The sequence below is a fragment of the Silene latifolia genome, chromosome 10, assembly GCF_048544455.1.
Source record: "Silene latifolia isolate original U9 population chromosome 10, ASM4854445v1, whole genome shotgun sequence".
In the NCBI taxonomy this organism is placed as follows: Eukaryota; Viridiplantae; Streptophyta; class Magnoliopsida; order Caryophyllales; family Caryophyllaceae; genus Silene; species Silene latifolia.
Genome location: NC_133535.1, coordinates 18,148,631 through 18,220,719, shown reverse-complemented (window position 1 = coordinate 18,220,719; position 72,089 = coordinate 18,148,631). Strand labels below are relative to the sequence as shown.

Genomic DNA, 72,089 nt, shown 5'->3' with positions numbered 1-72,089 from the left:
CAATTTTATATTGAATTGCATCCACAATCACAAGAAGGATTACGATCATATACTTGTCTAATTCATTAATTCCGATGACACTTCAAACAACCAAAATAGTCGGTAATGGATTCATTATACGCATGTTTGCACGCAGCAATGGCGCCTTTTACTCGATGTAATTTAGGACCATTACCTCGTTCCCAAAGAGTCTTTGCTTCATCGAATTTGAGCTAATTTAGAAGTTTTAACCCAACTAAGCTAGAATTGGAATTTTCATTTAAAAAAAATTCAATTATTACTAAATTAGCGGTTTGATATAATTTCCCCAATAAAATAAAATATCAAATTGGCTATTTTAATAACCAATTAAGATAAAATCGCTAGTCTTGAAATTACCCTACCTTTAAAAGCCTTGAAACTTCAAAGTACAAAACAAAAGCATAAATATTGTTTTTTTTTTTTTAATTTTTTTTTGGGAGAGATATTTATTAACACAAAAACTCCAAAGAGACGGTCTCTCAATAGCGTTATTGAAAAACCTCTCACATAATAGGGTGAGGGACCCACGAAATTTCTTTTTTCCCTATTATGTCTCCCAGTAAATTAGTGAGAGACGGTCTCTCATGAGACTTCATCAATGGAATGAAAGAGCTCCCCGTTCCAGTCAAGTACACTACTAATCAAAGACAAAAGCTCGCCAAAACCAAAAATCAGGCATTAATAAGCGTATAGCATGCTATTGGATGTCTCCAACAACAAACTCTAGCATCAAACCAACGTCAAAATCAAAAGAAAAAAAAAAAAAAGCTCATTTTCAAACTCTTGGAAAAGTTAAATTTATAAACTCCACACCAAAACTTAAAATTTATAAAGCATAAATTCGAAATAGTTAGAAGTTTCACAAAAATGATGAGCAATCGAGTGATCTAACCAAAAAGCCGAAGTAATCAGGATTAGTGCCCAATAAGAGAAGATGAACTATAATGTACTCCTAACGGTAGGGAGTCAAGTTAGAGTCAATGGAGAGGTTAGCAAGAATGTAATTTTAACGATAGCTTGACTAATTTCCAATAGAAAAGCATAACGTAAAGAGTAGGAACGGAAAGAACATTAGGGTTCGAAATTTTAAGTCAAATAGAATATTTGAAAAACATTTTCAGCAAAAATAACATTTTTGGAAGAAAACAAAAAGTTAGTCAAATACAAAATCGAGTTTGAAAAAGGTAAAGAAAATTATGAATTCGATTAGAAAAACGTTAACAATTCGAAAAAGAAGTGTTATTACTAAGCTTGTAAACTAAACGATAATAAAATGTAGTTAAAAGTAAGGGACAATTCACGTGGTGTCCTTGAGGTTTGGCTTAATTCACGTGGTATCCCTAGGTTTAGGAATGTGCACATGGTACCCCTGAACTTTCGTTTTAGTGTACTATCTGCCCTTAATTATTATTCCGTTATAACGGTGTTAACTCTGCTCAACCTAACACCTTTTACCCCCCTCAACCTAACATCTTTTCCCCCCAATTTCACTCATAAACAAATAAAAAAAAAATTTACACCTCCATGACTTCCTCATAACTATAAACGATTATCCTCCACACCTCAACAATCAATCACACCAACACGAGAAAACCCAAAATCAGCTTCTTGTTTTTCATGAAAACTTGTTCATTTTGATCAAATCTCCATCATCGTCATCTTTGGTGTTGTATTCCAGGGTAATCAAAATGAAGATGATGATGAAGATTTGATATATATACTAGAATACAAGATTGTTAGTCAAGCTATAATCCTAAATTGTAGGAGTAAAAGAAGTAACAAATTAACAAATTATAATAAGAGTAAATTAACAATTACTCCCTTTTATATATCATTTTTCTAAAATAACTCCCTTATGAAAACTTTTTAATAATTTACTCTCATAAAATGTTTTTAGGTAAAAAAATTGCACCCATTTGGACAATCCGATGACATATTCCGTCAATATTTGAATTTTCTGATTAGAAGCCTAATTTTATGACGAAAATGCCCTTCTCTATGTTCATCTTCTTCATTTATCATTCTCATTATTGATGATCTTCATCTCCTTCCTCTTCATTATACTAAACTACCCAGAAAAATCCACATCAAATTACCAAAAATCAATCAAAAACACAAAATATTAATTAACCTAATTGAATCTGACAATACAAACCCATAACCAAATCGTAACAACTAATCGCTTCTAAGAAAACTTCTCTAAAACCACACTTGTCTTCTTCAAGTTTACCCTCTTTAGTTTCGGAAATTGCAGGCCCATCTTCACAAATGTTTCAAAGAATCAACATTGAAACAAGTTTTGATTCAGAAATTGCAGGCCCATCTTCACAAATGTTTCAAAGAATCAACATTGAAACAAGTTTTGATTTAGAAATTGCAGGCCCATCTTCACAAATGTTTCAAAGAATCAACAATGAAACAAGTTTTGTTTCAATTGATGAGTTCTTATCATTTCATATGTTATGAAAGTTTCTGCAAATTAAAAAAAAGTGTGCCTATTGTGATTTACTTGCAAAAAATCAAATCATGCACATTCCAGTTATTGACAAGAAAGGAATGATGGGAATGGTGTCGATTGGAGATGTGGTTCGTGCCGTGGTCACTACCCAGATGACAAGAACACATCAATTCGACTCCGAAGTCGAATCCGAGTTCGGGTTAATAACTTATATTTCTGGTATTTAGTGGTGGTTATGGGGGTAGTGTCGGGATTTTGAAGTGTGGGTTAGGAGGAAGAAGCAACGTAGAGTGGTGGTCTGGGAGAATCGCCGGCGTTGGGCGACCAAACTAGTGGTGGTATTGAAATTTTGACAGGTATTGAAATTTATGTGAAAACACAGTGTTTCAAACCCAGAAAATTTGACAAATGGGGGAATGGGGAAGAAGATATGTATTTACACAGGGGCAAAACGGTCATAAAATAACATTTTTCACCTGAAAGTGTAAATGGGTGCAATTTTTGACCTGAGAACATTTTATGGAAGTAAATTATTAAAAAGTTTTTATAAGGAAGTTATTTTAGAAAAGTGAAATATAAAAAAGAGTAATTGTTAATTACTCTTATAATAACAAATAATTGGGATTTTTCTTTAAAAATAATATTTGTGTAAAATTCTACAAAAAAGGGCGATTTTTCTCTCAACTTTGCGTGATTTCTGATCCGCCATTATTGCGCTATGGCTCGAGGAAGAGGAAGACCAAGGAAAGAAACGCAATCGCTTGATTGCTCGGGAGATGATCAAGCAGCAGATACCGAAATCTTGGATAATCATGGAGAAATCGTAGAGAATTCTGAAACCCAAGTGAAATATGTTCCTCAAAGTTCACCAACTGTTAATGCTCTTATTGCCCAAGCTTTACATAATTTCGCCATTAAATCTTCTTTGCGTCCTACACCTATTCAGAATGCTTCGGCAGTATGTCAATTAGGGGAGAATTTGTTTGATCCTGTTTTCCATGTATCTTCATCTACTGTTATTCCTCATGTTAATGTGATCGATTGTTGAGGTGTGGAGGATAATCGTTTATGGTTATGAGGAAGTAAGAGAGGTGTACTTTTTTTTATTTGTTTATGAGTGAAATTGGGAAAAGATGTTAGGTTGAGGGGGAAAAGGTGTTAGGTTGAGGAGAGTTAACGCCGTTATAACGGAATAAAAATTAAGGGCAGATGGTGCACTAAAACGAAAGTTCAGGGGTACCATGTGCATATTCCTAAATCCAGGGGTACCACGTGAATTAAGCCAAATCTCAGGGGCACCACGTGAATTATCCCTAAAAGTAAAGTAATTGGGAGTTAGATTCGATTCTTTCCTGTGTCATAGTGCACCCGGAACCCAAAAAAAATGATTGTGTCTTTTTGGATCATGTAAGCAAATCTCGAGTTAAGTTTGGGTCAAGTCGGGTCAATTCAAATTTGGGGCTCTATAATTCGGATCAATTGAGATGGGCTGATTACTTAACTGATTCTTTAGGTTTTTTTGAGAAACAAGCGCTCTCAATTTCGCACCACAATTCTTTGTTAAATGAGAGGTATAATTTGTTTGTAACCTCCAGTGTTACACCGCTTCGCTTTGACCAAAGGATTACAATTAATCTCCATCGGACTTCTATATCATATCATATCATATATCATCATATATCATATATTATATTAAAACAGAAACCATCTGCCACGTGTCGTAAGCAGATGACCTCTGCCACATGTCAAAGCCGTGAGATTTTAACATATTCAATCAAATCAAAGTTCCCGATTAAGTCAACTTTTAAATTTGAATCAAAAAATTCTGCATTCTTAATACATGATCAGTGATTGGTTAATTGTCCATTTTACAAAGTTCTCAATAAAGTCAATTATTTAAATTTGCTCCAAGTTAATCACATATTTTGGACTCAAAACGAAATCTTAGACCACTCCTTGAAATCCGAGTTCTATTGACTACAATGTATAAATTTTCATAAGAATCTTAATTAATATTCCAATATTTTAAGTAACATAGCCATTTCATTTAACTAAAATATTTTATTCAAAATCTAAATGAGAATAATAATCACAAATCTCGCCCATGTCAGTTTTTCTAATATGTGCAAAACCAAAATGGAAACAATTAAATGACATTTTTATAGAAATTTAGAAATATGCAATTACTTTTCCTATTTTTTAAAAGAAAAACATTTAATTCTTTCCTTTTTGGTTTTGCACATTTTAGAAAAATGGAAAGCTTTTGACAATTGCGCTAACTCATATAAAGTTAAGAGTAAATACCACTCCATTTACATATAATTAAGTATATTTCAATACTATGAGCTTATTATTTTTAATACATTAATTAATTCTCTATTTTGTGTAGCAAAATTACACCATCATGCTCTGTATGGGGGCCACTATACAGATGAATTTGGTTTCATCAAAAATTGGAATCATCCTTTGAGCCAATAATAGTTTCATGCAAAATGTTCAACGTAACACTTGAAATGGTAACAGACATAAAACTTAAATTGTTCAATATATTCAAATGACATAAAACTCCATCTTTTTTTGTAATTTAACAATACACCCTTAGTTGATTGATCTCTACATCAATTGATTTGTGATAATGTGAATACAGTGAAATGGATACATTTTTTTTTCCATAATAAGGTGAATGTAATATATAGATAAGATAGATGATGGCAGATGTAATCGTGTTTTTGTTAATGAAGATGGCAAAAATTGTCCAATTGGGGATATAATTGGGAACATAATTCTTATTGTATATCGCTATTAATCTTTTCAACAGTAAGTCTCCGTTAAGATGATACTATCCGTCTTGAGCTTAAGACGAGTTAAGTACATAACACTTTAGTATATAAAAAGGAAAAGTAATACATTTGTCTTATACACACAGGTCGTATGATGTCTTAAACTTAACGTTAAATGTCGTCCTAAATGAGAATTGTGATCTTTCAATTGATACATACATTTTTTTTTATTAACAATAGCATGTATTTTATATTAGAAAGACATAATGTCACATCGAAATTACTAATGTCATTCATGTTTATGAGGACAGTTAAATGCAAATTAGGTTAGATTTGCAAGGATAATCAATAAAATGTAATTATCATTTGAATTATTGGAAAACTATTTGACCTAAACAATGTTGTACTGAGCACTTAACGTCACTCTTTAACAACAAAGTTGAAAACAAAGAAATAGATGATATAGAATTATCAAAAAATTAATTTAGATACTTGGTATTATTTTCAATTTGTATAAGTTGGAGTGACTTTAAAAATTTATCTAACAACTAATTCATAATATTATGACATTGAAAGGTAATGAGTAAATAAGGTGTTAGCAAAAAATGTTTTATCTATTTTACTTTTATTGTTCAATCTCCCATTCTAAATTAGCAGGACAAAATTATTTTACAATGTCGAGAGACAAGTGTTAACATGGCCCAATAAACAAAAAAAAAAGTATTTGACGTCTTAAAAGACGAAATGAATGAGCGGTGTTGATGGTGGAGGTTGTGATAGGGGAGGGGTCACACTACTACAAATACAGGCAACTACAACGGCCCTTTAACAACGCTTATTCACGAAAATCATCAAAAAACGTTGTAGAATGGATGGCGCGAATTTTACCAAACTTAATTACAACGGTTTTGTGTTGTTAACCGTTGTTATTGGTTTTAACAACGGGTCATACTTTCAAAACCGTTGTTAATATAAAAACTAATTGTAATACTCCGTATTTATAGTCTTAGGGGTACTCTATAGAGTAGCTCTTACTCTGTCGAGTAAGGGTAAGTGTCGCAGCAAAATAGTTTCTGACCTGTTGGGCACTCGATCGAGTAGCTCGGGCACTCGATCGAGTAGGGGGGGTACTCGATCGAGTACCTTGGGTACTCGATCGAGCGCCCGGTTTTACGGGGGAGTTTTCGCGGGTTTTGTTAATTATGCGATTAGGGTATTTAAACCAATTCGTCTTTGTTTTAAAACACTTTTACCAAAACCTAAAACCTGTTTAAGAGAGAAAGCAGCAGTTCTTCTTCCTAATCGCATCCTTAACGATTCCCAGAGTTCAGACGGTCGATTCTCGTTGTTTTTCGTGTTGTTGGATTCCTTGCGTCGAGGGTAAGCTTCTAGCATAATTTTTATAATGTTTTGCTAGTTTTGGTCAAACCCTAATTTAGGGTTTGGGGGTTTTATGAGTAAGTAAGTAATTGGTAGCCTTTATGTGTTATGTGTGATAGGAGGAGAATTCGTAGAGGAGCCGTTTTGAGACAAATTGTTTAGATCGTCTGCGTGTTTGCTTTCCGGGTAGGATTTCCTACTCGTATTAGTCCCATAATGGGATATTGGTGATGTCTTTGTAGTTAGTTTTGTTTGATTGTGATTGTGATTGTGATTGTGATTGTGATTGTGATTGGTTGTGATGGTTCTCGAGATGCGTTCTCGGCTGAGTGGGGTCACTTGCGGGAGTGATCTCACGCCCTAGTTTCGCCCTTCGTGGAACCCGCCACGAAAGGGGATGTGCACATTAATGATACTGGGGTTATCGCTCGTACGATGAGCGGGGCTTAGGTGGGAACGGCTGCGGTCCCCCCCATCGCTGGCGGGCGGGTCCGGTGGACGGTCGGTGTTGAGATGATGATGGGAGTTGGTGTGGTGTGTATGTGTGTGATTCAAATTTGTCTGTTTGCCTTATTGTTATTATCTATTTTGATTGTGTGATTAGTCGACCCGGTGTTGTTTTGTAAAACTGCGGTGATCCATTCGGGGATGGTGAGCAGATATTGAGCGGTATAGAGATGGTACTTGGATAGCCGGGGATGGCCACGACATGACGATAGAGTCTTCATTTGTAGTTTAGTCTTTATTTACATTTCATTTGAGAACGATTAGTTGGAATAATGTATTGTACTTTCGTTGGTTTGAGGATTGTAACTTTTCATTAAAGCACTTATAATAAATGTTGTTTCTATTTTGTCTATTTGATTATCATACCTCGGGCAACCGAGATGGTGATGTCTCCATACCTGAGTGGTCCTGGTAAGGCACTTGGAGTATGGGGGTGTTACAAATGGTATCAGAGCGACGATCCTGAAACCTGTAACCAATGAACTTAATGAACATAGGGAGTCAATTAAAATGAACCCGGGGTAAAAGTTGTAGGAGCTAGTGCAAAGGCTTGGGAGACGTCCTAAAGTCGCGAGGGGTCGCCCTACAGCTTTGAACCGGTCACGTGGGGTAAATATGTGTTGAGTCATGTGTGTGCTTAGTAACTTGTGTAACAATGTGATGGAATGTGATGATGGATGGATGTTTAAATTGAAAGTTGATGAGATGAAAGGAAGGTGATGATATATATATAAACATTGTTGATAGCATGATGGAATGTTTTATAACGTGGCAATTAATAGCATGAATGTTATGATGTAATGTGATTTTATAAAGTTATCATGTTAGTATATGACGTAATATGCGGGTAGCTTTTACGTATTAGTGATACTTGATCGAGTGAGGCTGACTCGATCGGGTAGGTTTTTGGCAATTTCGAGGCCAGAATCGAGTTTTGGGGCACTCGATCGAGTAATCGGGGGTACTCGATCGAGTAGAAGCCACTCGATCGAGTAGCCAAGATACTCGATCGAGTGGGTTAGAGATCAGAAGGTCTGTTTGGTTCGGGAGTTTGGGTACTCGATCGAGTACATAGGGGCACTCGATCGAGTAGCCCGTCACTCGATCGAGTGGGTTTGGGTACTCGATCGAGTGGGTTCTGGGCATCGTGTTTTCGTGTTTTGAAGTTTAGTACGTATGTTCATATCTACCCTTTCTTATATATGTATAGTTTCAAGATGCCGCCCAAGAGAAATGCCTTGTATGCACGAGCTGAGGTTATGACCCCAGATGATATCGTTAAGATGCTAGAGCACCAGGATGCTCTTACTGAGACCTTGAAGAGAGTGAATGAGGAAAAAGATAAGAGTAAGGAGAGGGAGGTTGATCCTTCTAAGATCAGTCTCTACATTGCGAGGTTTAACCCGAAAGAATACAAGGGGATTGAGGAACCTAACTTTCTTGATAGTTGGTTGAGGGAGATGGAGAACATCTTTGGATTTGGTGCGTTGTCCGATGAGATGAGAGTGGAGCAGCTGCATTTTATATCCGAGAGAGGCAGCAGGCAAGTGGTGGGATTCAGTGAAGGTGAGCGCTAAGGATATATACATCAACCAAGGCTTACCTGCAATACCTTGGGGAGAGTTTCGTAGAGCTGTGAGGAAGGAGTTCGTACCGGAGCATGTGAGGAGTAAGTTGAGGGAAGAGTTTGATAAGTTTAAGATGTCAGCTGAGATGTCTGTGGCCGAGTACTACAGGCAGTTCAATGAGAAATCTAGATATCTTTGAGGATATGGGTTTGAGTGAAGAGAATCGGCTTTGAGGTTTGAGCGAGGGCTAAGCTGCGAAAATTATGGATAAGTTACCCGTGGGAGTCCTTGCGACGTAAAGGAAGCATATGAGAGGGCCGGGAGAGGCGAGAGGCTAGTGGAGATGGCTCGGGAGAGGTCGGGAGGAGAGAAGAGGAAGTCGAGAGTGAGGGTGGTGGCCAATCTAATTTCAAGAAAGGCAACCACAATCAATCTAAGGGATTTTCTTACGGATCCGGATTTAGTCTTTGGAACTTCCTTTGGGCGTGGCCGAGGGAGTGTGAGTAATAGTTGGGGAGTGACCTGCTTTGGATGTGGTGGCGTAGGCCACAAGAGGCATGAGTGCACGAGTACACCGGATCTTTTCGAGACTCGCACGAGCTTCGCGAGCAATGCGACCGGCCTGGATCATGGCCAAACCGAGGAGGCCGAGCTACAGAGTGGAGGCAACCGCAACGGCGGTAATTCTTATCAGAAGACACCGACGAACAACAACAACAATCAAGGGTCGGGTGCTAAGCCGACCGCATCGGCTAATCTTGTCCGGGAGGTGGGCGGAAGACCGATGGCAAGTTGTTCATGATGGACAAGACGGCGGTGAGGAGGATGTGCATGTTATCACCGGTACATTCCTTGTTAATGGTATTCCTACGTTTGTTTTATTTGATTCGGGGGCTTCTCAGTCGTTTGTGTCTTAGAGTCATGTAAAACAGTTGGGTTTGAGAGTATATGAGTCGTTAGTGAGCGAGTTTTCATACCTTCGGGTGAGTCGTACCATGTGGGAAGTTATTTAGAGATGTGTCTTTGATAGTTGGGCAAGTCGATTTCCCTGTAGACTTGTTAGAGTTTCCTTTTAATGGCTTTGAAATGATAGTTGGGATGGATTGGTTAGGAAAGTATAAGGCTAAGATAGACTGTCATCAAAAGAAAGTGTCCCTAAGAGGTCCTAAGGGTGTTAGTGTGTCTTACCGTGGGTTTTTAGTCAAACCCAAGGTTAAGTTGATTCATTTGTTACCTTGAAGTCTTATCGAGGAAGGGATGTCCTTTGATCCTGTGCCATGTGAGAGATGATCGGATAGTGAGTCCAACAGTTGATGAGATACCTGTGGTGGGAGAGTTTGCGGATGTTTTTCCGTAGGAGATTCCGGGGTTGCCACCGAAGAGGGAGATAGATTTCACCGTAGAGTTGAAGCCAGGGACGGGGCCAATCTCTAAGGCACCGTACCGTATGGGTCCTAAGGAGATGGAGGAACTTAGGAAGCAGTTGGATGATTTGATAGAAAAGGGATACATTAGACCAAGTGTATCGCCTTGGGGAGCACCAGTTCTTTTCGTGAAGAAGAAAGATGGGAGCTTGAGGCTGTGCATAGATTACAGGGAGCTGAACCGTGTGACGATAAAGAACAAGTATCCTTTGCCAAGGATAGATGACCTGTTTGATCGGTTGAGTGGTGTGTGAGTCTTTTCTAAGATTGATTTGAGGTCGGGGTACCATCAGGTGAAGATTAGAGATGTGGATATACCGAAGACGGCTTTCACGTCGAGGTATGGCCACTATGAGTATGTGGTGATGCCGTTTGGGTTATCTAATGCACCGGCAGTATTTATGGATTTGATGAACCGAATCTTCAGACAGTTCTTGGACCAGTTCGTAGTGGTGTTTATCGATGATATCTTAGTCTATTCTAAGACTAAGGAGGAGCATGAGGAGCATCTGAGGATCGTGTTGCGAGACCTTGAGAGATCATGAGTTGTATGCTAAGCTGTCCAAGTGTGAGTTCTGGTTAGAGGAAGTTGCTTTTTTGGGGCATGTAATCTCTAAAGATGGAGTAGCTGTGGATCCGGCAAAGATTGAAGTTGTGACAAAGTGGGAAGCACCGAAGAATGTCGGCCGAGGTGAGGAGTTTCTTGGGTTTAGCTGGATATTACAGACGGTTCGTGAAAGATTTCTCCAAGATAGCTAGACCGATGACGGCGTTGATGAGGAAAGAGAACAGGTTTCGTTGGGATGAGAGTTGTGAAAAGGCGTTCCAAACCTTAAAGGAGCGTTTGACCACAGCTCCTGTCCTAGCATTACCTGAAGGGAGCGAGAATTTCGAGGTTTATACAGACGCTTCGAAGAATGGGTTGGGATGTGTGTTGATGCAGAATGGTAAAGTGATTGCCTATGCTTCTAGGCGATTGAAGCCTTATGAGGAGAATTACCCTACTCATGACCTGGAGTTGGGTCTTTGTGGTGTTTGCTCTCAAGATTTGGAGGCATTACCTTTATGGAGCAATCTTTAAGGTATTTTCGGATCACAAGAGTCTCAAGTACATCTTCACGCAGAAGGAGTTGAACATGAGACAGAGGAGGTGGATGGAGTTGATTGGAGATTATGACATGGAAATCATCTACCATGAAGGGAAGGCCAATGTTGTTGCTGATGCTTTGAGTAGAAAGAGTGTGCATTCCTTATGTACAGCTCTATCTTTGATGAGGCTGAGGGAGGAGGTAGCGAGTTTTGGAATTCATATGATGCAGAAAGGAGATGCCGTGGGTGATATGACGGTACATATGGAGTTTTATGATGACATTCGGGATAAGCAGGCTTTGGATCCTAAGATAGTTGAGTGGAGAGCTGGAGTAGAGAAAGGGACAGTGTCCCGGTTTTCCATTCATACAGATGGTAGTTTGAGGTTTGATGGTAGGTGGTGTGTGCCTAATGATGAGGAGTTGAAAAAGACAATCATGACAGAGGCTCATTGCACACCATATTCAGTTCATCCAGGTGGAGACAAGCTATATAAGGACTTGAAGAACACGTTTTGGTGGCCTGGGATGAAGAAAGAGACAGCTGAGTTTGTGTCCCGTTGTTTGACATGCCAGAGAGTTAAAGGGGAACAGAGAAGACCACAAGGTAAGATTCAGTCTTTGGAGGTGCCTGAGTGGAAGTGGGAATCCATTTCCATGGATTTCATTGTGGGTTTGCCGAGGAGTCAACAAGGTAACAATATGATTTGGGTGATAGTGGATCGTTTGACCAAGTCAGCTCACTTTGTTCCAATGAAAGATACATGGACTAAGGCACAATTGGCCATGGCCTATCGAAAGAACGTGCTTAAGTTACATGGGGTCCCTAAGGACATAGTGTCCGACGAGAGATGCGAGGTTTATATCGAAGTTTTGGAAAGAGTTGCAGGAATCGTTGGGAACAACTTTGAAGATGAGTACAAAGCATTTCATCCCGCGACAGATGGGCGAGACAGAGAGAACAATCAAGACCCTTGAGGATATGTTGCGAGCTTGTGTGATGGATTTTGGTGGTAGCTGGGAGCAGAGGTTGGATTTGATAGAGTTTTTTCTTACAACAATGCTATCACACCAAAGATTGGTATGGCGCCGTTTGAGGCTTTGTATGGGAGGAGATGTAGGAGTCCAATCTGTTGGGACGATAGCGCCGAGGCGAGTGGTCTTAGGACCAGAGATGGTACATGAGATGGTGGAACAGATTAAGATGATCAGGGAACGGATGAGAGCCCGGGATCGACGAGAAGAGTTATGCAGATCTACATCGTCGGGACATAGAGTTTCGGGTTGGGGACAAGGTTCTTCTGAAAGTGTCTCCGATGCGTGGAGTTATGAGATTTGGGAAGAAAGGCAAGTTAAGTCAGAAGTTTATAGGGCCTTATGAGATCTTAGAGCGAGTCGGGGAAGTTGCTTATCGTTTGGCGTTACATTTTGCATTGGAGAGAGTGCACAATGTGTTTCATGTATCGCAGCTGCGGAAGTATGTGAGCGACCCGTCACATGTGTTAGAGGCAGAGAGCTTAGAGTTGGATGAGTCCCTATCATACCTTGAGGTGCCTAAGAAGATCCTAGACCGGAAGGTTAGGAAGACCAGGAGTGGTGAGACAGTGTTGCTTAAGATCCTTTGGTCTAACCACGAGACTGAGGAAGCTACATGGGAGGCAGAAGATATCATGAAAGAGCGTTACCCTTTTCTCTTTGATCAGGTATGTATGGTTATGAGGACGTAACCTTGTTTCTTTTAGGGGGGGTAGGAGAGGATCGCGAGAGTTTTTAAGAGCTTTTACACCCTTCTTTTTCATGTTGTGTCGGTATGTTGTCGGGATAAGTTGGGTTAGTGTCATGCTTTACGTTGTGTTTTGTTTGACCTTCGAGTCGGGAGGCTTATGGGAGTACCTTTGTTTGGTAGTGGTTTGAACTTCGGGGACGAAGTTCCTTTTAAGGAGGGAAGACTGTAATACTCCGTATTTATAGTCTTAGGGTACTCTATAGAGTAGCTCTTACTCTGTCGAGTAAGGGTAAGTGTCGCTGACAAAATAGTTTCGACTGTTGGGCACTCGATCGAGTAGCTCGGGCACTCGATCGAGTAGGGGGTACTCGATCGAGTACCTTGGGTACTCGATCGAGCGCCGGTTTTACGGGGAGTTTTCGCGGGTTTTGTTAATTATGCGATTAGGGTATTTAAACCAATTCGTCTTTGTTTTAAAACACTTTTACCAAAACCTAAAACCTGTTTAAGAGAGAAAGCAGCAGTTCTTCTTCCTAATCGCATCCTTAACGATTCCCGAGTTCGGACGGTCGATTCTCGTTGTTTTTCGTGTTGTTGGATTCCTTGCGTCGAGGGTAAGCTTCTAGCATAATTTTTATAATGTTTTGCTAGTTTTGGTCAAACCCTAATTTAGGGTTTGGGGGTTTTATGAGTAAGTAAGTAATTGGTAGCCTTTATGTGTTATGTGTGATAGGAGGAGAATTCGTAGAGGAGCCGTTTTGAGACAATTTGTTTAGATCGTCTGCGTGTTTGCTTTCCGGGTAGGATTTCCTACTCGGTATTAGTCCCATAATGGGATATTGGTGATGTCTTTGTAGTTATTTGTTTGATTGTGATTGTGAGTGTGATTGTGATTGTGATTGTGATTGGTTGTGATGGTTCTCGAGATGCGTTCTCGGCTGAGTGGGGTCACTTGCGGGAGTGATCTCACGCCCTAGTTTCGCCCTTCGTGGAACCCGCCACGAAAGGGGATGTGCACATTAATGATACAGGGTTATCGCTCGTACGATGAGCGGGGCTTAGGGAACGGCAGCTGCGGTCCCCCCGGCTGGCGGTGGTCCAAAGTGGACGATCGGTGTTGAGATGATGATGGGAGTTGGTGTGGTGTGTATGTGTGATGGTTCATTTGTCTGTTTGCCTTATTGTTATTATCTATTTTGATTGTGTGATTAGTACTGACCCCGGTGTTGTTTTGTAAAACTGCGGTGATCCATTCGGGGATGGTGAGCGAGATATTGAGCGAGGTATAGAGATGGTCTTGGATAGTGGGGATGGCCACGACATGACGATAGAGTCTTCATTTGTAGTTTAGTCTTTATTTACATTTCATTTGAGAACGATTAGTTGGAATAATGTATTGTACTTTCAGTTGGTTTGAGGATTGTAACTTTTCATTAAAGCACTTATAATAAATGTTGTTTCTATTTTGTCTATTTGATTATCATACCTCGGGCAACCGAGATGGTGATGTCTCCATACCTGAGTGGTCCTGGTAAGGCACTTGGAGTATGGGGGTGTTACACTAATAACAACGGTTACATTTTAACCGTTGTTAATAATTGGGCGCAAAATTAGTGAAAAGTAATTACAACGGTTTGTTTAGAACCCGTTGTTATTAGGTTGTAACAACGGTTGTATACTGAGTAACCGTTGTTATTAATGTAATGCAAATCTTAAGAACAACAGATTGCTTTATTCTGCTATACGCTACAAAACACAAACACAAGCTAATACTGCTACTATATCATCTTCCATTCCTCCCTGATCGTCTCTCTGTCTTCATCTCCGTCACTGTTGTCACCGTCTTCTCTTCCTCATCGTGTTTATCAATCAGGTATATATGTTTCTTAGCAACGCTTATAGATATAGGATTTTTTGGGTTATTATCTAATTTGTTGATAATTTAGTTCAATTGCTTTCCTAAATTTCGTTTATTTGTGCCTATTATTACGAATGTAGAATAATGACTCGAACTTGGATGATTGATGCAAATATGAGTGACCGCAACTATAAGGATGGTTTAGCTGAATTTTATGAAGTCGTTTCGAACAGTTTGAAAGGTTCTTCTAGTATTGCATGTCCTTGTGAAAGATGTGGTAATATTAGCTATATGGCTTTTCCGGGCGTTAAAATACACCTAGAAAAGTGGAGATTTAGTCGATCCTATACACGTTGGATTTTTCATGGGGAACCATTAGAGGAAGAGAATAGCTCTGAAGAAGATGATGTTGAGGTACACGAAAGGCTAACTGATGATCCTGAGTTTGCCGAGTTTTTTGAGTTGGAAGAGTTGGAAGTAGAGAAGTTGAATGTTGGGTCTATAGATAATGAAGAGAATGATGATGAGTCGAATGCTTTTGAAGATGTAGGTGATGACACTAGTAATTGGGATGACCTTAACAACATGTATGAGAAGTTGTGTGAGTCTGAAGCACCTCTATATCCTGGTTGTAAGTTCACAAAAATGTCGGCTGTGGTGAAGTTGTATAATATCAAGGGGGTAAATGGGGTGAGTGACACGTGTTTCACTAGTTTTTTAGCCTTGATAAAGGAGTTGCTTCCTGATGGTAATGTTCTACCTGTTAAGACATATGAGGCGAAAAAACTAATAAGAGGAGTGGGTATGAAATATGAGAAAATACATGCATGTCCAAATGATTGCATATTGTATCGGAAATTATATCAAAACTTAACCAATTGCCCTAAATGTTTGGAGTGGCGTTATAAGGATAGGGAAGGGATCCCGGCTAAGGTGTTGTGGTATTTTCCATTGATACCAAGAGTCATAAAGATTTATGCGAACCCCGATGATTCAAAAATGTTAACTTGGCATGAAACAGGAAGAATAAATGATGGAAAGCTAAGACACCCGGCAGATGGTATGCAATGGAAATCGTTCGACGCTAAGTATACCGAGTTCGTCAATGAACCAAGAAACTTACGTCTAGCGTTGTCCACTGATGGAATGAACTCACACGGAAACATGAGTAGCCAACATAGTACTTGGCCAGTAGTGTTGGCTATTTATAACTTACCTCCATATGTGTGTATGAAAAGAAAGTATTTGATATTGTCGTTGTTAATTTCCGGCCCTAAACAGCCTGGAAATGATATAGATGTCTATTTGGAACCTCTTCTAGATGATTTGCGAATGTTGTGGGATAGTGGGATAGAAGTATTTGATGCATATAAGAACGAAACTTTCAATTTGAGAGCGATGTTATTGTGTACAATATCTGACTATCCGGCTTATGGCGACCTTTCTGGGCACACAGTTCATGGAAAAGAGGCTTGTCCATTGTGTGGGGAGGATATCGAGTCTGAATACTTGAAGTCTTCTCGTAAGTATGTGTATATGGGAAATAGGAGGTTCTTGTATCATGACCATTGTTATCGCAAGATGCAGAAAGCATTCAATGGAAGACAAGAACTTCGTCAACCTCCTAGAATTTTGAGTGGGCATGAAGTTTATAAGAAAGTAAAGCATATTGAGATAGATTATGGGAAGAAGAGCGGTTCTAAATTGTCTACTCGTGGGTATAAGAAAAGATCCATATTTTTTGATAAACTTTCATATTGGCCTGACCTGGAGGTCAGGCATTGCCTCGATTTCATGCACATTGAGAAAAATGTTTGTGACAATATTATCAATACCCTTCTGAATGTTCCTGGTAAAACAAAGGATAACGCCGCAGCTAGGGAAGATATGAAAATGATGGGTATTAGGCTAGAGTTGGCACCACAGAAGAGAGGTAATCGTACATTTTTACCGCCAGCAGCTTATACCCTTTCACGGAATGAGAAAAAAGAGTTTTGTGCATGCTTGAATGGAATTAAAGTTCCACATGGTTATTCGTCGAACATCAAAAGCCTAATGTCGATGCAAGACCTAAAACTCACCGGGTTAAAGTCACATGATTGTCACACTTTGATGCAACAATTACTACATGTGGCTATTCGTTCTATTTTGCCTGAAAAGGTAAGATATGCTATAACTAGATTATGTCTCTTCTTCCAGTCCATATGCGAGAAAGTCATCGATCCCGATGACGCGGATTCATTGCAGGACCTCGTTGTAACCTATCTTTGTCAGTTGGAAATGTATTTTCCACCCTCTTTCTTCACTATCATGATTCATCTGACCATTCACTTGGTTAGGGAGATTTTGTACCTTGGGCCCGTGTACTTGAGATACCAGTATCCTTTCGAAAGATTGATGAAAGTTTACAAGGACTATACATCTAATCGGTATCGTCCGGAAGGTTGTATTGCTGAACGCGCTATTTTAGACGAAACTCTTTCATATTGTTACGCTCATCTCTCACCTGAGGAGTTGATTGGCGTTCCTAAGAATCCTCATAGTGACTGGATGACCGGAAAAGGTATTAGGGGCCGGGTTGAAAAAATTGTGACACGTGAAATGTTGCATTTAGCACATACGTACACTACAAGAAATCCTATTTCGGGCGACTTAAAATGGCGACTGACAAAAATAGTCGCCAAATTGACGACTGAAAAAAAATTCGGGCGACTGAAATCAGTCGCTTATTTGGTGACTACCAAAATCCTTCAAATTATTGGATCTGGCGACTGATTTTCAGAACGGGCGACTGAAATCAGTCGCCAAATTGACGACTACTCCTATTCAGTCGCCCTTTTGTGTGGACACAAATCAAATATTAGATACCGCCTACCCTAGTGACTCACTTTTTCCTTTATACACAGTCAAATACGCCTCCCTTTCCTCATTCTTTCTTTAACTTTTTTTTCCTCATTTTTTCTTTAGTTTGGTTTTCTCATTATGCTAAAAATTTCATCTCAAAAAAATTCTAACTTCTCTTTTATACAATCTCAAGTTTAATTACACTTCTCGTCCAATATTCATCATAATTTCACCATTCCTTCATCTAATTAAAGGTATTGTTCTATTTATCTTATAAATTAAAATTTTCAGATTTATTAATTTCAAATAATTTTTGTTTTAAATTAACATTCATATCAATTTTTATTAAAATCTTGAATTGAAATTGATTTTACTTCAAAAATTATTGTGTTAGTTGGTGCAAAATGAGGAAGACGAAAAGGGAAGCAAAGAAGAAACTAGAGGAAAAGGGAGCGCGGTGTTGGACGAGGAAAGGGAAGCTCGAGATTTTTTTTTTCCGTAAATGTAAAGTTATTAGTGCCATATTTTTTTGTTTCCCTTAATTGTTTCAGATCTGCAATTTTTTTGTTTGTTTTTTTAATAGAAAACTGTTGTATAACCTTGGTTTGTTTTCGACTTTTTGAGTGTAATGTATGGTTTATTTTCGAGTTTTAAGTGTAATGTAATGAAAGTTTAGTATAGAAAATTTTCCAGATTTGAGACTTTTTTATTTTCTTATTTGCAGTATAATTGATTGTGTTATTATTTTGTATAGAACAGTGACGAAACAGAGGATAATTTAGGTAGATTCCAGATTTGTCGCCTTTTATTTTTATTTTTTTTTTAATGCAAAACTGGCGACTGAATGTCAACACTTGGCTACTGATTTCAGTCGCCAAAATGACGACTACACTGATTTTCGGTCGCCAAATTGGAGACTACTCTCAGTCGCCCATTTGCTTATTTGGCGACTATTTTGTCGGTCGCCAATTTTGGCGACTGAAATCAGTCGCCCGAATTCCATTTGGCGACTAAGTCCTGCGACTGAGTTTGGGCGACCATTTTCCGTCGCCAATTTTGTTTTGGCGACTGTTTTCAGTCGCCCATTTTGGTTGCCCGAATCTTATTTTCTTGTAGTGGTATGTGCTAAACAACGAAGATGAGGTGCAACCTTATATTCAACAACACAAAGATGAGCTCAAATACGATCACCCAAACAAGACCGAGAAGTGGATTGCAAACGAGCATACGAAAACGTTTGCAGAGTGGTTTAGGAATATTGTCTTAGAGTGTACGAATCAAACTGGTGATGACATCTGTCATAGGTTACTATGTCTTGGTTTAGGTCCAAATGCCAGGGTCACCTTTTACAGCAGTTTTGCCATTAATGGATATACTTTTTACACCCGCGAGCAAGATGAGTTGAGCACAATGCAAAATAGTGGTGTGAGTTCTGAATTTGAGGCAATGCACTTTGCTACTTCAAAAGATAAAAAGCCTATTTGGGAAAAATGCCTTTATTATGGTGTTATTCAAGAAATATTGGTATTAGATTACATTGATTTCACAATGCCTTTGTTTCGATGTAACTGAGTTGATAACAACCTCCATTGTGTCCGAAAGGATAAGATGGGATTTACGTTGGTCAATCTGGGTAAGGTTGGCAATAATAAGGATGATCCTTTCATAATGACATCCCAAGCTAAATAAGTGTTCTATGTCACCGATCCTATGGATAAGAAATGGTCTGTTGTACTGTCTATAAGGAGTAGAAGGAGTAGTCCATCCGATAATGGTGATAATGATCAGGATGTCGTTTTTTAGGGAATGGATCACTCTACCGTTGTATCTTATTTCGACGATGTTGACACTGATCATGAGGACACTGAAAGCATCTATATGCGTGATGACCATGGTGAAGGTATTTGGGTTAACGAAGAAACTATGACATCCAAAAAATGTCCCCGATCCTGAGATGGTTCATCAGGACACAATGATTGGACGACCAACATTTTGAGTCATTTTCAGACCAGTAATTTGATGGTTTAATTTATTTGTGAGTTGTGGGGAACTAATGGGATGCCTGCATTTATAGCAAGTTTGAGATGTGTTGTATGTCTTTAGATTTTGGTAACTTTAAAAAGCCAATAGAACCAATAATGGTCATTGTTAAATAAAGATTCCCAAATTTGCATGACATGGTAAATCCTGTAGCTTAGATATGCAGTATGCATGCATGCTGGTGTTGTCTTATTTTCTTGATCTTATTATTAGATGTGGATGTTGGTGTTGAAATTGCTGAATAATGTTGCAGTATATGGTGCTTCTGCTGTTACAGTATGTATTGTTACAGGTTTGGACTGTAATAGAATTACAGTAATTTTTTTTAAAAAAAAGGTTCAACAATAACAACGGTTATATTTAAATTACCCGTTGTTATTACTTTCAACAACGGTTATATTTACATCACCCGTTGTTATTACTATCAACAACGGTTATATTTATATCACCCGTTGGTATTACATTCAACAACGGGTGTAGTACTCCTACCCGTTGTCATTGATTTTTTAGACATATTTCATTTTGGCGCAAATTTGGTGAAAATATATTACAACGGGTATATTTTAACCGTTGTAATAAAGTTTTGACAACGGTTGACTATTATTGACCCGTTATTATTAACATATAACAACGGTTTTGTTTTGAGGACCCATTGTCAATAGTTTGTCTTAATAAAAAACTAATTTACAAACACATACAACATACCACACAAACACACACAACACCAGTTCAACCGTTGGTATCCTGAGTTTATTATTCTCTCTTTCTCGCTTTCTAAATTCTCGTTGTCGGCCGTCGCCCAGTTTCCGACGCCCAGATTCCGTTGCCTTCCCTTATCATCCTGCTCGTTCTCTTTATCATCATCATCAGGTATGTTCACTTTAATTTTGTGTTTTGTCATTAGGGTTTTAAGATGATCATCTTTTTTCTTTTTCATGCATCTGTTTGTTTTTCGTCTTCTTTGTTATCTTTATCATCCCGCATCATCTACTTCACTCCTCTTATTAGGGTTTAGGATTTTAGAAGCTCAATCTGTTGTTGTAAATTTTCATTCCTATTAGGGTTTAGGGTTTTAGATAATACTCTGCATGACGTTGTTAAGTTGTTCATTTCCTATTTCATTCATATTTGGGTTTTAGGATTAACATGGGTGAAAAACGGAAAAAAAAAGCCAAAAGAATAATAAGCGTGAGGATGATAATAAGCCTGGTGAGAGGAGTGCTACGAAGTGCCCGCAAGCCCTTGCAGCTATAGCCGCTAAAGATCCGCTTAAAATAACATGGAGCTCGAAGGGTTTACCTACTGGTCCAAATGCGGGTTTTTTATCCAGTTGGATTGGATGTTGCACAAGACAGTTTGTGCCTATCCATTTAGATGACATTAGAAATTTGAATCCAAAATTGAGGATGTTATACTTGGCTCGTATAAAGGAAGGCTTTGATATTCCGAGCTTGTGTTTATTCCGTATCTCGAAAACATCTAGGCTTTTCAGGGTTTACACCACAATTCTTTGTTAAATGAGTGGAATAGAGGTGATTTGTGTTGTAACCTCCAGCGTTGCTCCATTTCAATCTAATCTTCAATTATATCTTTCCCATTTTCCTTCACGTCGACTATCTCTGTCTCTTCGATCCAAAATTTGTCTTGACTTACCACCTCTTGATCCCTGTCTCTGAGAAGAGCCAGACGCAGTTGGGAGGAGGCCATCAAAACCAGACGCTAACTCGGGGTCACCTGTACTGCTGTACTGCTTGTTTCCTAAATAAACCCAATTTCCTAAACAAAGTCGGAATCCTAGGCAGTAGCAAATTAGGCAACTTTCCTAAACAAACCCAATCTACATCGCTATATAAACCCAATTTCTCCGCCTTAAAGAGTATAGTTTCTACTTGCTCGAAAACAACACAAGATGATGCAGATATTCGTGAAAACCTTAACCGGCAAGACAATAACCATGGAGGTTGAACCATCTGACTCGATCAACAACATTAAGTCCAAAATCCAGGACAAAGAGGGCATCCCACCCGACCAGCAACGTCTTATATTTGCAGGCAAGCAACTTTAAGATGACCGGACCGTAGCAGACTACAATATCCAGAAGGAGTCCACTCTCCACCTCGTCCTACGTCTTCGTGGTGGTACCAGCATTAAGGTTAGGACTCTTACTGGCAAGGAGATCACAATAGACATCGAACCCAGTGATACTATTGACCGAGTCAAGGAGCGTGTTGAGGAGAAGGAAGGTATTCCTCCAATTCAACAACGGTTGATTTATGCAGGGAAACAGCTTGCTGATGATAAGACTGCTAGCGAGTATAATATTGAGGGTGGCTCTGTTCTTCATCTTGTTCTTGCTCTTCGTGGTGGCCGTATCGTTTAGTGACATTCATGAATTTATGCTATTTATTATTCGAGATTTGTACGAAATTTATTGTGGAATTGAGCTTCGTTTATGGCGTCAATAAAACTTTTTTCTGTCTGAAATTGTTGTATTCGTCTGTTAGAGTACGAGTAATTAACTTGATAGTTAAGAAAATCAGAGATTAACTTTCGTCTCGCTTTTTATCAAGTTATCAATTTATATTGCACTTGCATCCTCCGCCATCACAAGAAGGATTACGATCATACTTGTCTAATTCATTATACGCATGTTTGCATGCAGCAATGGCGCCTTTTACTCTATGTAATTTGGGACCATTACCGATACCGAATCGTTGTTCTATGTCGTCCCCAAAAAGTCTTTGTTTCATCAACATATGAAACAGACAAACCTAACGTCAGTTCAAAAAAGCATAGATCTGAAATAGTTAGAAGTTTCACAAAAATGACGAGCAATCAAGTGATCTGACCACAAAGCCTTAGTGATCGGGATTAGTACCCAATAAGAGAAGAGGAACTATGGTGAACTCCTACCGGTAGGAAGTCAAGTTAGAGTCAATGGGGAGGTTAGCAAGAATGTAATTTTGGCAAATTACTTATTAATTCTTAGGTTTTTCTCAGAAAAAAGCCCCCAGTTTGTTTGTAACCTCCACTGCCAGTGTTACACCGTTCCAATCTAATACAACAACATCATCAGAAACTTAAATCCCAAAATAATTTGGATTCGGCTGACATAAATCATCCAGTGTTACACCGTTTCAATCTAATCTTCAATTATATCTTTAGCTTTGACCAAAGGACTACAATTAATCTCCACTGGACTTTTATAATAATACAAAATGATAACAAATCATTTCAGTTATAATCACTACAAATATCCGATCAAACCGCTAAAAATTGAATTACCACATGCAGATTCATAACGAGTTACCGCAACTGCCTTCTCTTGTAGCCTTGTATACACGAAAGGCTTTACAATGGTGTTACACTAAATGACAGCCAATCATGCCCCTTTTATCAGATGCTTATCATCCGAGATCATCAACACCATCTACAAATGTTACATACAACAATGACTCGTACAACTACGAACAAAAACTACATGATCATACATCTGCGGTACTGGAACATATGAACAAAATGGTTGTCAGTTGTCTTCATAATTGAGAAAACGGCTATCAATGTTTTCTTTCCCATTTTCCTTCACGTCGACTATCTCTGTCTCTTCTATCCAAAATTTGTCTCGACTTACCACCTCTTGATCCATGTCTCTGAGAAGAGCCAAACGCACTTGGGAGGCCATCGAAACCAGATGCTAACTCGGGGTCACCTGTACTACTTGTTTCCCCCGAGTCCTTGCTCCCATCAAAGGTATCATCGTAATTGCTTGTAGGCTCATCGGCACGATCACGAGATTGTAGGATTGTCGGAAGCTGGCCGGAAAATGATCTCGACCCTGACAAAGCAACAGTATGTGTTGTAGGAACCGACGCAGTGCTAACTAGCGTATCTGGTGGTAAGCTTGTCGGACTTGCTCTGAAATTCCCGTCTCCAACAGACCTCCCATTATCGCGGTCCCGATACCGATCACGAGGGCGGCTGTAGAATTAAGAAACAACATATAACATATATTTAGGAATATTTAGTTAACAAGTACAGCTAAAGGCATCTAAATGGTAAGAGCTCCTTGCTCCCAAGTCCTACCTTGTCCATTAAATCAAAGACTCCTTTCCTTCACACGCTAATGGAAAAAAACGGAAATGGATCCTCTCCATTTCTTTCTCTCCATTTCCTCTCCATTTCCTCTCTTAAACTCATTTAATAATATTTTTTCCACCAAACCTCATTATCCTTCTATTTTTACCCATAATTTTTAAGCCGTTCGATGAGGCTAGAATACGATCTGGACCACCGAAAGGAAATGGCCTCTCCATTTCTTTTTAGGAAATGGAGAAAAACTCTCCTCGAAAAAAACCAACAACAATTTTGAAAAAATACAAAACATAAAACACCATTCACCCCCTAGTTACTTCTCTGCATGTCATTCCCTTCCCAGCCTTATATCTTTCATAATCAGTTCTACCTTTATATCTTCCATAATCAATTCTTCACAGCGATGTCAAGCTCATGCCATTTTTTGGCAAGTAAAATATAGTACATTTATCGAAAGACACCAAGGAGGAGGTGTCCTGCTCCTACCATATTAACATAATGTTTCTAATCTAGGAACTGATTGGTTTACTTTGCCGTTACAAGTTCATCAATTTTTACATTGATGTTAACCCAAATTTATGAAAGGTTATCCTCAGATCTTCAAAATTTTCTTTCTTTACTCCCCTTCCCTTCACCAAATTTTTTAATATAAAATGATAGTACAATGCTTCAAAATCTGTCCAAGTTCTATTTATCGTTGATAACTTGGAGATATTTTGATATTGAGTTGTGAAGGCAACTTCCGAAATCTACTTCCAGAGAAAAAAGGTAGCTGTTTCATTTTAGTTCTTTTCAACCTTTACTCCCTTAAAAACACTGCAGACCATAAACGTGTGTCCTTTTTATTCATGCCATTTTCTTCAAGTGGGGTCATTTAGTAAGCGAGCCTTAACCAACAGCACGTCACGCCCAGAGTCCAGACCACAAGCCTAAATTGAGTGAAAAAAAAGCTCACAAGTGATACTCACCAGCCTTGAGCCCAGAAATATTAGCTTCTTGGCTTACTTATGCTCAGCTTGATTAGACCCCTATCCACCTAGCTCTAATCTTAATTACAACGACTAGGTTTCATATAGACAACATATAATTCACTCATCAAACTTGGTCCTAGACAGAATAGCTAAAAGACACCTAAGAAGGAAACCACATCGCAATGGCATATCATATCTTCTAAGAACATTATTATTATGAACATGCAGTGTTGAAACATCCCACCCGGCTATCCCTCCAGATATATTTCTTCAGCAACATTCAGCTGCTAGAGTACATAAAGAGCTATTTGACTTATCTGGATAAATAGATCTCAACTAAGAAATAAACAATAGAAACAACAGGGCACCAAGATTCGCCGTTTACCTGCTACTGGTGGAGGATGAGAACTCTCGTCGTGGTTGTCTGCTCCCAGATTCAACTTGCTCTAGCTCACGTTGAATTTCTCTCTGTAGACAAATTAAGATAATCAGTAAGAACTGTGTAAGGTGTTTCTGGAACGACAGAAATTCTCTATATAAGCTCAGGCAGAAATTAGGAGAAACCAAAGATAAGATATACTCCCTCCGATTCTGAATGATGTTCCACATTCACTTTGCACAAAATTAAGCAGAATGATATGTGGACAAAAAATTTACTAGAAAGAGGATGCGGGATCACAAATAATAAGAACCACAAAACATAGACAAATAAGGAAAGTGGAACATCTTTGTGAATTTGCCATCCTAGGAAATGTGAAATATCATTTAGAAGTGGAGGGAGTATGTGATAGATGCCCAAACCCAACACTAAATAATTGCAGTCCAGAGCCCAATTCAGGTATTACTTGCCTGTGTTTGCCTTTCCTTCTCTAAATCAAGATTATGCCGGAGCTCATTTGTCTTGGAACGTTCAAGCTCCAGTAACCGCTGCCTCTCAATCTCTTTTTCAACTTCAGAAGTCCTTTGCCTGAGTCCACATCAAAAGTTAGAAATCTGGCGGAGATAGTAGGAAGACGAAATTAAAAATTAAAATATTTTTGACCCTTATTAGTCAGTTCTCAGTAGCAACACCAAATCAAAGAAATTAGGAGCTCATCCAACTCAAACCTATCAAGTTCTTGCTGAAGTTCAGCCTCTCGTAAAGCAGCATCTTCAAGATATTTCTGACGTTCACGTTTCAATGACAGTTTCTTTTGCCTCCGAGCAAAAATCTCTTCCTCGAGTCTAGATCTCTCTCTAGAAAGGTGAAGCCATAGTTTTAATTTAGAAAAAAATCAGTTTCAAGAGCCTAAGAAAGAATGTAGTTGCAAGGCAAGGAACTCCAATTAGAAGAACAATTTGCTTATGAATTTCAGGTGATTAAAGTGAACAGGTTAGTTGCAACTGTGAGCATACCCAAAAAAGGGTTATTCCATCATACCAATTGCACAACTATACAAAAGTATTTCAGGAAGAGTGTCGTCCCAAGTGAAATAGGCTTAATACAAAAAATTGAGTTAGTTCAAGGAATTTAAGGATTTCAAAGCTACCCAATTTATGAGAAAGAAGGTTTCTTCTCGTTTAGATTACATCCCCCACCCCACAACACCACCCAGGAGAGCAAGAGAAAGATAAAGCAAGAGAAGAAGTCGTACAGTGAACGGATGTCATTCTTAATTTGCTGAAGTCGGCCATGATCTCCCTTCATTATAGCTGTAGACAGGAAGAAGATAAAATCATAAGTTTTGTTGCAGAAGTATATACTGAGGGGGCGTTTAGTTCGTAAGGGGGAAAGGGAAACAAGTGGAAAGGAATTGCATCCCCTTTCAGTAAAATGCTTGTTTGGTTTAAAATATGTGAAGAATGCTAACCCACCAAAAAAAACCAATAATCACCACCTCCGCCACTGAAACACGCCAACACCCACAACCAGCACTTACAACGGCGGCTCCACCACCTGACAGTCATTAGCGGGTGTCTCCTCTGCGCTCTAGTCGCCGGCGCACATCTCCTTGTCCCACCGTCGATCACCACAGGTCCACCCTAAAAACCCCATACCACCCCCCGAAACCTCTTCCCCTCACCCAAAAAAGACAGATCTGGGGTTTTGAGGTTGGGGAAGAAGATTCGGGGGTGGTATGGGGTTTTTAGGGTGGACCTGTGGTGGTCGACGGTGGGACAAGGGATTAGGCGAAGGTGGGAAATGTGTATGGTGGTCAGTCGCCCGCAAGGGGGAGGGAAGACGCCGACAGCAGCGCGGTTGTGGTATGGAGGCCTCAGGAATGGTGGTGGGAGAAGTGACAGGCGGTGGTTGGCAGTGATTATGGTGGTAGTCAAGTGAAGTGGATGTGGGGGTATGAGGGAATGGAATCCCATACTTTAGGGGGGAGATCCGGGGAGGAATGAAAGTAGAGGGATATAAGGGTATGGGAAGGAATGGAGAGGGGAAAGGGAATGAATAAATTGGTGAAACAGACAACAACAAAGGGAATGGGGGAGCGTGATTCCCTTTCCCTTTACTTTAGACCCCCAACCAAACGCCCCAGAAAGGTAAGAAAAAAAAATTATCAATACTAGGGACAAAACCATTACAAGAAGTAAATAGGGTATCTCCCTCGTCGCTAGCATCACCCTGAATGATAACTTCTTTCTGAAGAATTTTCATCTCCAGCTCTGCCTCCTCTAGCTCCTACAAAGTACTCAAGTGCTTTAACTAAAATGAGGCATGAAACAAAACTATAGCCATATAAGAAGAGCTTACTGCGGCTTCTTGGTCCATCTTCTCCGTAAATATATCAAAGTATGATTGTACAGAAGTTAAATTTGCAAGAACCTGAAATACACAGCAAAGTAAACACCGAATAAACATGGAAAGTATAAACCATTTACATTAAGAGCCCTTGCAAGTTGCATGAGAAGATCTACTTGAGCAAATTTGACTATACTAGGAACAGCGTTTAGGAAAAACAAAACATTATACCTGAAGAACAGATTCTCGAGTTGTCCCAAATTCTGGGTCAATCTCTTTTGGTGGACATGAAGAAAGTGCTTCCTTTAGGACCTTGAAATAAAAGTTTCATCAGAATCATTGCAGGTACCTTTAACTCAATAAATTAAGGGTAACGATGAGACGAATATGAATTAGCCAATAAAAGTGCTCATATCAAGTAATTAAATAGAAACTTTTTGGAAATTGCAACTTGAATTGACAAAACGACCATAAATTGAGGGCTTAAATAGTGTGGGAATGTATGGCACGCTTGCAACTGTAGCACCACCAGCACTAAAACCACTGTGATCTCACTCCCCGTCACATGAGATATAAGGTGGTCACAAAAACTAGTTGAATCTTTTGTCTAACGGACAAGGTACATTCCATTCCTTAACAAAACCCAAAGCCCAGGCCTGACAGTGTGAGCTACGGGATTAGTCTAGCAACAGGAGAGATAAGGTTTAACTGTTAAGTAACAACTTACTGCTTTGGCGTCATCCTCCTCGTGTTTAGCTTTACACAATGCCTGGCAGATGCGTCTATCCATCTCTCCAAATCTCCCTACCATAAGTTACATATTAGTTAGTCATGACAACTTGTGAGTATTAACAAGCTGGTGAGAAAACTAAGGTGATTCTATCAGTTTTGTTTCATGAAAAAGAAGTTTCTATTATTTACATTTGAGCGCAAGAGTGCTGAAAGTATGTCTTGGTAAACAGGATGTAGATAACCTTTTGATTTCTATTGTTTTTTTTTTTTAAATTCAATCTGTTGGACACTGTGCATATCCGATATCTGATGAAACAGATGAAATCAAAAGATTCTTAAAACCCACTGCACTTCTTGTATCATGAAACGGATGGCCATCTCAACTTAGGTGACATGTCAATTGGAAATGATGCGTAACTCTGGGCCCAAGGTTTCACTGGTGTCCTCCGGATAATGAGGATGATCTATTTCTTGTAATAATGGAAATATTAATGAATCACCTCTTCTTGATTCACATGAACACTATGTCAATGGAGCTGGTAGCTATATACCTTATAGTAGAGGTGAAATTTACCCCAACTAATTACCATCTCTTCGGCTTTACAAATTCCATATTCTTTTTTCTAAAAACATAATCAAAGCAATAAAAAAACAATTGAGGATATGAGCAGTCAACTGCACCCTAATGCAAATTTTTTTAAAGTAAACCTTTGCGCAATTCTATGGTAATGGGATAATGCAAAAATCCCATAATTATTCACCTTCTATCTCTTACACATAAACACATTAATAAATCAACTGTTCTATTCTTGATTCACATGAACACAGTCTTAAGAGCAGCTGGTAGCTATACACATTGATTGTAGAATTGTACCTCACCCCAATCTATTCCCCTTACTTTGCTTACAGATTTTCAAAATTCTTTACAAAAAAAATTAGCACAGCAACAAATGCAACGGAGGACAGATAAGCCCTCAACGGCTCAACTGCACGCATTTGTCAAAAAAGTACATTACGTTAAAGATGCTAACTATGGTATGGGATGATGCAAAATAACATGACTATACACCTTATCCATCCCCATCGAGTTGTTCCTTCCATGAACAGCCTTAAGATGCAAAAGCGATTTCAACGTCTTATTATTTGTAGTGTTAGAAAGATATTTTTTTTCAAGATGTGCATGTAAAGATAGTGGAGGATAAGCAAGTAAAACAGAAAGGCACATACCAAATTTTGTGCCCCCGAGGGTCTCAATATATTGCCAAACATTTTGCGGAACCAGTGACATATCTTCAGCTGGGCAGTAGAGGCAAACTCCAGCTAAAAGTGCCAAAGAAAGCTGAACAAAAACGCCCTCCCCCATCCGATACGTAAAACTTCCCAAACCAGGGAAAAACGTGTGTGCATTTTCAAGAAAAGATTGCAAGTTGGCATGTTCAGCAAATGGAATATAGTGAACCAGAAGCGCCATCGCAAGTGTCCTTAAGTGTAATGATGCATCTGCGGAAGCCATAGAAGCAACTGGATACCACGTGTTTGCTACAAGTTGAGTTAAGACTGATTCCGAGATCAAAACAATACTATCATGAGAAGCTAGTTTGTCAAAAGACGGAGAAGTGAGGACCACCCAACCACCATTCACATCTAGGCCAAAAAGTCGACCTAAATGCTCAAGAGCTGTAAAGCGTTGCTCTGGCTCATGATGAGACAACATTTTAGAAATTAATTCAACCAAAGATATCCCTCCTTCGTGCATTAGAATTCCTCTTGAAAATAGATTTGACAACCAACTATTAGTTCTCAAGCGCCACGAAATCTTTGGAGCACTATTTATGATCGTTTCAATCACAGAAGTTAGAGTAACAATTATATAATCCAGGCTGCAAAATGGTGGAACTCTAAGAAGACAATCAAGCATAGTGGAAGCGACTTCCCAGCAACTGTTTTCCAGAACCATCATAATATTTTCAGCAAGCGTTGACATACCTATCTTCCAATGAGTGAAGAACTCATCAGAAGACCTGCACGAAGATGTGTTCTCATTCTCACCGGCTTCTGGAAAAGATGTTTCTCGAGTAACTGAACACAAGAATCTTGAGTAGACCAGACACTTCGCCGAAAGAACAACAAGACTTTTGCAAAGTTGAGGATGAAGATTCCAAGATGATTCAATTGTTACATTTAGCTTGGAAATCAGATTATCTATCTCCCCTGAGAAGCCTTCTACTTCCACTGAAGACAGACGAGAAACACGAGTGCAAGAAGTATCACCATTTAATTTGTTCTCAAGCTCAGCAATAGGAAGGCCGTAGCAAAAATCATCAGGAAACCATAGACACGATTCTGATCCTCTATTTCCAATATTGAGGATGTTTACATCAGAAGCTTGAGGCATTGGTATAAAACCAAGTGATCTCAAGTTTTCAACTAAGAAATCATTGCAACTTTGAAGAAGTAACTGGAATGAGCAAAGGTAGTCATGGAACATCGATGTGGGCTCAAAGGCAGGAAAATTCACCCACCGTACTGATAATTGTATGACCTCTCTTTTACGGTCAACTGACAAGTCACAAAAGACAGTTGCGAGGGTGAATATAACAAGCGCAATATTGACCTTTTTGTCCGACAAACCACGGTCGTCCTTCTCCTGTTGAAGGTAAGTAAACAGCTCACTGAAGCACAGAGACTCAAAATTAAGGCATGATTCACCAACCAGATGCTTTTCCGCATTAGAAATCTTGCCAAAAGAGAAGGAAATAATAGGTCTCAACAAACACAATATTGATCTGAGAAAAGGCACGTCACAGTACAAGCTTCTGCATAAGGATCCAAGCACTTGCATGAGCCTAGGTAACTCAGGAATAACTGCTTCCATGTGTTCGCTAATAATAGCTTCAAATACATATAGAACGATCGCCTTGGAATTTTTTGCATGATGACCTTTAACTGGAAGAAGACTATCGTGAGCATTCTCTAGAAAGGGAGACAAACACAGATCAGACAACCAACACAATATATCAGTAACTGTGGTCGATGCTACAGATCTCAGCTGCATTGCAACAGCCTCCAAAATACATTCTCTAAAAGCTTTTAATTCTTTTGGCATTTCAGGAAAGAAAATGCTCATGTCAGGATACTTCACAGCAAAAGAACAGTCTTCATATTGTAATTTCTCTTGTTTCCCGTTTGACACTTCTAGATTACGACTCTCTCTCAAGTCCCCAACAAAATCCAATGTGGCAAGATCATCAGCGAATATAGATAATAAAAGTGTCAGTTCTGATAAATTTGAAGTCAGAAAAAGACGTTCGGCTAGGTATCCTTTAGCGATCCTTGATATTGCCAACCAACCCAAATACCGAACTAAAGAAAAAGCACAAGAGGTGAATGCTGGTATCTTACGAATCCAACCAGACGAAGGAATCAAAGTACCGTACTTCAAACCACTTACATAAGATACATTGTTTGGTCCACCATTTCCAGCACTTGAAGCAATGACCAGACTTTGAAGAATTGTCCAATGCCTTTGGACCCTATAAACTTTTTCACGACTTAGCGGCAGAACCCCTTCTTGGCACTGCTGAAAAATGGACCTTAAACACCTATTAAGGTTCTCGGCTGAGTCGAGTATAATGTCGATAATTTTTTCAGGTGAACAAACAAGGTTAGTGGCAGAGTGCAACAAAAATACAAGACACTGCATGAGAGTTTCATGCAAAGAATGCTGCTCTTTGCACAATTGATGGATTAAAAAATTGCACAATAGTGTTTGGTTTCTTCGAACCAAAGTTAGAGCATCGACAGATGCATTATTATCCTCAGACAAATTTGCAAGTTCTTCCACTTCAACACCATATGGACCATGATCACCATCAGACACATCAGAAACCTTCTGATAGTAATTCTTGTCCATATCAGCAGCCTCAAGCAGAATCTGGATAAACACCTTATCTCTCCTTTGTTCTAGAAGATTTATTGTTTCTAATTTACACTTCCTTTTGCCCAAGGCTCTCTTGAGTGCCGAAATTTCTTGTTCATTAGGAGATCTAATACCTGTTAAATTAATTTGATCAGAAACCCTTGGATATTCCTTAACAGATACCATGAAGGGATTAATATAGCATTCTGCTGACAGGATCAAAGCATCCACAGCAGCATTGTGACCCTCGAGATTGATATTTTGCTGAGAATGCAAATCCGAAGCCAGACGCCGAAACTCTGAAGCCCGCCTTTCACAAATATCAATGTCCAGCAGCTGTGTATGATGAAGCTGCAAGCTGGAATACTTCATAGAGAGCCAAGGAGCTGGCATAAGACCCTTGTCTACTTTAGTCCTCAAGTCTTTTCCCAGAACTGGTTTATTATCACTCATGGTATCTGAAAGACTAGATTGCTCTGGTTTTTCAAAATTAGCATCTAATAATAGATTTAGATTTCTTAACTCCTGTGGGGCAAAAAGGAGACTGGCATCTTCTAGAATATCCGCTTTTGAAGAAATATCTGCCGCTCCATACCCATCATCTTGACCAGCGGACTTTAAGGAGCTTCCTCCAAAAGACACATAAGACAACGGAAAACTGGATGAGTTTTCTTTGTCAATCTTTGGGAGAGAAGACCTGGAATGATCAAACTCAGGAGGTAACTCCAGCTGTGGATCCAGAATGGAGAGAAGAACACTGCATTTGAAAGAGAGGTCAAAAATATAGATACATACGAACAAGATAAAAAGTACCAAGAGTAACAAATATTTACATATTGGGGAGCAAAAAGTTGTATTGGTCCATACGATTACCAAAGCTGCCTGTTAGGGTGCAGGGATTTATGGACTTTAGAATATCAGGCAATGAAGGCATCAAAATACAGTTTACAGGGGAAAGTAGTAGAGAACAGTAAAACCAGTCAGAAAGGTTAGTTTGCGTACTGATCAACATTTAACATAGTTGCAAATTTACACGTTTGAGAAAAAACTGTAATTTTAGGATGCATTATCATTTGATACTGTAACTTAACCACAACACACAATATTCTCATATTTGTAACTTGTTTCTGGTTTACTTTGACACAAGTCACAGAGAGGTCTGTAAGTTTAGAATAGAGATGCTTAACAATTGTCATATCATATTCAATCATGCCAATATTTTCACAAAGCACAAACAAAAATAATGTTATTTATAGACTGAGATGGGCTGAGACGCGGAATGAGTCATAGAGGACCAATAGAAGATTAAAAATTTAGGCACATCGGTCAAACTTTAAAGAGAATAAACAGAAATAGATAAATTGCAGAATAAAGCCAAATATGTTAATGTTGGATAACCTTAGTAACGTTACTTACGTAGGAGGTACTGAACCAAGCCGCCACTCTAGCTCCAAAGAGGGAAGAACAGAGAGCTTTCTGACAGCTGCACGGATCACTTGAAGTGCAGTGGCACACATTGTTTCCTGGTTGTTGGTAGAAGTGCAGAAGATTTCACCAAAGCCTATCATGTTTTGGGAGGCCGAAAGGGCTGGCTCAAGAAAGGTCTCCAACATTTCTATAAGAAATAGAACTCTAAGCTTTGCTTCCTGAAGGTAAATGAAGAGTGAAGTTAAAAGCACTCCTATTGTCTGAACTCAATCCTAAAACTTTGTTGATGAAGTTTCAAAACAGCTCCATCTTGAAAAGAAGAAACAAACACTTGAAGATAAAACTCAGATAGAAAACACAATCGGTAAATTAAGTTGACAATATTTTCATGTTAGCCGACCCCAAATCATTTTGGGATTAAGGCTTTGATGTTGTTGTTGTTGTTGTTGCATAGTATAGTTAAAGGCCACAATCACAACGAATAACCTAGTAACATTTTTCACCCACTTCAAAGAACCTTCTTGACAAAATATATTCACTCACAAAGGTCCATAATTTATCTTCACGTGACAGCGTCTGGACAACAAAGTGAGTTATTGGTCAGCAACTTAACCCATCTTTGAAATGATTGGCTGATACGAATACACGGAAGAGGAAGCTCGGGAAATATTTGAAAGGAAATGATATGGACAATCAAACCTAAATTCGACTCAATTAAACTAGGACATGGGCAAGTACATTTGACCTCTTTCATGCTTGAACTCGATTAGACCGTAAATAACCTGTCTATTTTTAACCCTTGAACTTCATTACCCCAACCAAATTCAGAAACTCAACAACGAACCAAGCTACCTTCAAGTTTGACTGAAAAATTTCATGAACACAAATAAGTGCCACCTGACCTTTTGACAAAACTGCCGTAATTATTATCAATTTTCTGTAACCAATAGATATTAAGGGCCTACTATTCTAAAAACTCGAGCATTTTATAACTTCTTGTTTGTAGCTAAAAGAAATCCTAATCATACTAAGAAATAATGTAGATTAATCCTACTCCAAAATAGAGTGATATAGTAGTCCTATATTAGTAGTATAAGCTGGCTGATATTGATGAACAAAAAAGAAATTGTGGTTCCTGTGCTAGTGTGAGTTAGGTTCTTCTAGGTAAACAGGCACTACATGTTTTAGCATCCACCAAGACTTGTGCTTCTACTATGGTAAACGTGATCAAGTTGTCCTCACACGCATCATGTTCAAGCCAAGACCCCGACTAACCCCTGTCATGTCCTTGACCAGCTCAAGAACGATCACCCCGATGATATTCGCACAGCCATGGCACTTCAATACAAGTTTTACACGTGAATTAGTCAACACGCCAATTTCAAAGTATGGAAATATGATCAATGTGAAATCGTTTAACACAGGAGAATAGAAATCACAATACACCAAACTCAGAAATGTCTGCTTATGGTCTTACGATAAGTTTCAATGTAGCTCAAGCTTCCCTTTACCTTGTATTCAGCTAGCACTTCATCCATGTAGCCAGAGAGAGCCAGCAAAATATATTTAAGGGCCACACGTACACGAACTAAAGAATGGCGTTCACCCTGTTATGACATCCTCCAATCAAATTTCCAAGAGACAGAAACAAAGTGAGATTATTAGAAGTTGCATAAAGTAAAACCCAAAATGACACAGACATGGAGCTTGACAAAGAAAAACCACCAAGCCCGTCTCAATTTGATTAGTCCCAAGAGAACAGGGACCAGCCTGGGCTAAGGGTACTACATAGTGCCAACGGAAACATAGGCTGTCTCCCACATACACAAGTAAAATTATCTTACAAGTAGATAGGATTGGACCCTGATATGATGCTAGTTCTTCCATAAATCCTCAGTGGCAAAAATAGACCGACCATCCTCTAACTAAGCAACAGAACTTAGAAGACTGAATACGACATTACAACTGCAAGATCCAATAATATAAGAGGGATCCCACAGTAACATAAGTTCTATAGTTCATATGCCATCAATCAAGTACAAGTTATTCACTTTTACTTTTCCACTTAACCATGTGTTCCTCTCTAAACCAACAACCCCAATATAACCTTAATCGCAACTTGATTCTGGTCAGCTAACATGAAGATTGCGATCAATTGGCACTATCAGGTCAAATGTCAAGCTCAAACCTCTTTACCCAGGCAAAATCGGAACAAACAGCGGGTCTAATTAACCCCCAAAAAAAATCTCTTCATCTTGTTCAAAGCAAATTTCCTATTATCAATTAGTACTAATTAATATCATTCGCAGCACCATGAAAAATGGTGCCAAAATTTTGATTCCATAGCCTCTTCCTGAATTTTCAAGCATAGATCAGGTCGAAATCTGGTAGGAGTAGCTCTTAGGTAGGAACCTTAGAACGCTTATTGAGTGCAGTGAGAAATTATTGGCAAAACAAAACCTACACATTTATGTAACATGAGTATGACTTTACAAAAATTGTACCGTCGTCAATAAGCATGTTTACATTCTCCTGCTTCAGGAGTAGTCCTACCAGATCTAGAATTATGAACCCTACACACATCTACATAAACAAGAATGCATCTAAGACACCTTAAGGTATGTCCTGAACTCCTTCAGCGGAACACAATCTGGTGTTTGACGATTCCATAAATATACCTGAATAACACCCAAGAGATCTTCCAGAAGCTCCACAGCCAAGTCTATCTGCATCACATAAAGGTAAATATCTCAGATCACTTCATCAAAAACAAACATCAAATACCAACATCGTTTGCCACACTGAGGCTGAGAGATCCTTAGACAACCTTTGCAGTTACTCGGGACATCCAAGGTGCAAGTGTACTGCTACACAAATCGATCAAGACACAAGCAGTTTTTGCCTGTAGCAGAAAAGAAATCTAAATCATCAGTTCACTAAAGAACCAGTTAAATAAAGAATAACTAAAATGACTTTACCTAACCAATTTTCTACACATTTGGCCCAAAGAACTACCGAAATCTCTTACACTCTTACACACAGAGGAAGGCAGCGCAGAACCACTCACAACTTCCTGACTTAAACCAGAGATATTTCCGTCAATTACATCGCATACAGCTACACAAGACTACTTCTACCTCCACTATAAAATTAATGCCTATGAATCATTATGCAGGTAGTTCATACTACGAATGCGTATCATACTAAATATTGAGATATTTTATAAAACCACCGATGAGATATGTATACCCAATTTGGAGATCTATTATAAACTGATTGCTCTTTTTTTTACATCAAAGTAGCAGTAATTCAATGCAAAAACCTCCAAGCATGAAGTAGTCTCAGATAATGACATGATAGTAAAAGGAAGACTTTTAACTGGGTGACTATTAACCTATGTTGATCGGACTCGGCTAGAAGTATCCGACATGCATGTCCACGTGTCGGATTCGGCTATTTTATGAAAAAAAAAATCATATTTTTGGTCTAAAATGAAATGTATGCGTGTGCTACCCATGTCCGAATCTTGAGTGTCTAACACGCGTACGGGAGGTAAAATTGAAGAGTCCGAGCAAATAGCTACTGACACACCTTATATTCTAATCCATCTACCATAAGCAGTACAAGAAAATGCATCGTTCACCAACTGTGATGCTTCCATTTCCAGTACTGCTGAGGGTTATGAGTATCAAATGGTAATTACATTAATGTACAAGTACAGAACAACAATAATGCAAATTAAAAGTAATGTGACAGCGTGACCCTGCTTCAGCTACAAGTTTGAGAGGTATCACCAAAAACTCCAACCAATCATTATAGTTAAGGGGAAATATACAGATAGGTTAAACTGTACAAGCCTACAAGGTAACAAACTGAAGCAAAAAATGACGGCAATGAAAAGAAAATCCTACAATGGCAAGTTAGGACCACGCATAAGCAGGCTTCACGGGAAAGGGCAAACTCTGACCATATAATAAACATGGTCGGAACCCGAGCTAACATGATGACATATTCCCATAGCACCGATTAGGCGATTATAGATTAAATAATTGTTGAAAGTGAAAGAGGAACCGGGGATTAGTGGTATGACACACTTTGCAAAGACGAGAAAGAATTCCATTGGACTATCACATGAATACATGATCCACATTTCTTAAGCCTGATAAACTCCTTGATGAAAGGTAAGCTATGCAACTGAAATTAGTAGCTAGCAAAGGGCAAATACCAGGTAACCTTAGCACAAGCAAACAATCAATGCAATAGATAACAATTGAATGAATTTAGTGACACCATGACGACCGATTAATTTACAAGTGGCAGCAAGCTGGTAAGGCCGTCGGCATATATAAACATCACATTTTTAGTTGAAGCTATACAACAAGAGAGTATTCCAAAGAAAGAGAGAAAATAAAAATATACATACATGAGAAGGTGAGAAAGATGATAAATAGCCAGCACAACCATGAAGAAGAGGATGGTAAACTGATGACGACAAAGTTGATACAATCTGCAAAATAAAATCTATTCTGAGAGGGAAATTACAAGAGCATCCCTCATTCCCTTCAAATAGACATCGGGAATGAAGTAGGATAAAGGAAGGAGACATTTATCAAACAGAGAATTTGACAGCAACAATAACAGCATATACTAACCTTAGATAGTGCCTGTTGAACAAAAGGCTGAGCCCATTGCGAGAAAGTATCGTCAACATTGACAGCACAACTAACTGGGCGAAGAGCTACAAAATTCCAAGGAAGGTTAACTATGACAAGGGGGTTCTTCAATTTGAATTTTTATGCAAAATGGGGAAGGTGCGGGGTTATTAAGATGCATTGATGGAAGCTCAAAATAATTGTCAAGATGAAAGCAAAAGACAACAAGTTACTTAATGTTTTTATTTATAGCAAATAATTATGTCGGTTGAATTTTACCCAATTACGGTTTTCACAAATAGTTCATTTATTTAGTAAAAGTAGAAGGAAATCCTATAATAATGGGTTTCTAACCGATCAAGAAAGGCTTTCTTAAAGCAGTATACTCACAGGGAATGGATCGATGTAAGGCAGGCCTTTCCTTTATCTAAATCAGTTTTATGAAGTACATTAAACATCAATCTCACAAGACATTAGTCTATTCTCTGAGCATTTCTTAAGCATTTGTCCAGACTCCACACACTCCAGTTTTTCTAAGATAATACGGAGTAACAACAAAAGGCTTTATTACCAAAATGATATGTGCTACCTAATATGTATTATGGTATCGAACCATCATCGTGAAGTAGGAAACAATGAATGGAGAGGAAAAAACGACATTAACCAGGGCAAAAAAAAGTAAGTGATCAGAGAAATGACATAAAAATAACAATAAAATTTTGAATGAGGACTAAGAGGTCGAAGATAATCTTATTTTTCTTCAATAGAATTTAAGAAAATTTTCTAATGTTCTCATAAGTTTTAACAAAAGCTTCTTTTATTTAAAAACAGGCTCGCGATACAACTAAACCGGCCCTTCACAAGTTACAACCAGTGATTTCACAGTACGATAACTGTGGCTGTATAGAAACAGAAATTTACTGCAAGACAAAATCTCACTTGCAAGACTTTCTCCAACTACGTAATAACACTCATTGTAGTCTGTAGATGAATATGATGGCTGACCTGGTGAGAGAGCTTGAATCAGAGGCAATACCAACCAAAAGTCACCAGCACAACCAGCCAGCTTGCTGCAAAGCAATGGCTGTAGGTGTACTTAGTCAAGATACAATAGAGAAAGATAATGCAAACCACTTGGTCCTGCTGTGACTCACCTCTGCAGCACAAGCATATAAAACATGAAAAATCGCTTCTTCAAGAGCCGCAATATCAAGAACATTTATATAGCTAGCATCCCAGTCAACAGCAGGGGTGAGAAATCCATCCCCAAACAACTCTGAATAATCTGATAAGGCAGAGTGTCTAGATAACTTTGCCCCTCGGCCTTCATCAAGCAGAGACGATGCACCTCCTATTGAAATGGAAGACTCTTCTTGCACTAAGGCAGTCTCTGCAAGATAATGGAAAATTCTTGAAACCTGAAAGAAAAACGGTTTCAAAGATCTAGGCAAGCTGGCTCATCAAAACAAATACAGGCAACTGTGATACATGTCATAACACATAACAAAAATCTATCGAGATATAGAGTAGACAGAATGTAATAGGAACAAAAGAGGCGAGGGATGAGAAGACGAATCAGCCCAGGGCCGCCAATGAATCGGAGGCCCTGTTCTAAATATTATGTGGAGGCCCTTACTTTCTCGTGTATTTTTCAGGCCATATATACAAACATGAGCCCTTTATACCAAGGGCGATCTGATTTCCGAATTACCGATTATTAGAAATGTATTAAACGTGTAGTCGTGTACATACGTAGATTTGTAGCCAAAGATCACTATTCACTACACCTTTATAAACGGGTACGTATGTTGATACTCCCTCTATTTTTTGTATTAAACGCGTAGTTGTGGACATATGTCCGTGCTTAATGGATTAAAAGGAAGTAATGTAAATGTATATTGATAATTAAATGTTTATAAGAAGAGTTTATTTTTTGAGAAATGACATTTTCCTTGGTAAAATAAATTATTTGTATGTAAATGATTTAGATTAAGTTTACGAATCACTTAATAGCATTATGTTAAATTGATGGATTTATTTTAAATAGTGAACAAAATTTTCTTAAACATTTAAGTTGAATTTATGATGGTAAGAAATTAAAATATTGATGAAATGATCAATAAAACCAAATCACGTGTCAGTTGTCACCTAAAGATGTAAGTAGGATAGTAAAACATCTTATTTGTCACAAAGACACAAACCTCATACTCAAGAGGAAGGGAAGTGGAATTTGAAAAAAAAAAAAAAAAAAAAAAAAAAAAAAAAAAAAAAAAATCTAAAACACAAGAATCGAACACGGAACCTCCCAACAAATACTAAAATTCCTTGACCTTCTTCATAGTACCGCTGAACCAGGTACATATTCAACATGTATTGGTCTTATACTCTTATCAAACAATTATACATTTACTCTTTGCAAATGGGGCCCCATACCGAGTTGGGCTCCGGTTCCAAGAACCGAAGGTACCCCCCTCTGGGCTGCCCCTGATATCAGCCAAAACAAAAAATGAAATACATTACCACTTTGCATACAGCTCCCAAGTCTTTGTCAGCAAATGCTCTTCTCAGCAACATGAAGACTGCATCTGGCCGAAAAACTATTGATCGGGAAGAGGGCGGGGGAAATGGAGACACGCTTCGTAATCTCCTCGGCTGTGATGGAAATTTATATTACAGGGATGAGACTAGCAAAAACAATTATGTCTGAGTTAATTAAGAAAGAAATAAGAGTGTGGGGGTTAGATATAACAAATCAGAGGCAAGTGCTGAATTCTTTGTAAATCAATGGCTAGAAGTATCACAGTTTGACAATAACGTCATTTTAGAACCCACATCCTTGACAATAACACTCCCCATACATGACGTACACAGAAACCCTCAAACACCGATGAACAAAAACTACACACATAGACCAGAAGCAGCAATTGGGATATGTATTAACAACATAGCTACCTCGAAGTTAGATGAAACTGTCAAAGAAGGCACTGGTTGAATGATTTTAGAAACATCAGAGTCTGGGCCACTTGCTGAGCATCTTGAAGTTTCCCTGAGAAATAAATGAGGATTATAAAAACATGCATCGCCATTCATCAAACTAAAGTACTCATAATCAGATATAGCACGGGAACCATGAGATAATTGGTCAGGTAGATGACATGTTGTAGCATTAGCCTTGTCAACTACTTGATGACTGTGTTAAGACTTGAGAGACATGCTAAATCAATCCACATAGCATGCAACACTACTTTTGTAACACAGTATTATTGGTACAGTTCAAAATAGAATGATACACAAAGCATGCAACACTCCTTTTGTAACATAGTATTATTGGTACACTATTTTTAAGTGATCTCTGATAGGAGATCACTTAAAACACAATCTAACAGTGTATCTCTCATCATCAAGTGTACGCACGTGTACGAAATGGCCTTTTGGAACAGGAACTAAACTTCAGACTACAGGCAAAAAGACTCATCAGAGCTCTACAAAATTGGATTTTCTATCTACAGTTAATGTTTTCATACAACATGCTGCCTCTCACTCAACTGACTCTTTACAAATTCCACTTTGGCTTGTTTCAACCATTCTTTACATTTCTTTTTCGAAAAACTTTACCTACACAAACACGAACACTACTCTACCCTCATCTCACCCATCATCAACCACTACCCCCAACAAACCCTCTTTTCTCAATTTCCACCCTCATCTAACCTAACAAACCTAACCCGCCACAAACCAATCCAGCCATCACCTTCTGCCACCGCTGCCCTAACCCACCACCAGCCAGCCAGGAAACCCTGTGCGGGGTAAACCCCACCCCCGTAGATCACCACTGTCTAGATTGATCAACCACCTAAGAGCATTAGGAAACCCTCGCTCATCTGGATGGAGGTGGTTGATCATCTTTAAGCAACAAAAAAATCCTTCTCCAAGAAAGTAAGGACGGTGTACACTGTACAATGCTTAAGAGCATTGAAAACTAACCTTTCAGTAACAATTTGAAGAATGGGATAAAATGGGCCAGAAAGCATGGCAAGAAATCGTGTGCTAGCCTCTGATTCATCCACATATCTCAAAAGCTCTGTCTGCAAATTTGTACGAAAACAACATAAATATAATAGCACGGATTACTGCAGCGGTTGTATACCCAAAAAAGAAGATGAAAGCATACCTCAAGTTGCGGAAGAAATATGTGTAATCGTTCTGTTATGTCTTGGAGCAACTACAGAGTAAACATTATTAGAACTACATTATGATAAACGAAAGAGGTGAAGGACATAATTGATAGGTATTACGGTGTTAAGTGTATGACTTATGAGAAGAAAATGTTCACAACCTGAAGGTGCAAACAAGTAGAACTGTGTTCATGCGCCAAGATTTGGGGTAAAATATAATTAACCACTGGCTGAAACTCTGGCTCAAGCCCTGGCACCGAAATCCCAATCAACTGGAAAATACACAAATGTTGATTCGTTAAGTCAAGCCAAAAGCATTTCATCACATGACATGTTCAAGGGTTATCTGGTTCACAACACAAAGCCTGACAACGGAAAAACTTCCGAAGCATCTGCAACCTCAACACTCTACCCAATAACATGAATAACAGAAAACCACTTCCCTATAACAACCCACATAGAAAAAAACTGTTTCACAATTACTGCAAAGAAAAAAATTCACCAGAAAGGACAGAGTACTCAGGACAATATACAAAAAAACGAATAATAACATCATGAAGAGGCATCAAACGACATACCCCGGTTAAGATAATTTGAGGGCATCTCTTTTAGGTATATAAAAAGCATCCAGAAGGCAAAGAATTCCGGACGGAATACATGAAAGAGGTAAGTAGTCAAATACCACTAAAGAGATATTCAAACTCCATAGTTGAAGCCTCTATAAAATAACGGCTCTTGTAATAAATGTACTAAACTATCTTAAAATTCTCACTTCATATTATTATTTTCCCAAACCATGGATCCTTGTCCTTAGATCATTCACAATTGGAAAGACAATCTCAGATTGATGATTTTAAACCCCAACAGATACAAATTAAGCAGTTGAGGATGCACTTAGCCACCATTTCACGCCATTGACGTTATTAGGCAGTCTCTTTTTAAAGATCTTAGTATCATGCAAGAATATAGGACTTTCAGCAAGAGGAGCAGTCACAAGCTGGTCAGGCCCACCTTAGAAATGAACGAGAGAAAATAATACTATTAAAGGTGCAATTGATTGAAGAGAGAGGTATTGCATGGCAAAACAAAAAACACAACTGTCCAGCACTAAAGCTAGCGGAAAATTTTTGTCCTGCTCCCAACACCAAACCACTACTAACCCCACCTTCGAACCCCTTAAACGAGAAAAGAAGTCAAGAACTCAGCTAAACAGTACAAACCCATCATACATAGTGCTCAGAAAAACAAAGGTTAAGTTCATACATTACATCATCAGATACCATGAAATAATACCCCAGATTTCCCACTTTATATAGCAAGTGGCATCCACAAATATAATATGACAAAGCAAACTTGGAGCAAATATGCCAAACGGGTAGCCATTAACTTATCGGAGTATTCCCCAAAACCACAAACACATTATGAGCATGCCGTCGGTCTTTGTAAATTGTACATCCAAAGTTTAGAAGAAAGACAAGAACAATATAGCTGCCTAAAGGAGAGTGAGACAGATATCACACTTCTACATAAGTGTTTATTTCAAAATATTTTATGATAAAACAAATAACAGCCTTGAAATTACCTGGATGAAGAATATGGCAATGGGGCTTCCTCTTAGACAAGATAATCGAACATATCGACATGGTGTATAATTCATAGGATAAGTCACGTCCCGACGAGGTGCTTCGCATCGCGAACGAACCTTTACAAACGTCTCAGGCTGCATAAATAAAGGGATCAACATCTCAAGAATCAATCTCTACACTTGTGCGGAACATGGGGCCCAAACAGTGAATAGCGTACAAGGACTGTTTTAGAAATATAACACTATTAACCAAGCGTAAATAGATCCACTAACATGCCAAGAACTTACTTTAAAAGCAAAAAACTTGACATATAAGCAACACTTCCGTAAACAAAGAACGTTCCTGCGCATCAGAACAAACTCACTTCCTTACACAGTAACACATTAATCTAGCAATTACTTGGTTGATGTGGTGATTTCTTGTCAAAACATACTTAAATAGACATGCACATAAGATAAGCATGTTTCGCCATCATTCATTTGCAATTGTAAGATTAGATAATGTGCAGGCTGAGCTCATTGATTGTGTATACGTGAAATCAGGTTACGGATGGTATAATTCCACCCATCCAACACAAACACACAATGGAATTTATTTTCACAAAAAAGCAAAGAACGAGGGCAGTGTCATTTATGGTAACATATTTCATTCCAACCTGGTCATTTATATCTCAAACTGTTAGCGCAAAATAAAAGGTTCACCAGCTACTATATATTATTTTTACAACGTAAGCATCATCTGCTGGAAACACTTCAACTAAATGACAGAAGTAACTTCCCAGCCTTCCCCTTGATGACCTACCATGATGGCACTGATCATTGGTGTATATATATTTGATCGTTAGATGTACACACAAGCAGCTGAATACTCTTCCCATCTCCCTTATACACAACACCATCAATGTCAACTCGCTACGGTCAACACCACAAATTCTCTCATTACACTGACTCATGAAGCTCTTCACCTTCCTCCACATATGACAGTCTTTCTCGGAACTTACTGAACCATCAACCATGGACAAATTCAGTTATTTTCTCACATTCTCTATTTCAAAAATTCAAATTCCACCTCATAACCATCAATAATTTTTCAAGTACTTCAAGCCGCAATTACAAAACACACACGTATCATCATTGTCAACATGATAAGGTCACTAGCGTTTTTGGTAAGTAACGTGGTTGAATTTATTATACATAGCAACCTTAGTAATCAGAAACTCAGTATATAACACTGCTATCTAGTATGGTAAACCATATTCACTTCTCGATTTCCCTCCAAAATTTTCTCACTACAGTCACTCACTCATCAAGCTCAAATTCTGCTCTATTACTTCACCTACCTCCACAAGTAATAGTATTTCTCCTAACTTTCTGAACCACCGACAAATTCAATTATTTTTTTCCACACTACTTCAAGTCCCAATGACGAAACATACACATCATCATTGTCAACACGCTACGGTCACTAGCGTTTTTGGTAAGCAATCTTAGTAGTCAGAAACTCAGAATATAATACTGCTAGCATAATAAATCTTTGTATTCGCTTTCAGATTTCCTCTTTTCTTTTCTCACTCTCGCTCACTCACTAACTATCTCATCAAGCTCAAATTCTACCCTAATTACTTAACTATCTCATCAAGCTCAAATTCTACCCTAATTACTTCACCTTCCTCGACATATAACAGTCTTTCTCCTAACTTACCAAACCACAGAGAATTTCAGTTGCTTTCTCGCAATCACTACTTCAAATTCCACTCCTAATCCATCAACACTTTTTTCGACTACTTCAAACCGCAATCACGAAACATACACACATCACAGACTCACACATTCCACAATCAAACCAAATTACCACTAAAACACACAAAATTAAGCTAAAAAATCAACCTTATAACGCAATCCGGCAGCGATTTCCCACTCCAAAACAGACTTATTATGAATCCGAATTTCCGACAACAAGCAAGGTTCCTGCACATACACACTTAATCATCAAAAACGTAACTTAAATATTTGAATCAAACACAAAAGAAAAAAAAAATATTAATACCTGGAGTTCAAGCAAGATCCACTCTTTAGTATTGGTAGAAGTAGACCAGTAATTACGAAGGTCAGCGTCGAGGACATTGACGGCTTTTTGAGTAGAAGTTTCACGAGACATAGCTTTGATTTTGTACGTCAATGGCTTCCCTTTACCTTCCATTTCCGTCTCCATTTTTTCCTGAATCCCTAAGTTTTCGTTGTGTTTTTTCTGTGACTTTTAGTCTTCAAGTGTTTTGTTGTTTATTTCTGGAAGTGTTTTTGGATCGATTTTGTTGCTACAGTCAGGTAAGAAGTACATCCAAGGATACACTTTGAATTTTCACTAATCAATGCTCCCTCCATTCAACTCCACAGGCTTTATCATGTTTGTCAACGCGGCTTTTACTCGGCAAATATCTTTAGTTACGTATTTGCAAAAATTATAAAAGTTAGATATTTTTTAATGTATTCTTAAAGACGAATCAAATAAGATCTCACATGAATATATTTTCAAATAAGATCTCACATGAATATAGTTGAATGTCCGCTTGTGAATAGTGTGCAAAAGAGATAATGGCCTTGTGGAGTTGAATGGAGGGAGTATATATATATATAAAGGCTTTTTTCAGTCAATTCTAGAGACTCCAAGTTTTTTGAAACACTCTAATTAAAATAATAATTTTAGTCGTAGAAAAAAACAGAATTTGTAAATATTAATCTTAATCTAAAAATATAAATACCATATTAATAAATATCAAAAATAAATCTTAATCTTAAAAGATAGACTTTATAATAAATTTTAGTAAAATACAAATACCAGTCAATATAAATATGAAATCTTCATACGTTCTTATAATCAAATATATTCACAAATTTATATTGGTCGATTTTTTTTTTTAACAAATTTATCAGACGTAGTATATGGGCTTCTAAAACCACTTGATTATGATGCTTTTGTTGTATTTTGATTTTTGAGTCCATTATCTTGGTTGAAATAGCGCATGTCTTTCAGCCAACTATTTCATCAACTATTTCATCTCTTAGTTATTTGAGAATCAATTTAGAAGAGGAAACAAGACTATGGAAGCGGCGGTGTGTGCCAGATGATTGTATAAGTTCTTCACTAATTGCATTTTTTTTTACACGGGTGAAGTTTGACATATAGGAATCCTTATCATATTATAATTCACAAATTCTCATTTATAACGGGTATATCCGTCACAAACTTGCGACGGGTCAAGTACTACTCATGTGTTTAGTTAAGACAAAACATCGTCACAATTGAGACTTGCTGATTATAATTAGGGCACATACTGACAAACACGATCATACATATCTAAGATGACAATAAAGATTTCATAATATGCCAATAAAGACCGTATAATACGGAGCAGTATATAACACAATCGTACAAAAGACTAATTGAAATTAGAGAGACTAACTTAAATTAATTCACAACGTCGACTACACTTATTTTCAAAGTCATTAGTTACTTTAAGATAGCAAATTTACCGTTCTCACATTCAAGAACTTACATATTCTACCACTTCAGTTAAAAATAAAACATTATTTAAAAACCGTACAACGCACGGGCACAAAATCTAGTTCTTGTTTAATTTTAACTTCTGTCATAGTTTCATCAGATTGACCAAATTCACAAATTACACTTCCTCCTTTTCATGGAGTTGTTTACATATTTTATTTTGGCCCATTTTATTTGATTGTTTACTTTTTCGGGTTGATTTTGATACAACAATAGAGGTAAAGTATATACATTTCAGCTTACAAGGGTGGAGTCTAGTAGATAAACTTGGGTGAGGTTTCAAAAGGTATTAGGTTCAAGCCTTCTCAAGAGCCAAACTTGTTGGAGCATTTACGCCTGAGGTTATGTCTTCAAGAGTTCGAGTATGTCACTTTCTAGTGGCTTACCTGATAAACGTGGTTTGCACGATCACGTACACCCGAGGGTTTACCCAGTTCGCACAAAAGGTAACGATTGACAAAAAAAATTAGTCCATACACTCTGGGATCCATATTGATCTTTTACAAAATCTTGTTTAATTTAGTTTGAGTTTTGTCATAATTTTGTTGGGTTTAACCTTAACCTGGTGTAACAGTGTTTAAATTAAATGTACTTCCTTCAGGTCTGTTTTATCTTCCCTATTTTCTAGCTGAGCTAAGTTAGATTATCCTCCGCATTTTCTTATTTGGACATGTAATTGTAGTTTGATAGACAACAATACCCCTCGTATGCTCTACCCTAAAAACCCCTTCCTAACCCCTCAATATCACTAATACCACCCACAATCACCTTAATCGCCACCTCAGCAACCACAACCTCCACCACCGACGGTCCTTACCTACACCAATGACACATCGCCTCAGTGCATGTTAGCGAGTTAGGTTGACTCTGCCCCATGAGATATTGGAGTGAGGAACGATGTTTTTTTAAAGGTTAAAGTAGGTGTTTCGCTAGGTGAGGATAATTTTATATGTGGTTTTAAAGGATGAGCGGAACTTTTTAAGATGTTTCATGATGAAATTTGTAACAGTCCAAGAGATTAAGAGGAAAGTTGTCTCACATCGGAAAAATTAGATGCTTATGTTTATATGGAATTACAACCATCATTTAGTAACAAAACCTTATTCTTTTGGGCGTGGCAGGGCGGGTTATTATAATATCGCTAGTGGTAGAGGTGATTCAGTGATTTTGGTCTTGTTTTGTGGTGGTAGGGGTTGAGTATAATAACTCAACCCGCCACCGTCGTAACACAACCCCAATAAGATGGGATGTGTACCTTTGGGCCATTATTTATCTTCACTTAAGCCCAAAGGCACAAAGCCTTGTTATTAAGTGATGGGTGGAATCCTTTATAAACAAATCACAAGTCTCTTACTTTCTCGGTGTGTGACTACTTTAATCTCATAATCTCATAGAGTTTTACATTTAGTACTATTGCTTAACGCTGTTTTGATGGTGGTTGAAGCTCGGTTTGTTGTGGTGACTGGTAGTGACTAATATATTATTAGTGGTGGTTGGTAGCGGTGACTTGGTGGTTGCGGTGGGTTAAGGTGAATGATAGGCTTTGTCGCACACCTAATCAAAGATAAATACCCTAGACACAAATGAATGTAGTAATAGAGGTCGAACACAAGGAGACGAGAATTGTTTATTAGTTGTTATGGGGTGAATTCTATCAAGGTCGGTAAATGTATGATTGCTTGGTTCGGTTGGTAAACAATAACAATAAAGGAAGAGTCTAGGGAGGTCGGGTCATACGTGCAAATTATGTAAATGCTCAAGTTAAACATAGGATTTGATAATACCGTTAATTATTTAGGCTTAAAGACAACCACCTCTCGGCCTTATTGTCAACCATAGATCGGTTCCTAGCGAACTCTCGTTATGAATAGATCGTCTACTAAAACATGTTTAGTTTAATTCAATTTCGTGCATCTCGACTTATAAAAATGAATTAACAAATTTAATCTAAGATAGTGATCATTTATCAAAGATTAACAAAACAAAGCAAACATGTGATTGAAACTTTTAATCGATTACTATAACATCTTAATTCAACAATTACAAAAACTATTTATGCATGGCTTCCCTTATTCCCTAGACAAAGTAAAGTACTCTTGCATAATGTAAACTAAACTAATGACAAATGATAAAGTAAACATGATAATTAGTAAATGGAAATGACAGAGGAATAACAAAGTAACACTAGAAATGAGATTACCTTTATAATGGAAATAGAACTTGAATATAGAAGAACAAATACTTGAAATGAAAATTGCAAATGACTTAAAATGTTTAAAAGAAATTACAATAAGGAAATGGTTAAGGGAAATCTAATCTAACCTAAACTAAGAACTGAAATGAGAGTATAAAAGTGGTGTAGAAGGTGTGTAAGAAGTGTCGGATCAACACCCTTTATATAGGAGTGAGAGATGAAACGTAAACAATTAAGAAGGAGGTCACCCCGATCGTGGCCACCACATCACGATTGGGGTCGTGTGTTTTTTGGTTATTTATCTTGATTCCGTCTTTAATTTGCCAAAGAATCCAATGCTACGTCTTAATGCTCCTTAATTCACCTGGTTAATTGCTTAGTAACACATCTTAAGAGCATCCAAAGAGCATCTCTAAACTTGTTACTTGGATTTGTTTGACTTGGACTTTTCTGTGGGCCAATTCCATTTATTCACTTGTTCATCAACCCAAGCTCCATACTTCTAAGTCGGGCTTGGAAGTTACCAAAATACCCTTCCGAGGCCATTCTTAGTCTTGTTAGCCTCGTGAACTCGTGCGCTTGCTACTTTGACGGGAAAAAGCTACTAAAAGCTTATTTTCCTATAAAATACAATGAATACGAGCAAACACAACTAGAACACGGAATTAGCTCATTAGATCACTAACATAGTGCAAATGACATGTAAAATATAACTAAAATATGGGGTTAAAATGTATATAAAATGAACTTATCAGTGAAGCGGGTAATTAGCATATGGTGCAAGATATGTGATTGAAGTAAATGAGGTTTTGATGTGAGGGTATAAATATAAATGACACTCATTTATTTCTTTTGACGACCAAGTCAAAAAGTGAAGATAAAAGAGACTTAGAGAAAGTATGCAACTATGCATTATAGATATAAAGTCGAGGTTATTTCATCAATCTTACTATATTATATTTTTCTAGTGGTTCATGAGAGACAAAATAGATGAATACAAAACTATTTTCGTCTTTATTAATCAAAAGTTAAATAAATTGTAATATTGTTATAATCAATATGAGTGATACATTTAACAATTTCACATTAGTTCATAAATAGAACAAAAGAACCTCAAGAAATTGAGAGATTAACATTTATTTTTTAGTTATACTTGAAGTTTGAGTGAAAAGAAAGATACTCTATATGTCATATAAGATTAATGACATGTTAATTATCTAACAACCATGCTTTAGAAAAAACATACTCCATATTATAAAGCTACTAAATCGAAATAGGAAAAAAAAAATACTTAAACATGTGTGTGAAAGTTAGAATACTAAAATAAGTTGTAACACCCTCATTTATCGAAGAGCCTTAACTGGCATTCCTAGATAAAAAGAAGTTGTTACCATCTCGAATAGGCCAAGGTAGTGAATAACAAAGTAAAACAAAACCACAATACTTTAAATAATATAAATGTTTAATGGCCTTATTACAATTTATTTAACCAAACAACGGAATAGAAATATTAAATACAATATCGCAACGGAAATTAAATAAGTGTATCATATAAATAAATGTCTAAGTGAGCTAGACAACTAAGTGGCCCTCATCCGTCCTCACGTCCCAAGCTCCCAATCAGCTAATCTCAAGTATCCGTTCTTTTAATCTGCTAACTAATTAACCGGAAGTATTATTTGGTTCACCACATAACGCCATCAATTAAAGCGGGCATCAATTTTATTTGACAAGACACAAACACGCGTCAACCAATGGTCGAGTAGAATATATAAATAGTAGAAATAAGCAAACACCACAAGTATATAACCAAATAAATAAATAACACAACCACTTAGCTCAACCACATTATCCACCAGAGACTCACAACCTGGGGCCTTCCAATAATCACATTATCCACCAGAGGCTCATAGCCTGGGGTCTTCCAACAATACTCACATTACCTGCCAGAGGCTAAGCCTGAGGTCTTCCAACAATACTCACCTATATATATTAATAAACTGTCAAACACTTCACAATTAAATATAATTGAACACAGAATATATTCCACACCGCAATCCAAACAGAAACTATTTCTCAACCACCATATAATACTCATAACATAAAAGCAACATATTAAGACGGTCTAGTTGAGTAGATATCCTACCTTTTCAGCTAATAGATTCCAAATCGCAGTTCCAAGTTATAATCAAAAGTATTCCACTTCGAACCCGTCACCTAAGACAAGTAATAACTTAATTACTAACTATATCGCATCTTAATTATTAATTAGTTAAAGTTTATTATTATTACTTACGAAATTACCAAATTAAAACCTGTATCGAGGTGACTAATCCCACGAAGAAAACCCCTCAACCCGAGCCCCAAACACCATGAAACACGGTCGACACACCCCTGCCTCACCGTGGTCAACTACCCGCCACCACGGTGAGCCCAGTCACCAGTCCCTCTGTCAAGTCCTAACAGCCGCACCAAAAACCTCGCCCTATGACCCACCAGAGTACGGTCTAGCTACAACATACCCACAACCACCGTGATTCAAACCCAAAACCACAACCACCACAAAGACCCACACCTCCACTGGCCACCACCATAGTCACCTCTGACTCACGTCGGTTCCAGTGGTGGTGTCCAAACCCTTTTGAGGCAACAAACATGGTCAAGGTAACCGTCTCAAGATGGTCATAACACAACACCCTCAAACACCATTGTTTTGCAAATTCCATCAACCACCACCACCAAGGTCCCACCTTTAACCACCCTGTGTCCACCACTGAAGTAGACCCATCCACCCATGACCAACCAACCCAAAACCAGGTCAATACGAGTCCACAAGAAGGTTCGAAACCCGTGTTTAATAACACGACACAACCGAGCAAGCCACCACGATAAACGCCCCCAAGTAACCACCTTAGGTCGGTCGTCGACGGTCACAAAAAGGTCAGGCGAAGTCATGGTGGTCCACGGCTACACTAGGGTCAAAGTCACGGTCCCAAGGTGGTCGTATGGTGGTCGAATTACACGGTCATGGTGAATAGAAAATCAGTTGATTAAATTTATGAGACGGTCTTACCCTTGAGCCGATTATCGATCTTAATTCCTTCTTTCTTTCTTCTAGATCTCCTTCTCTCCTCTCTTATGAACTAATTTCAGTTTTGTGATGAATAAAGACTATGGTGAGGGTCTTACCATCTGCCTAGTATAAAAGCTAGGTTTTTCTTTGGATTTCTATTGGTTGCTTAAATTCAGCAGTGGTGGGCCCCTACAAAATTTTGGGGAATTAATTACTCTCTCTCCACATTTGCTGATATTGACTATTTAATTTCCGTCTTTGGAAATAGTTGCTATTAATTTCGTGTAAATATGCTACCGGCTAATAAAAAAATCTAATTCAAAATCTATTTACATAACAAAATTACAATAAATGTCTGAGCTTGACAAAATATTAAAAATTACACATTACGTTGGTCCCTACCAAAATTTCATGAATTAATTACTCTATCTACATTGAGCAATAGAGAAATTCAGATTCAGATATTTGGTGTAAATCCGTCTAATGATTCTGGCTGCTAATACAAAAACGATATTTTAAATCTAAAAAATAAATAAAATTACATTATTACAAATTTCAACAACTACATTAATAAAATCTAAAAATCATAAATTAAATTAGAGACATATAAATACAAAATACAATCCGTTAGATTCATCAAATGTTGGACAACTTTTGCTTCCATTTTGTTTTGCTTTACATCAAGACAGAAAAAAAAGCCAATTAAATCAACATAGAAATATAAATTATAAAGCAAAAAAAAAAAACCAAATAATTAAAATAAAAATGAAAAAATATAAAAGATCTCTCAGATCGGTATGATACCACTCATCATCGAGATTTAATGAAAACTCGGTAACAATAACTAAATGCAGGATGGAGAAAATGAAACTGGAAGTAACACGGAGTCATTGACACCGTCAAACAAGAGGACATTATTTGTGACAGATAAGGACGGAGATGTGCAAGACGAAGCATCAGCAAAAAAAGGGAAATCAGCTAAGAATTAAATGGCATAAGCAAAAAAAGTGCATTATATTTTATTTTAGTTTGACGTAATTCAGCAGTAGTTCGGATATTATTTTTCTATTTTCAAGTAGTTTAGCATGGCTGTTTGTTTAACTCGGAACAATAGTTTTAATTTCTCTTTTCAATGAAGGACGACGCAAGTTTATTTCAGAATTGTTTTCCTAATAATTGCTGAATTAGTCAATATAAAAAAAAGGAGACCAAAAAAAAAAAACAATCAAAAACAGTGTAACATCCATATTATAATAATATGATCTCGAAATTTACTCAAGAACATCCATATTATAATAATAAGCACAACCATATCATAAATAAAAGGCAGTCATGTGCTCCAAAATAGCTGACAAATATTTTAAATGACAAAATAAATATGAGTTGTCCTTGGAAATGTAGGGTTAAAAATGACATTATCCATTGTACAAAAAACTTTTGCAAAATGAAAATTTAAAAACGTATCTTTAAAATTTTAACCGGCAAAATTTCAAAATAAGGCACCAAAAGAAGTTAATTTGCTCATGCTAAACAAAGTTATTAACTACCTTCATTAACATGATCCCCACTAACAAGAAGTTAATTTGCTCATGGTAAACAAAGTCATTAACTACCTTCATTAACACATCCCCACTAACAGTGGTTATTTCCACTTATATATATTCCAAAAACACAACTTCACAATCATTCATTCATTTACTCAGCTCCTTACAAAAATGATTTCAGAGAAAAGCTCGAGTAATTCACTTAGTTAATGGTACAACAAAAAAGAACTCAGGAAAGAGAGAATAAAAAATAATAGAAGAAGCAAGGACTCTGCAAGATAACATCATTAGATGTGCTAAAGTTTAAGCAATGGAAAAAGGAAACAACACAAACTCAACACAAAAGCGGAAGAACTACAATGGAAAAGAAACAAGTAAGCATTCACAAGAAGTTTTAGATACTTATCTTTTCATGCCTCGAAAAATATATTTCAAACTTAGAGCTTCCGTGTTCAGCCATTATCCAATCATATCAATATATATATTTCACAACCTGAAAATTCAATAAAATAGACTACTTAGTTTGGCAAATTCTTTCAATTAACAAGAATATATAATAATAAACAATTAATAAAAAAAGATGAAAATTAGTGTGACTTAACTTTTGTGAAAAAGTCCCAAATATAGCATCATTACTCCTTTCCCTCTTTATGCTGTAGATGGGGAATTGAAATAAAAATAGTTAGTATGGATGAATCAGAACATAACATCAACTTTTATAAAAAAAAATGAAAATTAACAATTGTTCTATGTAAATGACAGTAATTGTACTTATCTCAATAAGTGTAGGCATACTCTGATTGCTTACAATTTGAAACAACCTAAGAGAAACCAAAACATAATCGTTAGAACAAAAGATTTAAAAATAATTAGACAGAATTGGGTCTGTTTTCAGATTCTTTAGGATTATGGTTTAGGTCGGTTTAAGTTTGAGTTCGCATATCTGGGTTTTAAGTCGCTTGACTCGGGCATGGACTCGGTTGACTCGGGATGGACTCGGTTTTCTCGGGCATGGACTCCGTTTGGACTCGGGTTGCTGACTCGGGTTTTGACTCGGGTTTGGACTCGGGTTGTTGACTCGGGTTGCTGACTCGGGTTTGGACTCGGGTTGCTGACTCGGGTTTGGACTCGGGTTGCTGACTCGGGTTTTTAACTCGGGTTTTTGACTTGGGTTGGTGATTTTGATATTTAGGGTTGAATTTCAACATTTGGGGTTGAATTTCTGGGTTTCAAACCCAGAAATTAGTGCATCAAATTGAGGTGAAGACAAGAACATTAACACAAAAATTATACAATGAACATAAATTTGATATACCTAAAATAACAAAGAAATCACATAAACTGAACATGCACAGAAATTGCTTTGTTAATTCGAAAATGATGATCAAAAATCATTGATGACTTAACATCCTTGAGACGAAAAAAATCACAGAAATTCAATGTATACAGAAATTTGAACAAATCGGATAAATTAACTTCCTTGAGACGAAAAAAATCAAAAATCATTATCAAATATGTCATAAAAATTAAGATCAACAAATTTGTCACAAATATAAACATCATAAACAAACCCTTATACAATATTCAATCATAATATTGAAATTAAAACAAAATATGGACAGATCTATGAAACCTTTAATAAAATTCAATCGAAAATTTGAAAAAACTATCAAGAAACATGATAATTACAATAAAATCAACATGAAAAAAGGAATAGTTAAACGAAAATGAAATTGACATACCGAATAAAGGGCAGAGATGACGGGAAAGCAACTGAGAAAGGCAATAGACGACGGCAAAGAAACGACGATCACATGATTTTAGATCGTTGATGAGAAATCAGAGAGCGGCTCGATGTGAGGAGATTTATGAGAAATCAGAGATATGTGTGAGATGTGAGGTGATTATAGAGAGTGACGGCCGAAAAAATAGGGTAAGTGTAATGAGGGTGTTGAATCGAGTATATATATATATATATATATATATATATATATATATATATATATATATATATATATATATATATATATATATATATATATATATATATATATATATATATATATATATATATATATATATATAGGAATGGGATCATGTGAGTATGACTCATATATTTGAGGATTGAGGATTAATACTATTCGTTAGATCTAAGTGATCCAACGTCCTTTATTAGCGCGGATCAATAAGGTTAAAATAGTAATTTTACGCGCGTGCATAAATATTCCTTTTTCCGTCGAAATCTATTCATTCTCGCCCAAAACCTTTCTCTCTCTACCTTCTATCTTCTTCGACGCTTAATCTACAGAATCCCTAATTTCCATTGAAATTCTTTCATACTCTTTCAATCGAAATCGTATGTCAGGTACATCTATTTTATCTTTAATTTGTAATTTCGGTTTTATCGGCGTTCTCGTCTTTCGTTAATCATCTTGTGTCCAATTTATGCAAGGTGATGAATTTATTGTCAATTTTGCGCTTTTTGTGCGAATTTCATTGATTTTTGAGATGCTTAAACTATAGAATGTTGTCTTTATCTAGTTTCCGATAGATCCCAAGTATGTGTAATGATTGGAACTTTAGAATGTTGTATTGTTTATTTACAGATCTGTTTTTGTCCTTCGTCTTCTGTTAGTCATCTTGTGTCTAATTTTCGCAAGGTGATAAGCTTATTTGTTGATTTTTGTGATTTTTTGGAGTTTGAGTTTGATTGATTGATGATTGATACTCTAGAATGCGGTGTTTATTTAGTTCTGATAGATCGCAAATATAAATTAACTAGAATTGCGATAATTAGAACTTTAGAATGCTGTATTTGTTAAGTTGTTGATTAGTGTTGTGGATTCGTGATCTAATAATGCTTGTTATGTACAATTTGTGTCTATAATGAGACTCTTCCTAAGGATTTACATCCTGTGTTTTTCTTGTTTGTTGCTGGACCTAGTGTCGCGTTTATGGCTTGGGCTAAGATCGAAGGTTCTTTTGCTTATGGAGCTTGAATTGCTAACTTTAGTGCCCTCTTCCTCTACTTCTCACTGGTAAGCATTTCTATTCTTCTTCTTCTCCTTCACTCTTCACAGTTCTATTTACGCGAATCCTTTCTCATACAGTCGATTTCTTTTTATTCTGTTTCAACTAGCTGTTCGGATCAACTTCTTTTCTAGGAATCAAGTAATATTATAGTTGTAGCAAACAATTCATTTAGCTGATGTCGGTTTGGGTCCTTTCAGTTCTATTATGCACTTATCAGATCATTTGGTGTTTTGTTATGTCCGTTCAATGGTTGAGTCGGAAAATTGGGTTTGAGTGGGGTAATTATAATTAAGGGTCATGAGTGCTAATGTTTATGTTATTTGTATGTAGATAATCTTAATGTTAGTTCACAGCGCTGACATATGTGTATCAATTTATGTTAAATTTAATGATTTCTTAACTGGTAATCTTTCAAACTTATAATAGGAATTCTTGAGTTTAGACTTAAAGAGTATATGGCATGGGGTTATAGCATTGTTTGCTGCTCAGAGGAAACTTGCTACCATTGATAATCTCATAGGAAGCGGTTTGATTCTCATTAATACTTGTTGTCTTTGTAAGAGTCAGGCTGAAATCCATGCACATCTGTTTTTCAGATGCTCTTACTCTTCTGAGATTTGAAGGCATCTATTAGACTGGATGTGCATTCGAGGGAGATGTTGTGATCTTTAGGAAGAAATCAGGTGGCAGGGGAGAAGGCAGAATAGGCATCACTGGAAGTCTGGCTGGTGTAGAAGCTACATCACTACTGAGACAGTTTTGTACAAGTTGTTATGGAGGTTGAATTTTTTTTTTTGGAGTTTGCGACGAGTGTATTGATTCCATTTTAAATATTATTAAACAAACAATATAGGTTTCCTATAGTATTTCATTTTTCGGTAAATAATAACACGCGATTGTTTTAACAATTTCACAAGTTGTAGAAAACAATATGACACTTAATTACTAACAATATCACCTTCATAACACAATATCAAATGACTTTGAAAACAATATCACACTATTGTTTTAACAATATCACAAGATGTGATAAACAATATCACTGCACACTTTATAAGAAACAATATCAAATAATTTGGTAACAATATCATATTACTGGCATAACAATATCACAACACGTGGTAAATAATATCATACTTTATAAGAAACAATATCACATTTAATTACTAACAATTTCACAAGTTAATGACACGATATCAAATAAATGACTTTGAAAACAATATCACACTATTCGTTTAACAATATCAGAAGATGTGATAAACAATATCACTGAGACACTTTATAAGAAAATATCAAATGATTTGGTAAACAATATTACACTACTGGCTTAACAATATCACACCACGTGGTAAACAATATTATACTTTATAAGAAACAATATCACCCTTATTGTATTGATAACATCAAATAATTTGGTAAAAAATATCTACTTATTGTGTTAATAATAACACACTCTCCTATTAACAATATCATAGATTTATATTTATTTGCCATTTTTCCCAACAGTTATAAGAAATAATATAAAGACACAAGAGTATCACGCTATCAAACTTCACACACAAGAGTATCACACTTCAGCAAAAACAATATCACATTTACAAGGAATCTTAAAACCCTTCAACTTTTTGGTATTGAGAAACAATATCACAGCATATAAGATAAAATATCATTGCTGATTCTAAATAATATCACAAAATACCAGCCGCAATATTAATTTATGACAAGTACATTAGATTACTATCCTACCAAAATTACATCAACCAATACATATTCAATAACACAGAATGTTCAATAAAATATGAAAAAAATTTCCAAACAATCTCCGTCAGTCTGATTGATTTCCCAGTATTACAATATCATATGTCTAGCAATACAATATCACAACATATCTAATACAATATCACATCTATTTTTATAAATTTCATTATTAGCCTTGCTCACTTACTATTGGATTTTAGTAACAATATCACAATGCACTAAATACAATATCACACCTGTTTAATGTAATAGAAATAACACATGTAATAAGATGAAGAATAGCAAAAACAACCCTTTGAAATAGCACAAAAATATAAAATTGTACTTTGAAATAGCACATTAACAGTAGCCTATGTGGGACTTGAACCCACATTCTTTGCGCATTGCACAATGCTCCACCGATTGAGCTAATAGGCTTTTATGATGAGATGTTATAAAATGTAGCCACAAAGTATAAGAAAAATTGTTAATTTATGGCAGAACACTCTAAATATCTGAATATCAAAGATGTGATTAGAGCAAAATAAATTTAGGTATTTTGAACATCACCAATTTTACTGCCTCATTTGATAGAATACCTTGTGATGGAAAAGTTCCTCTGCAGTAAATGCTCTTGTTCAGTTGATAAGTGTGATTAATCTTGCATTTGTCAATTCATGTACAGTGCAACTAGCTGACTGTACGGGCCACGATATTCTCGGATGAGTCTGTTCTATTGACGGAGAGTAATGACCTCGCTTCACGGGTATGGAACTATCAGGACTTTGAATAACGTTCACTTGGTTATGGATGCTTGGAATGTTGATAAGGATCATGGCGGAATTCATGATGGCACAGTTATTGCGCTTTATGAAACCTGGAAAGGGGACAACCAAAATCAACAATAGAAGTTTATTCGTCATTATAAGTCTTCATCTCCGGCATCTATCTCTATCAAATTATTAGTTCAAATGACTTCTCTATCACTCAAATTAAACAACAAATTAAACAACTTGTCCCATCTGTTATGCTAAGGTGCACTAAGGCATTAGTTTCCCAAGGTTTCGAATATGCAGTGGAAGTTCCAAGTTGAAAACTTATCCCAAAACCTTGAAGCTCCGTACATTCGCTGCCATAAACATAATAATTGTTAAAAGAATTCAGAGAACTATTCATATTTTTGATTCTTAATCGAGTATCCTTTGTTAGAAAAACTCCAATGAACACATTTAAATTCCTGAAAATTAAGACAACAAAAGTTGTTTCGTGAGAATGTACTCTAATATCTAAGTCTTCCCGTTCGAATCACATCCGAACTAAAAACTTTGAATCTAGCAGAATTAATCTTCATAAATACCTCATCAACTTAAGAAAGTGAAATAGAAAATGAATAATCATCTATTTTACTCAAATTTAAGAACTATAGAGTAACAAGAACAGGAAATGCAGAAGCGGAAATAGATGACAATGAACTCGTCATCTTTTATAAGTTTAATATGTAAGATCAAATCTGATAGAACAAGAAGCTTCACTTCGAAACTGGTTAACATTCACACTTCTAAATGACCAAAACAACAATTTCAGATATGAATACGAAAACAATGGTAAAGTTAGTTTCAATCGTCGTCATCAGGTCGCTACTCATCCCAAAACCTTGAAGCCTCGTACATTCACTGCCAACAATTATGCTAAGGTGCACTAAGATATTATTCACAGAAACATAAACAAAATACAAAAAAAATAATTCATAATTAATCCATTTTAACAATTATTTCCCCAAATTATACTTAATTTCTGAAATTCAAAAGCATTAGAAGCAAAATTGTACCTGAATTCAAATTGAAGCACAAAATATGTCGAAGGATGATTGTTATTGCGTTGTAATTTTGATTGATATGCGATTGATTGCTAATTTCGTTAGTATTTCTTCGAATTTAGAGAGAGAAAGTTGAGTGCAGATTTTTTTTTCTATTTTGAATGAAGTAGTGTTGACTCTGTTGAGTTTTTTTTCCTTATCAGCGTATGATATTGTTTAGAAGAACGAGCGATATTTCATTCGTTACTCAATCCTCAAATATTTAGTAGTTCTCACCGGATCCCGACTCTCTCTCTCTCTCTCTCTCTCTCTATATATATATATATATATATATATATATATATATATATATATATATATAGGGATTTCAATTAGGGTTTTATTGGATCGTGTAGATGGGCCGGTCATTATTTACTCAGTTTAGGGTATTATTGAGCCGGTTCTTCTTACCAAGATTGTTGTTTATTGGGCTTTGTTTGTACTTAAAAAAAACAATGGGCCAACTAATTATCTGAAATTGGACCCGTACATATATGATTTACATAAATACAACTATTTTTGTCCTATTTATTTTTTTTAATTATTATTCATAATTAAAATATTAAATAAATTTCATTTTGTGTATTAGTCATTAACATGGAAAAAATTTATTTAATGGCTATACTCTAATAGTCATTTCGTATATATTAGCTTCGACTAGACGACAAGCAAGACGAGTGACATCAGCTGCATCTGTGCAAATAGATCCTCAATATTGTACTCCAACCACGCCACTTACTTCCACCACCACAGGTATATAAAATGCCGTCTATTATAATTAAAATATTTAACAAATCGAGTATAAGTTTTATCTTCCAAGACCGGTCTTTAGTCATGGACAATTTTATGTCGCGATCTCGAGGATTACAAGCAAACAAGGCTTTAAACTATTAATCTGCGACAGTAACAAGCGTACATCGAATATTACAACCAACGTAGTTTACCAAGAAATTTTTGAGTATTTGTAAAGTTCATATTACTTATACATTTGTTGGATAATTTGTATCGTATGGTAGTTATTAGCGTAGTAACAATCGTAGTAACATGTACGTCGAATATTCAATTGTGGATTTTTTAAATTGTCACGAGATTGCAATTTTAATCATGCTCATTTATATGCTTCCGTATCTAATTTTAGCGATTGTTACTACGTCCCGTGCATTTTTTGCACGGGTTTAACACTAGTATATGTATATTGGTAGGTTACTTGTTGGGAAATAACTAGGAAATATTTATTTATTGTACTACTATTATTATTGCACCAATACTATTATTGTTATTACCAATATTGCTCGAGCCAACCCGAGCAAACGGCCCAATGCACACGTGCACCTAGCCCAAGAGCCAATCCCGAGTCATTCACTATTTTATTATATTATTCTGTCTTACTCACGATTATTAACTATAAATGTCATAATTAATTATTAAAAATGATCAAATCGTAATTATAAATGCCATTAAAATACGGGATATTACATAAGTCATAATCCAATCATATGTATAATCACATACAAATAATTGTCAACATTATTTTTTGCACAAAACTATCGACAAGCTAAATTAATGCTTTTTTATATGTTTAAAGTTAATTGATCTAACTTTAATTTTATATCACATTATTGTACACATAATATAATTTATTTTTAAAGGTTTATATTTCAATCAATACACCAATTTTCATTTAAGACGGGTATGTTCGTCTTAAGCTTAAGACGGGCCAAGTAGTTGGAATAAAACAAAAGCATAATATATTAGGAAAAGCAGCAGATTTTTCTTATATGCACATATGAGATGATACTTGACGTGTTTTAATGTTAAGACAGATATATCATTTTTAAGGGAAACTAATTGCAATCCATAAGTTCAAGCATAAGGAACATTATCATCCAATTGCCATAATCATTCTTCTCCTCTGGCCTTAGATCAGCAGCAATAACGTTGGGGATTATTGGGATTGTTGATGATTATAGATTGTAATTGTATGATTATTTGATTATAGGAGATGATTTCTTAGAGAACAGTTTTTGATCCGCTGCTTGTGATTGATATTGGTGATTTCATTCCAGGTAGGGTTTCCATACTCAGTTATTGTGTAAATGTTATAAGATGGGTGCTTGCATGATTGGTATGTTGATTATATCGTAATTGGTTTTTGGTATTGTTTACATTGGTAATATGGTTGGTTGTTGTTTGTCTGTGGTTCGCGAGGTGCGCTCTCGGCTGAGTGGAGTCACTTGCGGGAGTGGCTTCACGCCCTTGATTTTCCCCTTGTGGTTCCCGTCACAAGAGGGATGTGCACATTAAGGAACATGGGTTATTCGCTAGATGGAGATGAGCGGGGCTTAGGTGGGAACGACTGCGGTCCCCCACTGGCGGTGTGGAATATCTGTTGTGATGGATATTCTGGTAGGCCACACACTTTAGTGTATAGTCAGATGATTGGTGATGTGACGGAGTTGGAGGATTGTGATTGTATAACTGTGTGTTGTTTTGTCTTATATTGTTTATACAGTGACTGACCCCGTTTAAATGTTTAGAAAAATGTGGTGATCAATTCGGGGATGGTGAGCAGTTGTCTAGCAGGTAAATCTTGGATGCGCGCGGGATTAGTTGGGGATGGAGTCACCACGTGTCGGAGTTATAGACTTCCGTTGTTGTGTCATAAAATTTGTTACTTTAGTTGGTTTTGGTTTGGAACAGTTGTATCTTACTTTTCAGTTTTGGTTTTAATGTATTCACCTTAAATTTATTTACTTAAAGTACGTTTCTTGATGGTCACTTTTGACTACTATGCCTCGGGTAACCGAGATGGTAGCATTCTCATGCGCTAGACGGTCTTGGTAAGGCGCCTTGGTGTATAGGGGTGTTACAAAGTGGTATCAGAGCAACGATTTTGGAACTTGTAACTAATGAACCTACTGAATGTAGAGAGTCGAATTAAAATCAACCCGGGTAGGAGTTGTTAGGAGCTAATGCAAAGGCTTGAGAGACGTCCTAAAGTCGCGAACTCGCCCTACAACTTTGAACCGGTCACTATGGGGTGTCATGAGATCGCTACTTGTTTACTATTATTGTTTATATGAATATGTTGGAAGAGTATATGGTGTAGTGGATGATGTGGTGGAAAAGATGAAAAGTAATTGTTGCATGATAATATGATTTATGATTTAAACATGTTTATGTGACGAAAGTAAATTCATAATGTTATGGCATTAGTAACATGTGAATAGGAGCTGTAGTGTATAAGTATGTTTTATTTTACGTAAAATATAAAGGCATGCAGGTAGTATAGTACGTGGAGGAAACTTGATCGAGTGGGGGAAACTCGATCGAGTAGGGTGGACTCGATCGAGTATGCTGAGCTCGATTGAGTGGGTATATGTATACGTTGGGCAGTAGCTACTGGAGTCGTGATACTCGACCGAGTAAAAGGAGTACTCGATCGAGTGTCCGGTACTCGATCGAGTACATATGTGACTCGATCGAGTACGTTTTATGTCAGTTCTGAGCAGGTTCTGGAGTTGGGGTACTCGATCGAGTGAGTCCTACTCGATCGAGTATGTGTGGTTACTCGATCGAGGAAGTCCTGTGCGGGTCATATTTGCTTTGAGCCGTAGGCTATCGTTTATCTCCCTTTTAGAGCTCAAAGATATGCCGCCAAAGAGATCAGCTTTGTACGTTAGGGCTCAGGAGATGAGTGTTGAGGAGATCGCCAAGATGCTTGAGCATCAAGACGCGCTTACCGAAACCCTCAAGAAGATGGAGAAGGATAAGGAGGCCGGGGTAGACTTTGCCAAGATGAGCATTACGATATCTCGCTTCAACCCTACTACCTATGTGGGTACAGGTGCGCCGATTTTACTCGACAACTGGCACCGTGAGATGGAGAATATCTTGGGAGTGGTACACTGTACGGAAGAGTTTAAGGTGGAATAAGATGCGTTCTAACTGAGAGATTCAGCTGAGGAATGGTGGGATAAGGTGAAGTATAGTGCTTTAGACATCTACAGGAAACAGGGTAAGACTGCAATTCCGTGGTCTGAGTTCAAGAGAGCTATGAGGCAGGAGTTCATTCCGGAGCATGTTTGCAGCAAGTTACATGATGATTTTGATTCCTTTAAGATGACCGGGGATATGACTGTGATAGAGTACTATCACAAGTTCAACGAAAAGGCAAGATATGCTGAGGATATAAGGCTAAATCAGGAGAATTTAGCACTTCGCTTTGAGAAAGGGTTGACTTATCAGATTATGGAGAAGCTACCGGCGAGGACTCTTACCACAAGAAGGAGGCTTATGAGAGGGCTGGATGGGTTAAGAGGTTGGTCGAGATGGCCAAGGAAAACAAATAGAAGGGCTTGGAGAAGAGGAAGGCTGAGAGCGATGGTGGTGCCCAATCTAGTTACAAGAGGGGTAACCACAACCTGACAAGGGCTTATTCTTCTGGATCAGGCTTTAGTGGAGGATCTTCTTATGGGCGTGTCCGTGGTGGTAGCAGCTGTGACACCCCCACATACCAAGGTTTTTTACCAAGACCACCCTAGAATGAGAGACCGTCACTATCTCGATTGCCCGAGGTTAGTATATCAAAGTTACCAATCCAAAATATAATTATTAAAGTATAAATGATTAACTGGTTACATAGTTCAAAATCCAAAACCAAAGTACACGTGTCTATTGTTCGACAACTAAAACTGAATGCTAAAAACTCTTGACAGCGGCAGCTAGACTCGAGTGATGACTACCCATGACGACCCCATAGCTAAAGCACATCATCACCTGTCACAATCTGCTCACCATCCCCGAATGGATCACCACAGATTTTATAAAACAACAACGGGGTCAGTTATTGTGTAATCAAAATAAGACAAGTACATAAAGTTAAACTGCTGTTCATCATTCACTTCCAACTCCCGATCTCACATAGTAACCGACTACATACCGAAGTGTGTAGCCCTGCCAGATTACCCATCGCAACAGGTAATCCTCACCGACAGTGGGGGACCGCAGCCAATCCCCACCTAAGCCCCGCTCATCAACGAGCGATAACCCTGTTCATTAATGTGCACATCCCCTTCTATGGCGGGTTCCACAGAGGGCGAAACTAGGGCGTGAAGCCACTCCCGCAAGTGACTCCACTCAGCCGAGGACGCACCTCACGAACATCATCAACAACAATCACAACAACCACCCCAACTCCACACAACAACAATGATCAGCAGATAATCAATCATACAACAATGCAAACATAATCTTATAATCAATTAAACAGTAAATCGAGTAGGGAAACCCTACCTTTTAGCAATCCGCTACGCTGCAATCAATCATACAAATGCATAACGAATACCACATCGTCATCTACAACAATGATAATCAACAATCAACACACATATGATAACCAAACCCTAAACCCCCAAATTAACCCAAACTAGGGTTTACCATAACTCAATCTAATCCAAACTAGAAGAACTAGGGACTTACAACAACGATAGATGCAACGCTAGATGAATCCGGAATCACAAAGGCTTGATCCTTGCTTGGAAAATGATTAAGAGAGTTGAGAGAGAGTCGTAGTAAACTTTTAGGGATTGTAAAATGATTTAGAAACTGACGAAATATAATACATACCCCTCAACTCTTTTAATTGAATCTACGGAAATTACCCGTAACTGACCGGGCACTCGGTCGAGTACATGGAGTACTCGATCGAGTACGCCCAATTTGACCGAGTATCTTTATACTCGATCGAGTACTGACTCACCAGAACCCAAACTCATAACACCCAACACCTTACTCGACCGAGTAAGGCCCACTCGGTCGCGTAACCCCTACACCGAAACCTGTGGTATTATAGTCTTCCCTCCTTAAAAACGAACTTCATCCCCAAAGTTCACACCCATAACTCCATAGCATGCACACATACCACTTTACCAACCAACACCACTCAACACTCATCCTCCAACCTTAACACTAACTCACCCAACAAGGCCCACCTCAACAACGCCACTCAACCTAGCGTCAACCGTAGATTAGCCTCTCTAACTTCATAATACCATCAAATACCAACAACACAACAGCTACCAACTCACTAGCAATTATAATACCAACACAACCCGTCAAGAGAGTGAGAACGACTACCAAGATCCAAAACGGAATGTTACATTCTACCACCCTTAAAACGAACTTCGTGCTCGAAATTTACTCACACACATAAACAGTATCGAAGTTTACTCACACTCCTAAATATCATACTACTACAAGCACTGCCATAACCTGTAATAAAATCGACCATCACACAATTCCATCCTTATTCTACACCAACACTCAAACTTCCAACTGCAACCTGTATGACCATCAAACTCTCTTGTCGCATCCTACTCCTCTTAAGATAAATGTTACGTCCTCGTAACTCACTAATACTAGGTCCTTTGCTATACCTCCCATAATCCTCATTACCACCGCATGTCAACGATGACCCATTATAATCTCAACACCTACAACGATTCCTATATCCAGGGCTCTCTTTCTCTAACAGTTCTCGTGCCTCCAATTATTCTGCACTTCATCTAACCTATATAATGAAATCCTCAGTATAACCACTACTCCATCTCTTCAACATTACCGCCAAAAGACATACTTCTTTATACATGCACTTATCTCCACAATCATAACTCACGATCCACAATTGTTACACACACTCACGCTAGATCCTCAAGTTTTCCTGTTTATTGCCGTAAAACTCATCCATAACTTAACGTAATACTAATTCCCAACACTCTATACTCACAGTCCCAATAAAGATCACAAACCACTCGCCGCTTCCAGCTCAACATACACACACACACACACACACACACACACACACACACACACACACACACACACACACACACACACACACACACACACACACACACATATTCCACAAAACTCTTGCCACAACTATGTCAATCATGCCTCATATGGAAAGTATTCTAACAACCTCTCACATGTGTGTCCCATTAATAGAATATCACCATACCATGACAACAACGAAAACATATGCAACTTTCTTTCATATCCTAATCTACCCTCACTCCCAAACCGAAACTGGTAAGAAACATTAATAAACAAAACAACACTCTATATGCCCAGACCGACACTGACAGCAAACAACAGTAAACAAACAACAATCTATGTAACTGATATATACTTTCGAGATTTCATCTCATCAGTAAATAAACAACAATCTATATAACCGTGCCCGGATCGCCACTCAAGGAACAACACTATATTGATAGACATCACAACTTTTAAAATCCCATAACACTGACTCAGAACAACTTCCTTAACCAGAAGACTTTCTTAAAACCGCTTTACTAGATCACAACGCAACATATTACACGGAATAACATATAACGACTTATAACTATCACACCATACCACTACTCATGAGGGCGGAACCTCACACAAACATTATTTACACATATCATGGACCCATAAACAAATCTAACTAGGCAATCCTGATCACATAAGTTACCACTTGATAATGGATATCTCTCATCTAAACTTAACTCAGATGCCCTTCATAACATATCCTCCCATACACACAATTATCACCACCCGGCGAACGTAACCATATCATCAGTACCCAACTACCAGCAAACACCTCCTATATCCACATCTTATACTCCCTCACATCCATACATAATAATCAGGCCTCCACAAAAACAATCTCTTTAGAACAGGTAACTTCCCTATTTAACATCATTCTTAACCACTAGTGACAACACTACGACGCCACCATCTTTCATGTAACTACTCTCTTACTATCACTTTTTAATATAACAATTCATTTCCTCTCCTAGTTATCACCCCAAATAACGAACATTAAATCCATCAACAAAATTTACCTCAACAACTATCCAACCTTTATCCTTGATTATATAGTCACCTACCTCAGCACCATAGTCTTCTACCGTACAAACACCCTATCAACTTCGTACTCCTTTAAACCCTCAAACTCAGGCCTGACAAGTCGTCCTGCAATTTATATATATATTCCTTTAACTCACGCCCTCATAGTAGCATCACACAATTCCATGATGCCTGACTTTCATGTCCCCTAATTTTTGTTAACATTCAATCAACTTACCATCATCCTTCTCTTCCATTACGTCCAAAAATCAAATTCTATTAGCTTATGTCATTATTTCTCATTCATTTCTTATCAACAATCTTTCTCATCACACTTTTCACTCATACTTTCCACCGATAGATCCACCCACTCAATGATTTCTCCTTAATTCATTCCAACTTCTTCTAATAATCCTAGATAACCAAGATTCACTTCATCCGTGACCTCCCAAATGATTATACACTAGGCTCACCTTCTAGTAATAGAAATCTCCATAACGACTACTACCTTTATATCCTTATTGCGGCATCCCTCGATCTAAGCTCTCTAGACACCATTTTCATCTCCTTACCCAACATCGTCATAATCGTCTCTCTTTCTCTAAAAATCACTTTATATCCCAAATTACCATAATTTTCACATCCCTCATTTCAACTTTTGTTTCTAACATTCCTCGAATTACATTACCGCTCTATCTTCGCTTGACCATATACGATCATCACTACACCACTTAAGTCAACGACTAATTCACTCACCATAACTCACAGAATGTGCTCCTTATCTCAATATCTCGTCAACTTCACTTATTCTTTCCACTATCCATCACAATCTCGTATACTCATGTCCTCTCTACCCAACATATATCCTTCATAAGCCGACAATCTCCACATCATAGTATCTGGTAACTTACGTATCAAGACCATCACATACATAAAGAATGCTTTAAGACCCAAAACATACGTGTGCACATACCTTATGACTCAAAAAAATGTAATAACATAGCCACTGACTCAAAATGACCGCCCAAAGAGATACTCGGTCGAGTACATGGCATACTCGGTCGAGTACAGGATACTCGGTCGAGTAACTATATTACTCGGCCGAGTTTTTGACTCCAGAAGCTGACCAATTGTCACAGAAGTCTTACTCGGTCGATTATTGGAATACTCGGCCGAGTAGCCCTTACTCGGTCGAGTATTACCTTACTCGGCCGAGTACCGACAGAGTTCTCAACAACGTCCAATTTTTGTAAAACAGTCATATCTCACTCGTTACTTGGTCATTTAGGCGTGTGACCTATCATTAGAATCATAAAAGGACAAGCTATCACCTCCAATTGGAATTACAGCAATATCATTTCTAGAACTCGACTTATGACAGTTTTAAGACAGCCCTACCATAATCGGCCTTCATACAAATCAATTTTTTTTTTTAACAAAACAACTTGAACATGAATAAGGCAAACAATAACAACTCAATACTTCTAAAAACCAGTACATAGTTGAACTTTTATCATATCCACATGTACATTAAACACAACATAACTTACGATAACATACTTAAACATGCTTTTCTATCAAAATAAATACATATGTACCACTACCCTTTTGAAAGCCACGTATTAAACAGGTAACATGTTCAACATATTTCATGCTTAAGATCTATCATATACGAATTCACAATCCACCTTTCATATATTATCATATCCCAACACTTTCACCATTTATCCAAAAACATCACAAGATTCAAGTTATAGGTATCACACACACATGACTCAAACATACAACAGTTCCTATGACTTTCCCTATGTGACCGGCTTGAGATCGTAAGGGCCTCAATGCGACTTCGGGACGTCTCCCAAGTATTTGCGGTAGCTCCAAACAACTCTCTCTGGGATCATTTTATTTAGACTCCCTATGTTCATTAGGTTCATTGGTTTTAGGTTCCAGAATCGTCGCTCTGATACCACTTTATTTGTGACACCCCCACGTACCAAGGTGCCTTACCAGGACCACCCTAGCATGAGAGACCGTCATCATCTCGGTTGCCCGAGGTTAGTATATCAAAGTTACCAATCCAAAATATAATTATTAAAGTATAGATGATTAACTGGTTACATAGTTCAAAATCCAAAACCAAAGTACATGTGTGTAGATACCCGTATCCGTCGATATTGGAATTTATAGAGAACCCGACAAACACCCGATGATGATAGGACACATGTATTCTTTAGTTGTCACTGTCATTTATTTGGGTTCGTTTTACGATGTAGAATGGGCGTCGTCGATGAAGTATTTTATTAATTTAAATGATATTTAAATTAATGTTTTTTTTTAGTGAGTTCATTTTATTAATTTAAATGATTTTTTAAATTAATGTTTTTTTAAGTGAGTTCATTTTGTTAATTTAAATGATATTTAAATTATGGTTTTTTAGGTAAATTCAATTTATTTTATTTTATTTTGAATTTATTTTCCCAAGTTTATTTTATTGAAAATAAAATAAATAATTGATTTGAAAAATCATTTTATGAGTATATTTGATTTGAAAAGTCATTTATTTTAATGGGGTATTTGATTTGAAAAATCGATTTTAAAAGCGAAGAAAACTCGTTTTAAAAGCATGTTTTTGAGCTCGATTTTAGCTCGGTTTTTGAGCCCGTTTTCTTTACGAATTGGCACGAATCTCGAGTACACTAACCAAACTAAGCCTCTACCCATCCACCCTTGTTTGAACCCCCTATCCACGGCCCAAATTCCATCCCCAAACACCCCCCAATCAGCCCGCACTAAACCGAGCAGCCCCCTGTTTTGGCAGCTCAATCCCGAGCCCAAAACCCGCTCCAAATACCACCAAGACCCGTACCCATTAACCCTAACCCATACCCTAGTATCCTACCCATATTATCCTAGCTTAATCACCAAGAAAACCTCCCTCAAACCCTCACAAAAGCTGCTGGACAGCAGCCATACGGGATGAAGCCCGATTGCCTCTCCCCCTCTTTTAACCTACTTTAACTCCTTATAAATACCACCCCTTCACCATACATTCATTCCTCTAAGTTCTCCATACATACAACCTTCACTTACAAGCTTTAAACCTCAGAAACAAACCCTAATTGCCTCTCAAAAACCCTCCACAAAACCGACATCCAAACTGAAACAGTTTGTGTGTCCTCTTCGAAAAACAATTCGTTCCTCCTTCAAACCTCCATCAAA

At 37.5% G+C, this 72,089-nt stretch overlaps 1 protein-coding gene, 1 long non-coding RNA gene and 1 pseudogene across 8 annotated transcripts; 2 read left to right on the top strand and 1 right to left on the bottom strand.

The window, feature by feature from the left end:
* The first annotated feature begins 17,704 nt into the window (after nucleotides 1-17,704).
* LOC141605289 (uncharacterized) lies at nucleotides 17,705-18,346 on the top strand. The gene is made up of 2 exons (XR_012526316.1): nucleotides 17,705-17,908; nucleotides 18,049-18,346. It is a non-coding gene; the product is annotated as an uncharacterized LOC141605289 (long non-coding RNA).
* Nucleotides 18,347-21,464: 3,118 nt separating this feature from the next.
* LOC141605285 (ubiquitin-NEDD8-like protein RUB2) lies at nucleotides 21,465-22,146 on the top strand (annotated as a pseudogene).
* Nucleotides 22,147-22,874: 728 nt separating this feature from the next.
* On the bottom strand, nucleotides 22,875-46,340 carry LOC141605282 (uncharacterized). 7 transcript variants are annotated; one of them, XM_074423984.1, is made up of 27 exons: nucleotides 46,024-46,249; nucleotides 45,864-45,944; nucleotides 44,265-44,319; nucleotides 43,974-44,111; nucleotides 42,553-42,663; nucleotides 42,388-42,438; nucleotides 42,201-42,301; nucleotides 41,169-41,262; nucleotides 40,737-40,868; nucleotides 39,371-39,634; nucleotides 39,222-39,286; nucleotides 38,217-38,302; nucleotides 37,988-38,071; nucleotides 36,392-36,466; nucleotides 36,243-36,290; nucleotides 35,076-35,171; nucleotides 33,553-33,782; nucleotides 29,445-32,893; nucleotides 28,213-28,289; nucleotides 27,717-27,797; nucleotides 27,498-27,569; nucleotides 27,329-27,425; nucleotides 26,392-26,449; nucleotides 25,865-25,993; nucleotides 25,607-25,724; nucleotides 25,143-25,225; nucleotides 22,875-23,672 (listed from the first exon to the last, which is right to left on the bottom strand). In XM_074423984.1, the coding sequence occupies exons 10-27, from the start codon at nucleotides 39,433-39,435 to the stop codon at nucleotides 23,252-23,254; spliced, it is 5,334 nt and encodes a 1,777-aa protein (XP_074280085.1). In that variant the 5' UTR covers nucleotides 39,436-39,634; nucleotides 40,737-40,868; nucleotides 41,169-41,262; nucleotides 42,201-42,301; nucleotides 42,388-42,438; nucleotides 42,553-42,663; nucleotides 43,974-44,111; nucleotides 44,265-44,319; nucleotides 45,864-45,944; nucleotides 46,024-46,249; the 3' UTR covers nucleotides 22,875-23,251. The 7 variants fall into 7 exon arrangements, 6 of the variants coding, with proteins under 6 accessions (XP_074280085.1, XP_074280087.1, XP_074280082.1 ...); XM_074423986.1 differs by having other exon boundaries at nucleotides 39,371-39,606; nucleotides 46,024-46,242; XM_074423981.1 differs by lacking the exon at nucleotides 44,265-44,319 and having other exon boundaries at nucleotides 39,222-39,300; nucleotides 46,024-46,340.
* Nucleotides 46,341-72,089: the final 25,749 nt, after the last annotated feature.

Excerpts from the sequence above, each read along its gene's own strand:
- LOC141605282 (XM_074423981.1), bottom strand. The coding sequence starts at position 46,188 with ATGGAGACGGAAATGGAAGGTAAAGGGAAGCCATTGACGTACAAAATC. Across the intron at positions 42,664-43,973 it reads TTGCCATATTCTTCATCCAG|TTGATTGGGATTTCGGTGCC; the intron begins GTAATTTCAAGG and ends TGTATTTTCCAG. Across the intron at positions 25,725-25,864 it reads CTTCAGCAAGAACTTGATAG|GCAAAGGACTTCTGAAGTTG; the intron begins GTTTGAGTTGGA and ends ATGTGGACTCAG.